The sequence below is a fragment of the Camellia sinensis genome, chromosome 3 (assembly GCF_055761805.1).
Source record: "Camellia sinensis isolate YWXY chromosome 3, ASM5576180v1, whole genome shotgun sequence".
Classification (NCBI taxonomy): Eukaryota; Viridiplantae; Streptophyta; class Magnoliopsida; order Ericales; family Theaceae; genus Camellia; species Camellia sinensis.
The window spans coordinates 223,003,752-223,075,840 of NC_138963.1; the positions used below are offsets into that span (position 1 = coordinate 223,003,752).

The window sequence follows — 72,089 nt, forward strand, 5'->3', positions numbered from 1 at the left end:
ACTATCAATATCTTCAAATATTTGATATACACATTACAAAATTTATATACATATATATAAAAATGTCTATCTATAAATTAGTCATTTCATCATATGAATATAATCTGAAAATTTCAACAATTAAAAAAAAATGAGAGGGTTGAGAGGGTTTTCTTACTTAGCTGTAGGATTGAAATAGAATAGTGAAATGGTAGGAAAATATGCAACTTTAATCTCCCACTCTTCTTCTTCTCCTACTGCTTTGTTACTCATAGAATTTTCTTCCTTTTTTTTTTTTTCTCTCTATTCTCCTCACTAGCCCGGAGGAGTAAACATACATATGTATATATAGATAATTAAGCTGAGCCCTTTTTTTTTTTTTTTTTTTCTCTCTGTTTCTCTCTCTCTCTCATCATTCTCCCAGGTGGTCTCTTCCACTCTTCCAATTTCAAGAAGCATAACAAAGTGAGGGTTCCTACACTTACATGCAAACAAACATGTGGCAAAGTTGCCACCGAAAATCTGCTCTTTTTTTTTATTTTTTATATTTGTGTATTTGTGTGAGTTGCTTAAAATAGATACACCAAAATATTTAATTAAGCTATTTAGTAAGAATAATTATCATGCTGGATCCTTCTTAAAATAATTTATAAATAACAAATATTGAACATCTACAAAATTATTATTCTTAATAATGTCTTTGTTAATGATTGAATTGTGTTAATTTAAAACTAACTTTACACTAATATATATTTCAAATAAACTCTGGGTAAAATTAATTAATTAATTAAGTTATTTATTTATTTATTATTATTTTTAGAATAATTAAATGCGGGTTTTCACATAACACAACTCTAAAATTACAAGAACCGAGGGATTGGAATCCATCGGATTGTAATCATGGGATTCATAATCCTGAGACTATTTGATTAGATAAGATATGTATCCCATATTTATTTAGTCATGGGATTATATGTCAGGAAATGACTATTTGGTTGGATAGGATATGAATTCTACGTTTGTTTGGGATTGTAACAACCCAGATTTTTAATTATTATGTACAATTTATACTAATATTATTTAATCATAGTTAAGAAAATATATAATTTATTTTGTATTATTATGTGTAATTTTATAAAATGATATAATGATTAAGAATTTAGAGATAAAAAAGGATCAAAATATAATATTTATAATTAAGTTAAGTTTGGATAAACTTAAATTAATGGAGATTAATAGGAAGGCGACACGTGGCAACTTGGCTTGGTGGCCACGACAATCTCTCTATAAAAGAGAGGATTTGCGGGGGTGAAGAATAAGAAAGAAAAGGAGGAAAAGAAAAAAAAAATAAAGAAAGAAAGAAAGAAAGGAGAGAAAAGAAGGAGAAAGAAATGAATAAAATGGAGGGAAAAATATGGAAGCTAAGCAGGTCTTTGGTAGTGGAACGAAAGAGTGAGGTATTAAAGTTAAAGTGAGTTATATTATACCTTGAGTTACCATTATATATTTTACGTATGTTTTGACTTACCATATTTATTTTATACAAGTTATGTTTTATAAATTATTATAAACTATATTAATATTTCAGTTACGTGATTTAATTTATGAACCCTATTTGTGAAAATGAAACCCACAGATATGTTTGTTTATGTTTTAAAGAATATTTGACTATAACCTTATAAACAATTATATTTTGTAAGTACCACCACGGGAGTCCCACCCCTTGGGGGACTTAAATAACCATTGGCTTCTGTTTGGTGACTTTGTGACCCTCTATCTGTGATGGATCCATTGACCCTCTGAATTTCTGGTATGGTGCAAAGTGTTGTACGGAGCTAAGTGCTACACTATAGTGGGAGTCACCTCTAGAGTTCGTACGAGCCACCTTTTGAGTCCATACATTTGTCCGATTTTGTACCGTGGTTATGACTTCTGGTGTGGAGCAAAGTGCTACACGGAACTAAGTGCTACACTATGGTGTGAGCCACCTCTAGAGTTCGTATGAGCCATCTCTTGAGTCCATACATATGTTCTGTTCTGTTCCGTTCTGTACCGTGGTTATGATTATGTATATGATTTTCGTATTTGATCTCTGTATTATATATTCTGTATTTTAATATCAAGCTCTGTTTAGCCAATAATTATCCATGGTGAATTTTATGCCCTTATACTCTTAGTATAATATGTCTCACTCTGCCATGTGCTTATAGTTGTTTACCATTTTCAGGTGATATGTCAAGGCCAGCACGTGGGGTAGGCACGAAACACTTTGTAGAGATAGTTCAGCTTTGACAAGTTAATTAAATAGAAGCTCCATGTAGACGTCCCCGAACGTCTCGGGAAAATCCCGCTTTGTTCATTGGGGCTTACTACAATTTGAACTCAATGTCACGGTCCTGTATCTAATCTCGCGGAGTGCAATGCAAGACCGATGAATCATCAAAGAGTCCAAATCCGGCAAATCGGTTTGAAAAACTGATTTTTAGAAAGAAATGCCAAACATGGATTGCTTTGTCAGATATAGAGTCGCCACCTAAATATTTTATTTTGGGGGAATTTAGAAAACCCTGACTCGTGTCTAAGGCCACGTGTCCGTCATCACCAAAGTTGCCTCGGCTCGGGAACTTGGGTACGATTGGGGAAGGTCACTTCGTGAGTACCCCCGCTCGCCCGATCAAAGATCGACCTCTACTAACCATGATATCGAGTTTTGAAAACATTATGTGCTCTTATTCCGGTTATTAGCCTAGAATTACTATGTGATGCACACAACATACAAGCATAGACTGGATCGTTTGAGTTGGAACAAAACATTTCATGTTTGTTTATTTGAAAGATGGTTTGATGGTGCTACTCACAAGTAGGCTAAGACGTGGATTTGCCACCCTCAAGTGGGCTTAAGAAAACATGATTTTGCCATTCTTAAGTGGGCTTAAAACTCTCAATTGGTTAATTGTTCCAATTCAAATAACCCAACCTTTACCCACAGGCATTCAGGCAGTTATATCACATAAGCAAATAGCGTCATGGTAAGCATGCTATCATGGCAGTCACTCACACGCATGCAAGGATGCTAAAGTATAAATACTTACCGAGTACTCCAAGCCAAAGAAAGAAGCTAATTAGAAATCATGCATGAATCCTAACTACATTGAAATGCCTAATGCAACACATGCAAAAATGCACCTAAGATAGGCTCGGTTATTCTAAAATGGCATATGACATGCAACAACTGATACACGTATTCAACTCGGAATTGAAATACAATGCAGTTAGTATGATGCGCCGAGCCCGGTGCATTCAAGACAGATAAATGGATGCAAACATGCGAGCATAAGTATGCTAATTGAAACGTGCCCTAAATTAACCATCATAAGCTGGTAAATAAAAGGGAGAAAGACGTGGGGTTGAAAGGCATGCATCACACACACACGCACACTTATTACAACATTGCCCTCCTCGGAGGGTCCGAATGAATAGTACAGAACAAACTAGCTAATCTAAGCTAATTAAACTAATTATTACACAACATTAATTAATTAACGAATTAACTAAGTAAGTAAGGAAACTAGCATGCAAATTAAACAAAATGGACTGCCTCAGCTCTGTTCCGAATGATAGGGATGCATGCATGCTCAAGTCGCCTTGTCGGGAAATCCATCGCGATGCCCCGATTTGCCTCTGTTTGCAACTGGTCCCAGAACACTGCATAAAGCTCCAGAAGGTTGCTGACCAGTTTTTGCTGCTGGTTTCCGGTTTGCTGCAATAGAGAGCGAGAAAGGGGCATGGCAAAGTATTTTCAACATATGTGTACATGACCACTCTCCCCATCATTGCACAAGCTCCAAGGAGTGTAGTTCTCGGTCCTCGTGCCACCAATCATGCATCTCGATGCATGATGGCCGAGGGATCGGATTGCACGACTAGATGTAAAATGAATGCACATATAAACACAACAAGGCCTAAACTCCATCATGGGTAATCCAGAGTGTCGGCGACCTAGAATCGAGGCACGTTTCGTCACTTGGAGTACGAGACGTCCCTCGTTTCCCGTGTTTGGACTAAACCCTATTCCAAACACAATGCAATATACATGGCATACACAATACGACTAGCATGCAACAACATGGATATGGTATACATAATGCAAGATGGACTTAAACCAAGATGGATGGGTCTTGGCCACACCCAAATCAGTGGCAATCATGATGAAAATGAGGCAACAACACACGCACAAACATGCAAGGTGCAATGGCTCCGAGTCTAGGGCACAAAGCACAATTCTACAAGAGCATTGGAAGGATGAAATATGGCATACAATAGCACAAGTTCCAGCTCTGAAATGACATACAAGATGGTCCCAAATCATGCAAACAACTCACACAATACATGTTGGATGGCTTAAATACCGAAACTAGTGAAGCACATTACACTAGAGGTATGCAAAGCAATGCACAAATGACCAAACCAGCCCCAAACAGTCCCTATGCAGGCCCAAAACAGTGGCAAAATGGACTAAGATGATGTCTTGAAGTACGCAAAAAATGAAGCTCATGCAATGGCTCATAAATGGGGCATACAAGCACAACTCTCAAATGCGCTTAAAGAGTGATAAACATGGGAAGATGGCGAATGAATAAGCTCTGAAATATCATACACAATGATACTAAAACATGCAAACACCTCAATATAAGCATGCAATAGGCTTCAAAACTCAAAGCTAGACATGGCTATTACACTACAAGTATACATGGCAAGAATCATTCGACAATGAGGCCCAAAAATAGAGCTAAGACAGTCTAAAACATGCACAAAATCAGTTTAAGGCATGTCCAAAAAAGTGTTAGAATCAAAGGCCAAAATAACATGCAATGTAGGCTAGTAAAGAGGATTTGCACTACAAGCATGTGAGGCAATCAAGAGGCCACTAAACCAGAAAAATTCAGAGGTATTACATGCCAAATAAAGCCCAAAAACCCACTGAAACATGGTTAATGCATGCAAGAATGAGATGCTCCTTTGATATGCTATGAAGAGGGTTATTCTACACATGCAAGATGGACATCCAATATGGCAAAACAAGCTTTGGACAGAGCCTATGAAGGTCCTAAAACTCATAAAAAATGGCCTGAAACATGGCTTGGAAGCATGCAAATAAGGGCTCCTTTGTAAGGCAAAAAATGCTAGAAAACAAAACAAGGAGAGAGAAGGTCACCCCTCTATGATTTTGGCACTCAAAACAGCATGCTAGCCACTGAAAATCCACTGGATTTCAGTGGCTAAAAGGCCAAACAAAGGCCAACACAAATGCTCCAAGGCATGGCTCAAAACAAGGTAAAATGAAGCATGCAAGGGGGTAGATGACCCCCAACAGAAAAATGATCTTAAACAAACATGTTAAGGGTCTTAAAATAAGACTTTTTTTAGTTTACACCAAAGCTAAAATATGCTTACAAATATGGCTAAAAGATGGAGCAAAATAATGCTTAAAATAGGGAAAATGTGTGTTACCCTTGAAGCTCAGCAAGACAGCAACTTTGAGGCCAAAAACTCAGACCTTCAACATCTGAAAATGGCCTCCAAGGACCTCAAAGCAATGGTGGAGGTGTTAGGCTAGGAGGTGGTGTGCAATAGGCCAAGAACCAAGCAACTTTTGAGCCAAAGTGTAGAGATATAGGGAGAGATGTATGGTATGCCTTCAAACAAAATATGAACCTTTACCAATGAGGGAGAGGGTCTTTCTTATAGCCAAAGGGGTCCAAAGCTTTCCAAAGAAGCTAAAAAACAAGTTTGAAGATCCTCCATATGCCTTCCAGCTGGCGTAGCTGGCAATAACTCATAGAGACAGAACTGAGGGAGGCAGGCCGACCAGTTTAGGTGGTCGGCCGACCAGTTCAAAAGGTTCAAGTCAGCAAAAAGTGGTCGGCCATCCCCTTTGGTGGTCTCCACATTGAATGCAAGCTAGTGGTGTGGTGGGAGACCAACAATTGTGGCCCAAAAATGAGGGAGACTAGTTACCTGTCAAGAAAACCGGCCGGCGGTAGAAAAGTGGTCTCCAAGGAGAAAATGTGATCTCCCACCCTTGTACCACCTTCCAAACAATGAAAACAAGGTCCATGCCAAAAATGAACCAAGACGGATGCAAAACGAGGGTTTGGGAGTCAAAACGCGCAGTTGGGTGCCTCGAAAACAGACTGTTAAGCATCGAAAGTGGCGTGCGACCATAAAGGTGGTCTCCCAGGCCACAGTGTTCCTCTAGAGAGAGGAAACAAGGTGTGTGCCAAAAACCGGAGCAAACAGGGAAAGTTAAGCGGTCCCGAACCGAGGCGCACGGCCGACGGCTCCGAAAACCGGAAACTGGTCTCCAAACGTGAATAGTGGTCTGCGACCACGAAAAGTAGCCTACGGCCACTGAGAGATGGTCTACAAGACCTCTCCCTCTCTTCGGGAAGAGAAAACAAGACATGGTTCGCAAACCGAGGTAAAAGAATTCGAATTGACTAAAACTAAAGAAGTATAAAAATGTACCGTTTCATACTTAAGGAATTTGAATTGACTAAAACTCAAAGAACAAAAGATGTACAGAATCAAATTTCCTAAAAGACAACGCGAACGAATTTAGTAGAAACTGAACAAGTTGGGGGAAAAACTTGATAGAAGAACCCAGATGGATTTCAACTGAAAAATCTGAAACTGAAAACGAACAAAAACTGCCCTAAGATGATTTTACTTTAGTTTATACAAAACCAATAAAAATGAACTCATTTTATGGGTTAAAACAGCCTCTAAAATCTGTATTGGTAAAATGAATCAAAACTATAATATCTAAGATCATCCGATTATAAGTTCTAATCGATCTGTTTAATAAAAAGTTAAAACACAAAAGTTGTCTAGAATCACATATACATGCCTCTTCTCAAATTTCACGTATACATGCCTCTTTTCAAATTTCATAATTTATCGAGGTCGTTTACTATTTTTCAAAGATGTACAAATCAATACAATTCACACTATACTTAATAAACTCATAATTAAATTCTTTGTACCTTAACTCCACCATTTCGGCCACTACTTCGGCCTCCACTTCCGGTCTACACATATATCCCATGTGCCTCCCGTATACCTAACACCGCTCCGAAACCAAACTTGCACGAGGATATTGTCCCGAGTTTGACCCACGCTCCCCGGATGATTAGCATATACGTACGCGCGTAAATCAAAGCACTCGTCTACTCATGAGAACGAGACAACAATATATATATATATACAACATTTCACTCATGAGAATAAATATAACAATGCCAAGCTTAAGGCATTCAAATAAATCTCATAATCTTCATTTTTTTTTTCCATACACTCTTTCTCACTAACACTCAAATAAAACAACAATCTATGAAGTCATGGTAGAGTGTAAGGAATTTATTTATGGGTTCCTAATTTATTTTAATTTCATATATCTATGAGTGTGATTACAACCATAAAATAAATCCATATAAAAACCCTAAGCCTTGCATACACAACTAATCAAAATAATTAAAATCAATCAATCATCTAAAAACTCTAAATCTTACATACACAACTAATCAAAATAATTAAAATCAATCAATCATCTAAAAATCCTAAACCTTACAAATACAACTAATCAAAATAATTAAAATCAATCAATCATCTACATGTAAATATGAAATTAATTCAACATCAAATAAATAAATAAATAAAAACAATGAATTAATATAAATCAAGAGAAGTGTGTTTTATACTCACAATTATTTTTCAAAAGTCAAAGAATCACTTGAACAGTTAATGAAGCAACTAAAATAAAGCCTTAATCTTTTTTTTTTTTTTTTTTCTTTCACTGTTTCTCTCTTTCTCGGCTCTATATCTTGATTACTCTCTCTCACTCTCCCTTTCTCACGGCTGGTGTTTTTCGTGGAGAATTTCACTTCGTGATTCAAACTAGGTCAAACATATTATACTTATATTAAAACCTAATTGACTATTATATTATATTTTTCACTTATCACATACATATCCATAAATATAATATATACATTGAATTAAATATCACATTAACTTTTTATGTGACCACACAATTAATAAAATTAAAAATAAAATAAGATAATAATAGTCATAATAATAAAAAATAATGATTTAAGAAAATTAGGATCGCTACACAAATAGAGTTTAGATAATAATTAACGAAATCAAAATATAATATAATTTATAAAATATAGATTACGTAAAATAAATTATGGTAACCCAAAACATACGTAAAATATATTATAGTGACTCAAGGTACAATATAACTCATCTTAATATTGACCATTAGCCTTTAGATTCCACTATCACAAACTTTCTTACTATTAGTTTCCTATCTTGCGTGCTTTTTCCTTTCTTATTTGGCACTGATCTTGCTCAACTCCTCCTTATTTATAGGGAGACAATAGTGCCATCGGGCCAACACATGTCCACGGCGCAAATCCCTAGATTTTGATTGTAAATTCATAGATTGATGCTTATCTAATTAACATTTGCGGTAATTATACTTTGGCCCCAATTCTTTAAAGTAATTATATTTCCTCTCGTTTGATAAAAACACAAACTAATTCCTAATTAAATGACACTTTATCGCATACCGACATAAAATTAATTATTTTATTTTACTATCACTCCCACTAGTATTAATATTATTATCATGATTGGTTGTGATATTAATTAAATATTTAGGGTGTTACAGTAATAGCAATATTAAACATATCTTTAATATTTTAATTATTTTTAGTTGGATTAAATAAAAATGCATTTTATTTTATTTTGTGCACAATTAAATAATTTTTTTTAAAAAAATTAAATAAATAAAATATCAATAAAAATATATGTTATTTTTTAATTAAAATTTTAAATAAATTTATTTTTTTAAAAAATAATAATTAAACAATGAAATCAAATACAACATCTATTAAAATTTAAATAATGAAATTAAATAAAATATAAACAAAATTTTAAAGTAAAACATCAATAAAATATCTATAAAAAATTATTTTAAAATTTAAATAAATAAAAATTAAAAAAAATTATTTTATTTTTAAATTGAGACATTTAAATTTTATTAAATTTTACTAAATATAATATATAATTAAATAATAGAGGATCAAAATAGTTGTTTCACCACTTAATCCCATATCCCTCATTTGTGTCCCACCCTCCATGGGACACAATAGTCTAAGACATTTGGGTCCGGAGTAAAATTTTTGAACCAAATAATAAACTATTAGTCTGGATAAATTATTAGTCCAATCTCATGACTCAATCCCTCAAAACAAAAACCACTATAATGTAATTCGCTTTTAAAACTTATCACTACATTAAAAAAATGTACATGACTTATAAGTATTTAATTCTTTCACATAAGATTGAACTGTAATTACTTCCATATTAATAAATTACATGCCAATTTTATGTGATAAATTTGAATACATGTAAGTTATATATAATTTTTTAAAGGTCCTATAAATTTTCAAACATTTATTTAAAAAGTTATATATAATTTTTTAAAGGTCCTATAAATTTTCAAACATTTATTTAAAAAATTATTGATATCAATAAAACTAGCCACCTTTTTGTTTTTTTCCCCTCCTAATTCTCACGCTCAGTGATCAGGGTTGGTTTGGGGTGCACTATTATAATTCATCTTTTTATTTTTTTATTTATTTTTCATCACATCACCTCTCTACTTTTCTACACATTTTTTCGTAAAAAGATAAAAAATACACTTTTTTAAAACACCTCAAATCAATTCCAAATACGAGACCCATAGGCCATAGGCCATAGGCATCACTTGCACCACATTTGTATTATCTACCGGCTCACCATAGAAATGTTAGGAAGGTTTGGACTGGTTTGACAAGTTTTAATAAAGTCAAAAAATTAATAAATTATCATTCTATTTAAATTTTATTATTTTATTTAAATTATATTATTATTTTATTTAAATCATATTATTATTTTAATATATCACTTTAAATTTAATTCATATTTCATAAAAAAATTAAAAAATATACTTACTTAAATCATTTTAAACAATCTCTTATTTCCGATTCACGAGATAAGCCAGCCCATTGTAGTTCATTGGGTCCACATTGGTGTTTTTTTTTGGCAATCATTTCCAATTCATTGGGCCACCCAATTGCAGCCCACAGACCTCCATTATTGACCAGGGGCGCCCCCAGGTATGACTTTACCAACAATACCTGTGGCTCAGAACGAAAACACAAATACTATCAACAACCGACCACGAGCCAGCTGGCGTGACATCAGCCGTCGATTTATATTTATTTATTTATAAAAAAATAAAAAACCACGCGTGGACAGCTTTATGATCGGGTCCAGCGCCACAATAAACACGTAACCAATTTTCCCTGTCCTTTTCGTTTTCCTTTGCTTGGTCAAATCCTTTAAAGATAAGGACACGTTTCAACCGTTCGATCTCGGATCACCGCTTAATCCTAGCCGCGCCTTTACACCGACCTCATCTATAAATAGCCCGCACATCGGGTACCTTCCGATCATGCCTAGTTTCAGGCATCTGGAAGTTGTGGTAAGTTCTTCTAGGGGTCTATGTCTTCGGCTTTTGGAAATTCAGTTTGCGCTCTGATTCGTTTCTGGTTTTGTGTTTTCGTATTGCGTAGATACAGTTTCAGGTTTTGATATGAACGATCATCAAAGACATTGCTTTCGGTCCTTTTCTTTCTTGCAGCATATCTAGGGATTTTGTTTGCGCTCTGATTCTTTTATTAGTTGATCTGCTTATGTTTGCGATATGGCGATTTCGTATTGTGTAGATACAATTTCAAGCTGATTTTGAAGGATCATCAGAGATTCATAATTTGGAATATGAATTCAAGTTGGTATGGGTTACTTTTCCCGTGAATTTCTTTGAAATCTTCGAGTTGTGCTTTAGATTGGCTTCTAAATTTCGATTTAGGATATTGGATTTTTTGGTTGGATGATGCAGGAATTCGAGATTTGCTTTTTGAAATATGGTTTTTGGATTTTTCATAGAAGATTACTCGCTCTAATATATGTGCCTTCGGTGAGGTGTTTTGTTGGATTCTGGTAACTCTTGTCCCTGACAATTATTATCCAATTTTTCCCTAAACCCTAAATTGCAGTTTGTGAATTTTTCTTATAAGAAGTTTTACGGTAAAAATTCCACGGGATGATGCATTGAAGTCGGTAATAAGCTATCTGTTCTATTTGATTTAGGGTTTATAGTATAGATTGGGTTTTGTCCTGGATTTTTTAGGCTTTGATCATGTGTTCTTTATATATTCAGGTTCAGGTATAAAGAGTGTAATTGGTTGTGTGGGTTAGTAAGTTTTCCGTTTATTAATTTGATTAATGATTGATTCAATATAGGGACGGAGGGCGGAATGCCTAGGAATTTGAGATCAGTTATGCCTGGTTTGAAACATATTTTTTTCACATGTTTGCATCTCAATTGTTGAGTCATTGATATATTTTCTGTCTCTTTTCAATACTGTTGGTATCTTTAGAGTTCTACATTTTGAAAGATTGCAGTACCTGCTGTTGAACTGGTCAGATCTATTTGTTTGTTTGCCCTTTTTTGTTTACTTTTAATTAATTTTAGTGAGTGGACGAGAGGTACAGTCACCAAATCTCTTCGGGATTTTTGTTAGCAATTTGTGTCTGCAGTACATAGAATGTTGCTACACAAAACATGGATGGTGAAACATTGAAAGGTTGTAGAGTTGCATGGCTACAGGACTGTTGTAAGTTTCTTTCTGCATTAATATTCAGTATTATGAATATGCGTGCTAAAAAAGAGAGTTGTTCTATATTTGTAAGGTATTTTTTTATGTAATAGTAGATAATTTGTTCTCTCGAAGTCGTCCATGCAGTTTGTCTTGTAGGTGATTTTTTAAGAGGAAAACGCTTTGCTCATCAAAAGATTCAGGCTTACTTCCAATTTATTATTATTATCATTTATTATTCAAGTATTGTTTTTGAAGATTTGGTGGCATTTATTTTTAAATTTTTTTTTTGAGTGTTTTTATTGAGATTTCTACTTTTCTTTTCAGTTTTTATTTTTAGTGTTGCGCCAGACTTAAAACCTTCCATCTGTTGTGTCCTGGACCAAGTTCTACTCTTACACCAGTTGTACTTGGTGGAAAGGTTAGTGCCTTGTTTGCCAGCAATTTTTTTTAAGGCAAATCTAAGCACATGTTTGTTGCAGATGAAAACATATGGGTTTTGCTGGTAATTTTTATTGAGCTGGTATATTGGTTTTCAATAGCACGGGGGTTTTGCAACATATCTGCCAGTGTGGATGAGCTTTCTTGGAGAGTTGCGGGAACTACGACAATGATTTTTTCAACTGTTGGCGTAACACTCATAAAAATTTGATGTGACTTATTAATATTGTTTTTTCGTAAACTATTTCAATTTTATTCACTAGTTGTTAGTGAATTATGATGTTGTTCACTTGCACTGGTTATGCAACTAGGGAACGACTCTGATCTATATTTTGGGCACTGAATGCTAAGGATTAGAAGAAGAATATCAAGATGAATGGCAAATGTGATTTCGTTTGGGATGACTTACGTCACACTGTGCTGCTTTTCGTAACTTTTAATTTGATGTCCGCTTATGATTAGCCCTTGTTTGTTTATTATTTGATTTTAAGGTTTTTTAAGTGTTTGGGATTCACAAATTTGTATTATTGCTTGGCAGATTTAAGTACAGAAATGCTGTAAATTTTGAATTAGTTATGCCTGGTTTGCACGTCTTCTCCTCCTATGTTTGCACCTCAAAATTAACACCCCCTTCCTCCTCTTTTGCAGCCCTGCTCATATCTTTTTTATTTTTCATGTTGTTCACATTTTTTTTTTTACTACTAGGTGTTTGTCTTTGAAGGACATAGAACATGTAGCTGTACCTATTGATACACTGGTAGCCGTATATGCTAACTCACTTCTTTGTTTTTTTTATTTTTGGGGACCCCTGACCCCCTACTTCCTTCTCTCCTCTTGGTTTTATTAGGCAGATAGATGTACTCCCATCCACACTTGCACAAAATTTTCTAAGCAACTTGCCAAAGGTATGCATAATTATATACCATTCTGATCATGGATGGCGAATCATTGTGTAGATACAATTTCTGGCTGATTTTGAAGGATCATCAAAGATACCCTAATTTGGAATATGAATTCGAGTTGGTATGGGTTACTTTTCCCGTGATTCTTTGAAAATTTTCTAGTTGGGCTATATTGGTTTGTAAATTTCAATATAGGATATTGGATTTTTTGGTTGGATGTTGCAGGACTTCGAGATTTTCTTTTTGAAATGTGGCTTTTGGATATTTCATGAAAGATTACTCGCTCTAATTTGTTCTGTTGGATTCTGGTCACTCTTGTCCCTTATTATCCAAAATTTTCCTAAACCCTAAATTGCAGTTTGTGAATTATTCTTATAAGAAGCTTTACGTAAAAATTCCATGGGATGTTGTATTCAAGTTGGTAATAAGCTGGGTTTATGGCATATCTTGGGTTTTGTCCTGGATTTTTTAGGCTTTGACCATTTGTTCTTTCTATATTAAGGTTCAGGTATAAAGAGTGTAATTGGTTGTGGGTTAGTATGTTTTCCGTTTATTAGGTTCAGGTATAAAGACTGTAATTGGTTGCGAGCTAGTAAGTTTTCTGTTTATTAGTTTGATTGATGATTGATTCAATGGAGGGATGGAGGATGGAATGCTTGGGAATTTGAGATCAGTTATGCCTGGTTTGAAACATCTTTTTTCACATGTTTGCATCTCAATTGTTGAGTCATTGATATATTTCCAGTCTCTTTTCAATGCTGTTAGTAACTTTTATCTTACTGTTAGATGTCTACATTTTAAAGGATTGCAGTACCTGCTGTTGAACTGGTCAGATCTATTTGTTTATTTGTCCTTTTTTGGGTTTCCCCTGCCCCATTTTCTTTTAATTGCTTGTAATTAATTTTAGTGAGTGAATGAGAGGTACAGTCACCCAATCTCTTCTGGTATTTTGTTAGCAATTTGTCTGCGGTGCATAGAATGTTGCTACACAACATGGATGGTGAAACATTAATGGTTGTAGAGTTGCATGGCTATGGGACTCTTGTAAGTTTCCTTTTGGATTAATATTCAGTATTATGAATATGCGTGCTTTAAAAAGAGAGTTGTTCTATATTTGTAAGATATTTTGTGTAATAGTAGGTAATTTGTTCTCTCCGAATTGTCCATGCAGGTAGTTTTGTAGGTGATTCTTAAAGGGGAAAACGGGCTTTGCTTGTCAAAAGATTGAGGCTTACTTCCAATTTATTATTTATTATTCAAGTATCTTTTCTGAAGAGTTGTTGGCATTTATTTAAAAAAAAAATAGAATTTTTGGTGTTTTGATTGGAAGTTCTACTTTTCCTTTCAATTTTTATTTTCAGTGTTGCACCAGACTCAATTCCTTCCATCTGTTGTGTCCTGCACCAAGTTCTGCTCTTACACCAGTAGTACCTAGGGGGGTAGGGGGTGGGGGGTGAAACCTTACAATAATATGATTATATGCTTTGGATGTGATATTCGTTTTATTCGCCTTTTAAGCCTATTTTTTTTTTTGGGGGGGGGGGGGTGGGGGGGGGCCTAAAATAGTGAAAAAAAATCATATGCCAAATGAAGTCATTTCATCAGTTGCTAGTGAATTATGATGATGATGTTCACTTGCATTGGTTATGCAATTGTGGAACGACTCTGATCTATATTTTGGGCACTGAATGCTAAAGATTAGAAGAAGAATTTCAAGATGAATGGCAAACTTGATTTTGTTGGGGATGACTTTCGTCACATGGTGCTGCTTTTCCTAACTTTTAATTTGATGTAGCAGTGTGATTAGCCTTTGTTTGTTTATTATTTGATTTCATTATTGTAAGGTTTTTTTTTTAGTCTTTGGGATTCACAAATTTGTATTATTGCTTGGCAGATTTGATGTAGGGATGGAGGACAAAAATGCCTGTAACTTTTGAATTAGTCATGCCTGCTCGTCTTCCCCTCCTATGTTTGTATCTCAAAATTAACACTCTCCTTCGTCCTCTTTTGCAATCATGCTCATATCTTTTTTATTTTTCATTTTGTTCACATTTTGCTTTCCTATTAGTTGGACATAGAAGATGTAGACCTGCTGATAAACTGGTAGCCGTGTATGCTAATTCACTTTGGTTGTTGATATTTGTTTTTGGGTTTTTCGGTGGTGTTTTCACCCCCCACCCCCTACCCCCCTACTTCCTTCTGTGTTCTCTGAGTTTTATTAGGCAGGTGAGATGTACTGCCATCCACACTCGTATGCAATTTTGTTAGCAATTTGCTGAAGGTATGCCGAATTATATCCCATTCAAGTCATGGATTGCGAATCATTGTGTAGATACAATTTCAGGCTGATTTAGAGGATCATCAAAGATATCAGAATTTGGAATATGAATTCAAGTTTGTATGGGTTACTTTGCCCGTGAGATTCTTTGAAATCTTCAAGTTGTGCTTTAGATTGGTTTCTAAATTTTGATTTAGGATATTGGATTTTTTGGTTTGATGATGCAGGAATTCAAGATTTTCTTCTTGAAATATGGTTTTTGGATTTTTCATGGAAGATTACTCGCTCTAATACAGTGCCTTTGGTGAGGTGTTTTGTTGGATTCCTGGTCACTTTTCTCTGACAATTATTATCCAAATTTTTCCTAAGCCCTAAATTGCAGTTTGTGAATTATTACGGTAAAAATTCCACTTGACGATGCATTCAAGTCGGTAATAAGCTATTTGTTCTCTTGGATTTAGGGTTTGTAGTATATATAGGGTTTTGTCCTGGATATTTTAGGCTTTGACCATGTGTTCTATATTCAGGTTCAGGTATAAAGAGTGTAATTGGTTTTGGGTTAGTAAGCTTTCTGTTTATTAATTTGATTGATGATTGATTCAATGTAGGGAGGGAGGGAGGGCGGAATGCTTGGGAATTTGAGATCAGTTTTGCCTGGTTTGAAACATCTTTTTTCAGATGTTTTCATCTCAATTGTTTAGTCAATTGATATATTTTCCGTCTCTTTCAATGCTGTTAGTAACTTTTGTCTCTGTTAGAGGTCTACATTTTAAAGGATTGCAGTACCTGCTGTTGAACTGGTCAGACCTATTTGTTTACTTGTCCCTTTTTTGGTTTCCCCTGCCCATTTTTCTTTGGTTACTCGTAATTAAGTTTAGTGAGTTGATGAGAGGTACAGTCACCCAATCTCTTCTGGTAAGATTTTTATTTGAGTAGTTCTATATTTGTAAGATATTTTTTGTGTAATAGTAGATAATTTGTTCTCTCGGAGTCATCCATGCAGGTAGTTTTGTAGGTGATTTTTTAAGAGGAAAATGGTCTTTGCTTATCAAAAGATTCAGGCTTACTTTCAATTTATTATTATTATTATTTATTATTCAAGTATCGTTTTTGAAGGTTTGTTGGCATTTATTTAATTTTTTTTTTTTTTTTTGGTTGTTTTGATTGGGAGTTCTACTTTTCCATTCAATTTTTATTTTTAGTGTTGCGCTAGACTCAAAACCTTCCATCTGTTGTGTCGTGGACCAAGTTCTACTCTTACACCAGTTGTACCTAGTGGAAAGGTTAGTGCCTTGTTTGCTACCAAATTTTTTTAGGCAAATCTAAGCATATGTTTGGTGCAGATGAAAACATATGGGTTTTGCTGGTGATTTTTATTGATCTGGTATATTGGTTTTCAATACCACGGGTTTTTTGCAGCATATCTGGGAGTATGGATGAAGTTTTTTGGAGAGTTGTTACGGGAACTACGACAATGATGTTTTTCAACTGTTGGCGTAACCCTCGTAAAAATTTGGTGCAACTTATTAATATCGTTTTTCCATAAACTATTTCGATTTTCTTCGTTAGTTGCTAGTGAATTATGATGATGTTCACTTGCATTGGTTATGCTACTAGGGAACGACTCTGATCTATATTTTGGGCACCGAATGCTAAAGATTAGAAGAATTTCACGATGAATGGCAAATTTGATTTTGTTGGGGATGACTTGCGTCACAGGGTGCTGCTTTTCTTAACTTTTGATTTGATGTAGCAGTATGATTAGCCCTTGTTTGTTTCTTATTTGATTTCATTATTGGAAGGTTTTTTTAGTGATTGGGATTCACGGATGTGTATTATTGCTTGGCAGATTTGATGTAGGGATGCAGGACAGAAATGCCTGTAAATTTTGAATTAGTTATGCCTGTTTTGCACGTCTTCCCCTCCTATGATTGTATCTTAAAATTAACACTCTTCCCTTCGTCCTCTTTTGCAATCGTGCTCATATCTTTCATATCTTTTTTATTTTTCATTTTGTTCACATTTTTTTTCTTCTACTAATTGGTTGTCTTTGAAGGACATAGAACATGTAGCCGTACCTGTTGATAAACTGGTAGCCGTATATGCTAATTCCCTTTTGTTGTTGATTTTTTTTTTTTCCTCTCTTTTGTGGGGTTTTTGGTGGTGTTTTTACCCCCACCCACTACCCCCCTACTTCCTTCTGTGTTCTCTGAGTTTTATTAGGCAGATGAGATGTACTGCCATCCACACATGAAATTTTGTTAGCAATTTGCCGAAGGTATGCCGAATTATATCCCATTCTGATCATGGATTGTGAAGCATTGTGTAGATGCAATTTCTGGCTGATTTTAAAGGATCATCCAAGATTATGATAATTTGGAATATGAATTCGAGTTTGTATGGGTTACTTTTCCTGTGAAATTCTTTGAAATCTTCGAGTTGTGCTTTAGATTGGTTTCGATTTAGGATATTGGATTTTTTGGTTTGGTGATGGAGGAATTCGAAATTTTTTTTTTGGAATATTGGTTTTTGGATTTTTCTTTGATTTAGGGTTTATAGTAAATGGTTTTTGTCCTGGATTTTTTTGGCTTTTATCATGTGTTCTTTCTATATTCAGGCTTACTTCCAATTTATTATTATTCAAGTATCTTTTTTGAAGATTTGTTGGCATTTATTTAATTTGATTGGAAGTTCTTACTTTTCTTTTCAATTTTTATTTTTAGTGTTGTGCTGGACTCAAATTCTCAAATTCTGCCATCTGTTGTGTCCTACACTTACACCAGTTGTACCTAGTGGAAAGGTTAGTGCCTTGTTTGCCACCAATTTTTTTTAGGCAAATCTAGGCACATGTTTGTTGCAGTAGATGAAAATATCTGGGTTTTGCTGGTAATTTTTATTGAGCTGGTTTATTGGTTTTCAATACCATGGGGTTTTTGCAGCATATCTGGGAGTGTGGATCAACTTTATTGGAGAGTTGTTGCAAGAACTACGACAATGATGTTTTTCAACTATTGGCGTTAACCTTGTAAAAGTTTGATGCAACTTATTAATATTGTTTTTCATAAACTGTTTTGACTTTATTTGTTAGTTGCTAGTGAATTATGATAATGTTGTTCACTTGCATTGGTTATGCCACTAGGGAAAGACTGATCTATATTTTGGGCACTGAATGCCAAAGGTTAGAAGAAGAATATCAAGATGAATGGCAAATTTGATTTTGTTGGGGATGAGTTGCGTCACAGGGTGCTGCTTTTCCTAACTTTTAATTTGATGTAGCAGTATGATTAACCCTTGTTTGTTTTTTATTTGATTTCATTATTTTAAGGTGTTTTTAGTGTTAGGGATTCACAAATTTGTATTTATTGCTTGGCAGATTTGATGTAGGGATGGAGGACAGAAATGCCTGTAAATTTTGAATGAGTTATGCCTGGTTTGCACGTCTTCCCCTCCTACGTGATATCTCAAAATTAACCCTCCCCCCTTCCTCCTCTTTTGCAGTCCCGATCATATATTTTCTATTTGTTATTTTGTTCACATATTTTCTTCTACTAATTGGTTGTCTTTGAAGGATATGGAACATGTAGCTCTACTTGTTGATAAACTGGTAGCCGGATATGCTAATTCACTTTCATTGTTGATTTTTTAATTTTTTAATTTTTTTTTAATTTTTGGTGGTGTTTTTGGCCCCCCCCCCCCCCCCCCCCTCCTGTCTTCTTTCAGTTTTTTTAGGCTTAGTCTAACAGATGAGCTGTACTGCAGTCCACACTCTCATATGAAATTTTGTGAGCAATTTGCCAAAGGTATGCAGGATTATATCCCATTCTGATCATGGATGGCGAATCATTGTTAGGAAACATTGTAAGGCTTCTAGTTTCTTTTTGATTCATATTCATTATCCGTATACATGCTTAAAAATAGAGGTTTCCAGCTGCATGACTAGTTCCTTTTAGGACTCTTGTGACATCAATATTTCTGATTACAAGTGGTTCAGTTATTTGCTTTCTACCCTTGGGGTTTTTTGATTCTGTTAGGTCTTGTATGGAGGTTGTCTCCTTGTCAATTGTCGCTGGTGGAAAGGCTAGCGTCTTGGCCCTTGGTGGATAGTGTTGTGTATTGTTTTTTATTTTATATGGTGTGCTTCAAAAGTTGTTTTTGGCAAGCCTGTGGAGAGGAAGTCTATGGATATGATGTTAGTTGTGGTTTAATACATAACCTTGTTTATTGTTTCGTAGGTGTGGTTTTTATTTTGGCTTGTTGCATCAGATTTGTTGAAATATTGGCTTGCATGTCTTCCTTCGTAAGTCAAACGCTCATCTCCACTTCTCCCTTCTATTTTGCTATCCCTTTAATATTCTCCCCACCCACCCACCCACCCACCCACCCTACTAAAGGTCATCTTTGAAGGATGGAGTATGTTGTAGCACCTGTGGGTGAACCGGTCAGCCGTATATGTTAATTCACTTTCATTATTCAGTGTATTGGTTTTTACCCCCTATTCCCTTATGTCTTCTCTCAATTTTCGATGGAGGTCCTAAACTTTAGTTTACCAGGTGAGGTTCAATATGCATACTTGAAAAAAATAGGATTCCTGCTGCATGACAAGTAAGTTTCTTTCTGAATTTATATTCAATATCAGTATGCATTTAAGTGTTGTGATCTCAAAAGAAGTAGAGACATTTATTTTTAGTGAGTGGATGAGAGGTACAGTCACCCAATCACTTTGGGTATTTTGTTCGCAATTTGTCTGCGGTACACTTATTTTTGTTCGCATTTTTTTTTCCCAAACAAAAAAAAATTATTTAGAATTTTTGGTGTGTTGATTGGGAATGCTACGTTCCCTTTCAATTTTTATTTATAGTGTTGCGCCAGACTTGAAACCTTTCCATCTGTTGTGTCCTGGACCAAGTTCTACTCTTACCAGTTGTACCTAGTGGAAAGGTTAGTGCCTTGTTTGTTTGTTGCCAGATGTAAACAACTTGTTTATTCTTTCCAGTTTTTGCTGGTAATTTTTATTGAACTGGTTTATTGGTTTTCAATACCACGGGGTTTTTGGTTCTGTTAGGTCTTTGCATAGCAGTGGTTAGTGGAATGGCAAATGGTGTTTTTATTTGCTATTTATATTTATTAAAATATATTTAGTTTTTTTTTTATTTTATTTAAATGGAAAAATTTGATAATTGATTATTCCGTTAGGGAACAAAGTTTGGAGACTACTGCAGTGGTGTATGTTGTCTTTTTGAAGATCTGTTGGCATTGATTCCAAAAAATGAGCAAAATTTGGGGTATATTGGTTTGGATTTCCTACTCTGAAATTCGATTATTCAGTTAGGGAACAAAGATTGGAGACTACTGCAATGGAGTACGTTGTCTTTTTGAAGATCTGTTGGCATTGGTTCCAAAAAATGAGCAAAATTTGGGGTATATTGGTTTGGATTTCCTACTCTCCTCTATAGATTTCATCCTTAGCATTTGACTAAGTTCTTTCCCTTTTTTCTTTCCTTTTTCCATGTACCTTGAATTTTTAATTGCAGGTCTTGTATGCTGCCTGTCCCCTTATCAAATCAGTTAGGGAATAAGGATAGCGGCTAGTGCAATGGTTGTCTTTCCTTCTCGGGTTTTATCATCTCTTGTTCTTTTCCTTCTTTATATTTAAGTACCTTCGAATTTTTTATTATGTTATCCTCTTATCAATTGTACTTTGTGGAATGTTTGCTAGGGGTCTTGTATGGGGCTTATTACCTTGCCAATTTTTTTTATTATTATTGTCTGGTCTTCGTTGGATTCTTTAATTTGGTCTGTTTCAGCAGATTGAGAAAACATTTTTGGACAGCTTGCTTGGTTGTGTTTTTTCAAAAACACTTTTCAAAAAAATTTAATTTCTTATTTTTTCTGTTTTTTTTTTTTATTTTTACTGAATTTTTTTTAATATTTTAAGCAATTTTTTTTTACTTTTTAGACATACCTAACATAAATATACCTAAAAAGTAAAAAATTTATGAAAAAAATCTTTTAGAAATTCACTAAATATCAAAAATACAAAAAAAAAAAACGAGAAATTAGTACATTTTTTGTATTTTTCAAAATTTTAAAATATTTTTTCACAAATTTTTTACTTTTTAAATACATCTAAATAAGGTGCATCTAAATAAGTAAAAAAAAAATGTTTAAAATTTTAAAAATATTCACTAAAAACAAAAAAATAAGAAAACCAAAAAACTGAGGCTCTGTTTGGTTGTGAATTCAAAATGTAATTCCACATGTGTATTTCAGTATGATGTTTGGTTGTGTGTTTGGAATCAACTTTCCAAACTTCTGCAGAGAGCTCTGTATTACAGTCGCATTTTTTGTTCAAATTTTGGCCAGGGGAAGACCACCCGGACGTCCTTAGGGACTACCGCCCGGACGTCCACGGGGACATCCACCTGGATGTCCTTTGCTGTACAGGAAATTTTTTTTTTTTTTTTTTTTTTTTTTTTTTTTTTTTTTTGCAATTGATTTATATAATTGGAAAAAAAAATTTCTGAAATTTTTTTAATTTTTAATGTGCTTTAAAATAATTTTGAGTTGTATATTTAGTTATGAGTTGTAAATTTTTGTATCACATATCAAATATCACATCAACAATTCCCCACTCAAATCAAACATCTTTTTCAAAATTATTTTCAAAACTCTTTACCAAACAAATTTTCTACACTCAAAATCATAATTTTACAACACACAAATTCAAAATACAATTCATACTCTCAAATCACATTTACAAAACACAACCAAACGCAACCTGAGTTTTCAAAAAATTTAATTCAAAAAATTTAAACCAAAACACTGATGATTAGAAGAATTTCATATTGAATGGCAAGCTGGTTTTGTTCTGGTTGTCCTGCTACATGTGTATGTTTCCAAAATTTTAATGTAGCAGTATGATTAGCCCTTTGTGGATTATTTGATTTCATTACTTTTTAAGGCTGTGGGTGTGTTTGGATCACAATTTTTTATTATAGCATGGCTTGCTCAATATAGGGATGGAGGACAGAAATGCTCGTGTATTTGTATTAGTTATGCCTGGTTTGCACGTCTTCGTCTCCTATGTTTGCATCTCAAATTTAATGCTCTACCCTCCTTTCTTTTTTGCAATCCTATTCTTATCTTTTTTATTAATCATTTTGTTCATTTTTTCCCCTACTGGTGATTGTCTTTGAAGGACGGAACATGTTGTAGTACTTTCTGCCAAACCGGTCAGCTGTATATTGTTAGTTCACTGCCATTGTTCAATTTTTTTGGTTTTTACACCCTAATCCCTTCTGTCTTCTCTGAATTTTAGGTGGAGTTCTAAAATTTAGTTTAACAGGTCTTGTGGAATTTTGTTAGCAATTTGCCCAAGGTATGCAGAATTATCCTATGCTGGTCTTGGATGGCGAAACATTGTTAGAAATAAATAAATGGTGAAGCATTGTAAGGATTCTAGTTTCTTTCTGATTCATAGTCAATATGCATGTTTAAAAAAGAAGGATTCCAGCTGCACGACAGGTAAGTTTCTTTATGAATTTGTATAAATGAAGATTTAAGGTTTTTTTTCTTATTATTTTGAATATTTTATCATTGGTTATTTGGCAAGGGTATAAAAATAGGGACTAGTGCAATGGAGTCCTTTTGAAGATTCTGATCTGAAAAATCAAGCAAAATTTTGGTTATATTGATTGGAAGGTGCTTGCTTTTTCTGTGTTTTTTTATTTTATTTTAAAGGTTTCATCGTTCGCATTGCAAGCAGGTGCAAAACCCTTTCTTGCACTAACCACTCTGTTGTACTTGAGATTTTTGTTTCTGTTTGGTCTTGTATGACCTCTGTCCCCCTTATCAATTGTAACTGGTGGGAAGGTTAGTGCTAATTTTTGAAGATTCTGATCTGAAAAATTAAGCAAAATTATTTTTAGTGATAATTTTTCTAGGATTTATTTTTAATAGGATTTGATGAGAATTAATTCTAACTATTGAGACTTATTGGTAGTTTATCCTTGGATAATTTATTTTCTCCATGGGCTCTGATGTAGATTTTTGGATATGAATGCCAAGGATTAGAAGAATTAAACATGGTTTAAAAGGTGAGAGGTAACTGTATGCTGTACTCTCTTTTGGGATTTTGTATTTACTGTTATGTTCCCATTTTAATATGGTGCATGTATATATATATATATATATATTATATAATAGTATAGAAATAGCATTATTTTCATTTTTTTTGAGGAGTTGATGATTGGCCATCTGTTTTTAGTGTTCTTTGTTGTTTGTAATTGCGTTTTATGATGTTCTTGTTTGTAACCGAAAGTTTATTTTCTGCAAATCTAAGATACGTTTTTGTTGATACTGAATTTATCCTCTTGTTATTGTTTTATTGGGGTGGGTTTTGTTAGTAATTTTATTTATGTAGTTAGGTTTGTTTTGTACTTCTCTATTTTGGTCTGTTGCAGCTGATATGATTGTAGATGGATTTGTATGGGAGCTGCGGCATAACCACTTGTAAGAGTTTCCTTCACCAGAGTACTTAATTGATTAGCAAGTTTTGCTTGTCAATTCCGAAGTTTATATTGACTATCCTGGGTTATGTAACTAGGGGGATAGGATAGTTTGAACTGGATTCTGGGATGTGCTGAATGGCAAGGATTGGAAGAATATCACGTTGAATGGCAAGCCAGAATTGGTAGAGATCTCCTATAGTTCAGAGTTCTTGGGAGTATTGTATAAATTTTACTATAGAAAGTATTGTTAGACCTTTGTTGTGGATAATTTGAGTTAATTATTTTTGGTTTTTAAGGATTTTTAAGTGTTTGGGTTTCACTGTTCCATTTTATTGGTTGGGGACAATTCATTTTGTTACTTATATTGTTAATTTTTTTTTTTGTTTTTTGTTTTTTTGTTTTTCCCCCCTCCTTGTAAAATCTTCATTGATTTAATAATGGATATATTTTCTCTCTCCATGGATGTATCCATGGATGTAGGCATTTTTGTTGAACCATGTAAATTTGTTGGTTCTGTGATCCTTTTAATGTTTTCAATTTGATTGATATTGTTTGTAAATTCTTAATTTGTTATATGGCATTTTCAGTATGTAACCACTGAATTTTTTTTAATGGTTCTATTGTATTAGAAAATTGCATAAGAATTAAAAATGCGTGTAATGTGAGGTTAAGGTTGTGTTTGGTTCATGGATTTGAAACATGAAATAAAAAAAATTGGAAAAGAAAATAAAAGAAAGTAGAAGTGTGAATGAAAATAACTGCATTTTACATGCTAAATCAAACGCAGGTTGATAGTCAGAATATTAGGATGTTCGCATGCCCTTGTACTAAACTAGTTGTTCAATTTTAATTTTAGCTTTCGGTTTTAAAAAAGAAAAAAAATTTATGAAATGATAGCACAGACCATAAGTGCTGTAAAAAAAAAAATATAAAAAATCATTGCAGTATAAAATACAGACAAATGCACGGGCTTTTTTACAAATTATGCTTTCACTGTTTGGGGTTGAAAATTTGATGAATAGTGAAAGCGCTATTAGAAATCACGCTTTTAATTAAGAAAGCGTGGTTTTCTGAAGAAAGCGTGGTTCTGAACTACGCTTTCACTGTGCATATTCATTTTCTTAAAAAAATATGATTCACAATCACGCTTTCACTGTTGATTAATGAAAGTGTGGATTGAAACAACACTTTTACAAATTATATAAAACCCCAAGCGCCCTTATTTGCAATCACGTTTTTATACTTGAGTTTTTTTCTCCTTCCTCTCACTCTCGCTTTTCCCTCTACTTGCTCGAGCTCTCCCTCTGCTCTCAGATTCTCACTCTCGCTTTCGCTCTCTCTCTGCTCTCAGACTCTCTCCCTGCTTTCTCTCTTTCCATGGTTTGGCATCTATCTCTTTCTTTCTCATTTGCATCTGATGTATTTATTGTGTTATGCAGAAATTGTGAATGTGTGGTTTTGAATTGGTAATTACGGTTTGGAATTAGGGTTATGTAGAAATTAGGGTTTGGTAATTAGGGTTTGAATTGGTAATTAGGGTTTTCAATTGGTAATTATTGTGTTATGTAGAAATTTCAAATTAGGGTTTGGAATTAGGGTTTTCAATTTGTTGAAATTAGGGTTTGGAATTAGGGTTTTCAATTTGTTGAAATTATTCTTGTGGTTAAATTATGCTTGTGGGTAACTTAGGGTTTTCAATTTGTTGAAATCATTCTATATTTTTTGAAATTAGGATTTGGAATTTTGAATTGTGAATAAACCAATATATATTTGTTGAATTGGAAATTTTATTTTTTGCTTGTAAATAAAAGGAATTTTTTCTAATTAAGAATAAAATTATGCGAATGGAAATTCATATAATTGAGAATTGTTAATGTCATATAATGAAATTCATATAATTGAGAATTGAGAATTGATATTCATATTATGAAATTCATGAATTGAGAATTAAGGTGGATTGACAATTTTAATTCGAGGTTCACATGCTTACATGTATATGATCATTTTATTTTAGAAAATAAGACTGTAAATTGTATGATTGAATTTAAAATTTGAAAATTGAAATGAATTTGAAAAATTCAAAATTTGAGAGTTTTGAAAAAAAAAGAAATAATGTTCTTATAAAGTCAATTTTAAAAAAAAAATTCATGTTTTCTTAAAGTCAATTTTATTCAGTATTTCACTTTTATTTAGAAATTGGATTAAAATCAAAACTAAAATAGTCAATTTATTATTCTCAAAGTAATTAAGGGATTAGTGTGTGAATTATTTTGCCTTTGATTTTGGTCTAATCTCTTAATAGATATTATCCATTATACTTAATTCATGCATTGTGTAAAATTAAAGAATAGAAGTTGATGCAATTAGAGCTTCAAGAATCAAATCGATTTGAGACAAGAAGCAAACTGCACGACTAGGGAGTCAATTTGCCTTTTATTACAAATGAAAATCTACATTTTTTTTAGGGGAAAGATTCGCATCAAAAAATTTATACAAATTTTGTCAGTATATATAGCTGCTCTATTAATTTTTTGTTTTTAAATTTAATTTCAATATCAAATTTTCTTTTTGTCGGTCTTAAATTTTAAGGAAGAAGTCCTAAAAATTGGGTTAATTACTCATTAAGTTCTCTTTCTTTTTCGTTAACCCATAAAATCTTATTTTCAAAATATTTATTTATGTAAAACTGTTTTACCTTTATTAAAAGAAGAAGGAATTCCTTGAGTGTTAGTAGAAAATTATTAGGTGTTACAAGTGCACCACATGACAATGTTATCCATTAATCACAAAGTATTATACCTTATGCCGTAATACAAAATTGTAGGCCCCACCCTCCCCATCAATTATAAATATTTTGAAAATCACCTAACCATGCTTCAAAAGTACGTAGATATTTTCTCTTATTCAAATAGTATTGCTAATGTGGAATTTTACTTTTGTTTTTATTTTTTTATTTTTTTTCAAAACTTAAAATTTCATAATTTTTATTATACACAATTATTTTTAATAAAAATATATTTTTCGAGTCTACACAATGAGATTTATTAAACATGACCAATATTGAATACAAAATTTAATAAAAATAAAATATTATTTTTTTAGTTATACAAAACTAATAATTTCTCAGTTTGCGAAATTATCTTACAAAACTGAGAAAATTATCTAATAGAAAACCCAAAATATGGGACATAAACACCCAAACAAGACTTCTTTTTATAATAGTACTAGATATATATACACCTTTATTCAGTATTTCACTTGGTAATATGAAGGTGGGGTTGTATACTTGAATTTGCCGTCTATTATACTATATGAGAAATGGTATTTGTCATATGATTTATTTCACTATACTATTTTACCCTCTAGGTGTATTTATTCAATTCAAGACATTGTGCATATTTAATAAAGGACAAATGTCACTTCAATGTGCATGTGCAAACTACCCATATAATTTGGAAATAACTGTAATGTTCTTGTGGTTTGTGGACTAAATGAAGTATACTGTCAGACGTTCAATCCAACATCAAGTATGAAACATGTGCTAGGTCATAAGGGGGTTATGCACTTATTTTCAAATATCAGAGGTAAATCACACATGGAGTAAAGCAAAGGGGGTTAAAGTCAATTTTATCTTTCAAAAAAATGACAAAAATGAATATCGTAATATGAATTTCAATTAAAAATACTTGGTAACGTTTATGTTTTCAGTTTATATTTACAAAAATTTTATAAATTGGTTTTTGTTTATTTTTTGAAAAACATAAATTACAAACGCGTTTGATAATAAACAAAATATTTAAAAAAATTAAAAAATATAAAAAAAAGTGAGAAATGACAAGTGGTGGCAAGTGGCGGCGGAAGACGGCGGTGGAAAGTGGTGACAGTGGGTGGGTGAGTGGGTGGTGGCAGGCGGGTGGTGGTGGTGGTGGTGGTGGTGGGTGGGTGGGTGGGTGACGGTTGCGGGTGGTAGGTAGTAGTGAGTGGGTGGTGGTGGCTGGTAGGTGGCGGGTGGGTGATGGTGATGGTGGTGGTAGTGGTGGTGGGTGGTGAATAATGGTGGCAGGTGGGTGGTGGTGGTGGGTGGCTGGTGGGTGGTGGCAAGTAGGTGGCGGGTGGTGGTGGCGGGCGGTGGATGGTAGTGGCGAGTGGGTGGCAGGTGGGTGGTGACTGGTGGGTGGAGGTGGTGGTGGTGGCGGGTGGCAGGTGGTGGTGGGGGGTGGGTGGTGGTGGCGGAAGACGGTGGTGGAAAATGGTGGCGGGTGGTGGCTAGTGTTGGGTGGTAAAAAAAAAAAAACTGAAAACTCAAAACGGAAACACATTTTTTGTGTTTTCATTTTTTGGCCAAATTTATAAACTGAGACCACTGATTTATAAATCAAAAATTTTGCCAAACAAGTTTTTATTTTAGTTTTTAAAATTTTTGTAAATATAAACAGAAAACTGAAAACGTAAGTGTTACCAAACGGCACCTAAGTGTATGGAAAGATTAACGTTTTTTCCTAAGTTAAATTTTATGATACTAATCTCTACTAAATGAAATTAATAAAAAAAAAATGTATTTAATTTTGACTTTATTTTATTCAAAAAAAATATATTTTTATTGACTTCAAAATAATAAATGAGAAGATCATATTCTCTCAAATAAAAGACAAAATGACTATATTAACCTGAAAATACTATTTTATGTATTTTCTTTATTTAATTGTGTAGGTTACATAAGAGATTTAAACATTTTTGGCATTCTTTAATGAAAATAACATTAAAATTTGTAACTAATTATCTATTAAATGGGTTTTCTGTGTCAATTTTATATTATGCAGGTTTGACATAATCCTATTTATTTATCATGTTATTATATAGTGTCATATTTGTGTTTGTGTTGAAAATGTTCAACCCTAACCCCTAAATTCATGTACGATTCATGTTGTGTTACAAATTCCCACTTGTAATAGAATCAAAGTCGGTTCAAGTGGAGTGCCTTTGGCATATTATGTGATCAATGATGCTAACAAAATTGACGTTGTTAATTTATAAAACAATTGTAAGACCAGTGATACTTTGCAGTTCACATAATATTGGACAATTAAAAAACAACAAACTCATGAAATGAGTGTAGTTAAGATGAGGATACTTAGGTGGGTGTTTGGTAAGTTTTGGACAGAGAGAAATAGAAATGAATATACATTAAATGGTAGGGGTAGTACCAATTGAAAATATGTTCAGAGAGAACAAACTAAGATTATAGCGATCCCGGGTTTACCCTTGTTGTACAGTGATCCGGACATGTGTCCGTGGATGTTGGTAGTTGTTTATTATCTTGTTTGCATCCTTTTTACTTCGTATTTGAGTTATAGGATGTGTTGGGCAGGTTTGTTACAGGTTGGTTGAGCTTAGAAGCCAAAACTAGTTGCCCAGATTTTGACCTGTTCGCTCGAGCGGGGGTGTTGGCGCTCGAGCGGGAATTGCACCCATCCAGTATTTTCTGTGCAGTGTTGGACCCTCGAGCGTGGTATTGGCCGCTCGAGCGGGGTTGTGTGAGTGCCGCTCGAGCGGGGAGTTGAAAGCTCGAGCGGAGACCTGGTTCTGTAAAAGTTCTGGGAGTGTGTATCCGCCGCTCGAGCGGGATTGTTGACGCTCGAGCGGGAGTCTGTGAGTGACGCTCGAGCGGGGTGTTTGACGCTCGAGCGGGTCGACTGGGTTTAAGTTCCGCGTTTTGACTTTTCAAATCACTTTTTCACTTTCTCTTCTCTCTCCTACTTTTCCAAAAACACCATTGTTGAGCCTCTCACTCTAGAACTCTACCTTCTCTCTAGGTTTTGATCTAGTAGGAGTGATTTGCTCACCTTTGGCCTTTACAAAAAAGTTGTTGATCGTCGAGGGCTACTTTTTAATCTGAAAATTTCGAGATTTGGAGCACGTTGGGTTTTGTCTTCTTCTCCCTTGGAGCTCCGAATTTGAGATAGGGATATCCTACTCCTCTCTATGGATTTTGTCTTTAAATTTTGGTATTTTGAGATGTTGGGGTTGGTTTGGTAATTTTGTGAAAGTTTGGGGCTTTTGTGTTATTTTGCAAAGGTTGGGGTTTTATTTATAATAAACCTAGATGCATGTTTGGTATAGAGGAATGGAATAAATATTGAATCATTGATGAAAACGGGGCCTAAGGGTTGTGATGTTAATTATGGAAAATGACCTAATTACATCGATTGATTAATTGGGGTAATTAATTGTGAGAATTGAGGAAATGAAATGGAATTGTCGAGATTGGGAACGTATGGGAAAAAGGGGTGTAGTTGAACTATTTATCACTCACCGAATTAAAATGTTGATTGAATATCCATTGTGCATTTATTTTCTGTATAGAGATAACTGCTTTGGGCTATCGGTGGAGGATAGTCGTGATTGTTGTAGACAATGCATGATGATTAGGCAAACGGAAACTAATCAATGGAATGTGTCATGGAATTTGACGGTTGATAGAATACATTAACTGTATGTATTGAGTGATTGTATATAGAACCAATGTGTTTGTATACGTTATGTGTAGAGGAGGAGATGGGGGATGTACTCCGCGGTTTAGGGGGAGATAGGGGATGCACCTCTAAACCGGATAGTGTTGGGAGAAGATAGGGGATGAACTCCGTAGATACAGCTCATATGCTTGTCTAGAGAAGTGAAGATAGAGCTTTTATGCTTATCTTTGTGAAGTGTGGATACAGCTTATATGCTTATATGTGAATGTGGGATATTGTTGTTATACATATCTGTTGGGAATGTGGATATAGCTTATATGCTTATCTGTGAATGTGGGATATAGTTTTTATACATATCTGTTGAAATGATGATAGAGCTAACATGCTTATTTGTTGAAAAAGGGAAAATGAAAAGTAACTTGGACTCATAAATCGGATGACATAAATATGTGATTTATGTGAATGTATCAGAGTTGGCCATCTATCAATTGCTAATCTTTTAGTCATTGTTCATGGTTGGTTTAGTGTATTTCTACTGGGCTGTGGCTCACCCTATATGGGAATATCATTTTCAGGTACAGGTAGCATGCCACCTCCAAGGACATAGCTTGGGAGGCTAGAGGCGGACATACTTTTGTCGTTTTATTTTTGATGTATTACATGTAAATTCAAGCCAAGGGCTTAAGGTGTAAATGAGTTAGCACTCTTTTGTTGTAACCAAGTGTTAACTTGGAAAGCTGTAAGCCCGTAGGGCATTTTGCTTTTGTTGTTAACATGTAATACTTTTGTAATCAAACTCTAATGAATAGAAGAATGTGGTTATTTCATATGTCTATGAATGTCTTATTTGATGGGTTTAATGTTATTTTTTTGAGGGCGTGACAACTTGGTATCAGAGCGTACCGGGTTCGAATACTTTGGGTACGTGGGAAGTGATTAGTATCACAATGGGTTTGTCTCGCTTGATAGAGACTTAGATGTAGTGTCATATACTATGTGCTTAATTGATAACATGCTTATGTGACTATGTGGGTATGGGATTTAATTTCTAGGATGTTGATTGGATCCTTGGGTTTCTGGGAGTCTTGTTGGAAAAGCACTTGATCAATGCTGTTTCTAACCGGAACTCTAGTAACGCCTCGGGACTATCATTATCCGGAAATGAAATTCGTAAGTGCTTATGTGTTTATGTGCTTACGTGGAGTGAATTACAATTGTCCATGCATTAGGACGTGAGTGTTTAGTTTCGGCACATTTATGAATGTGCTAACGTTCTGTGTTACCTTTATTAGGATGTCAGGACGAGGAAGAGGTGCTAGGCGTGGTAGACCTGCGAGGCAGGTAATACTGTTACCGGAGGAGGTTCCGGCAGTGCAGGAGGGAGTTGGTCAGGCCAATGTGGCCGAGCCAGTGGGTCAGCAGGCCATGGGTGCCTTGGCCAGAGAGATAGCAGGAGCTTTGGGTATTCTCAGAGCTGGGAATCAGGCAGCTGAGGTAGGGCCTTCGTTCTTGAAGAGGGAGTTTTTCCGGTCTAATTCGGATGAGTTTATCAGGGATCCGAAGGAGCCACTGAAGGCTGATGAGTGGCTAGAGCAAATGAGTAAGACGTTTGAGATGCTTGGCATCGAGGACGGAGCACTGAAAGTGACCTTGGCATCCTTCCAGCTGAAGGGAGATGCGGGTCAATGGTGGAAGTACGAGACGGCTCGTGTTGGTGGTACATGGGAGGCGTTTGTGAATGCTTTCCAGGAGAGGTTTTTGTCTGCAGCAGCTAGGGAGAAGCTGAGGGATCAGTTTAGCCGGCTTAAACAGCAGGGCTTGTCAGTGGCAGAGTTTGAGGCTACTTTTACTAGTCTGTCCAGGTTTGCACCTGAACTGGTGGCGTCTGAGGAACGCCGTTGCTATGAGTTTGAGCGGAAATTGAGGCGGGGCCTCAAGTTGAGAGTTGGTGGGTCTTACATCCGAGAGTATAGACACCTGGTAGATGCTGCTGCTCATATGGAAATTATGATACAGGAAGAGGAGGAAGAACAGAGGGGCTCCAAGAGGAGCCAAGATGGTCAGGGTGATGGCAGGAGACAGAGGGGTTATAACCCTCAGCAGTCTCAGGGAGCAGTTTCTAGATCGACCTTTCCAGTGTCGAGTGCAGGCTCAGGGAGAGGCAATCAGGGGGAGTTTGCTTGTTACAAGTGTGGCCAGCTGGGTCACAAGGTTTCAGTTTGCCCGCAGAAGGGTGGGGGTCAGAGAGCTGCTTCTTCTTCAGCTAGACCGCAGAGTCAGAGTTTGGGCAGGGGGCAGCCCTTGTCTTGTTATCAGTGTGGACAGCCTGGGCACCTGAAGAGGTTTTGCCCGCAGTTGAGTGCCACTTCGGGAGCGTCTGGTTCTAGACAGACGCAGGGATTTCAGCCAGCTCAGTCTGTGCAGGCCTCGAGGGCCAATCCAGGGGCTTCGTCGTCCCAGTCAGTGCAACAGTCGTATGCTCCTAGAGGTGAGCAGGTAGACCAGGGGCCTACAGGGCGCGTGTATGCTGTTACCGCGCAGGATTTAGTACCAGCTCCATCGATAGTGAGAGTTACTTTTCTGTTTTGCAACTCGGTTGCTAATGTGTTGATAGACGCGGGTGTATCTCATTCTTTTGTATCTGCTGCATTTGCATCTATTTTGGAATTGGAGTTAGCACAGTTAGCATCTCCTATTTGTGTGGTGTCACCTCTTGGTGGTGAGTTGATCCTGAAACAGGAGGTTAGAGGTTGTGATATAGAGGTCGTCGACTATAGGCTTCCTTTTCCGTTTGTTGTCATGCCCATGAAGGGCTTTGATGTTATTTTGGGTATGGACTGGCTATCGTCATACCGGGTTGTTATCGATTGCTACCGCCAGAGGGTCACGTTATGTACCTTGAGCGGGGAATGGTTCCATTTCTTGGGAGACCGGGTTGGTTGTGTGTTGCCACCGGGGTATGATTCGCGAGGGCGAAGTGAGCTTAGTAGTCTACTTGCCAGCTTTGAGAGGTGAGAGTGGTGAGACCCAGCTTGTGTTGCCGAGGGTGGTTTGAGTATTCGGATGTCTTTCCCGAAGATCTTGTTAGTTTGCCACCTCACCGAGAGATAGAGTTCTCTATTGATTTAGTGCTCGGCACGGCGCCGATTTCTATGGCACCTTACCGTTTTGCTCCAGCGGAGTTGGTTGAGTTGAAAGTTCAGCTTCAGGAGCTGTTAGATAAGGGTTTTGTTCGCCCTAGTGTTTCATCGTGGGGAGCACCGGCCCTTTTTGCTAAAAAGAAAGATGGTGCCTTGAGGTTGTGTATAGACTACCGGAAGTTGAATCGGGCTACGGTTAAGAATAAGTACCCTATGCCTCGTATAGATGATTTGTTTGACCATTTGAAGGGTTCCCGTTGTTTCTCTAAGATAGACTTGAGATCGGGTTACCACCAGTTGAGGGTCAGGGAAGAGGATATTCTGAAAACGGCATTCCGTACGCGGTATGGCCATTATGAGTTTCTGGTGATGCCATTTGGGCTTACCAATGCACCGGTAGTCTTTATGGACTTGATGAACTGGATTTTCCGGGATTTCTTAGATCGATTTGTAGTCGTTTTCGTGGACGACATTCTTATCTACTCTCCTTCTGAGGAGGAGCACGAGGAACACTTGAGAGTGGTACTTGAGTTGCTTAGAGCCCATAGGCTGTATGCCAAGTTTGGGAAGTGTGAGTTCTGGCTGAGGGAAGTCAAATTCTTAGGCCACGTAGTATCCGGGGAAGGGGTGTCTGTTGATACATCCAAGGTAGAGGCAGTGCAAGATTGGGCACAGCCTAAGAGTGTGTTTGAGATTCGCAGTTTTCTGGGATTGGCTGGGTATTACTGTCGATTTGTGAAAGATTTCTCCAGGTTAGCGTCACCGTTGACTCGACTGACTCAGAAGGGAGTCAATTTTGTGTGGAGTGAGACTTGTGAAAAGTCGTTCCAAGAGCTGAAAGTTAGATTGACCACCGCTCCGGTGTTGATTATTCCGGAGAGAGGGTTGGGTTATGCGGTTTATTGTGATGCCTCACGAGAGGGTTTGGGTTGTGTGTTGATGCAAGAAGGAAATGTGGTAGCTTATGGCTCACGTCAGTTGAAAATACACGAGAAGAATTACCCTACACACGACCTAGAGTTAGCGGCTGTGATCTTTGCCTTGAAAATCTGGAGGCACTACCTTTATGGTGAGAAGTTCGAGGTGTTCTCGGACCCCAAGAGTTTGAAGTATCTGTTTACACAGAGAGACTTGAATTTGAGACAAAGGAGGTGGATAAAGTTCATCGAGGATTATGATTTTGAGTTGCATTATCATCCGGGAAAGGCCAATGTTGTGGCCGATGCCCTTAGTAGGAAATCCATTAGTGATGTAGCTTGTATAGCCATCCGGGAATGGGAGATGTTGGGAGCACTTAGCGAGTTTGATTTGTTACTGGGCGAATCCGTTGAGGCTGCGGCCTTGTTTTCTGTTGTTGCGCAGCCTACACTTGTGACTAGAGTGTTAGAGGCACAGAGAGGTGACCTTGAGGTAGAATCCCTCCGAGAGAAGATCTCCAGTGGGAAGGTTGAGAAGGGTTTGACGGTGTATCCCGACCTGAGTGTGAGATACCGAGACCGTTTGTTTGTGCCGGAGTCTTGCCGAGAGGAAGTACTCCGAGAGTTCCATCATTCGCGCCTTGCGGTGCATCCGGGAGGTACTAAGATGTATCGGGATTTGGGTCGCCAGTTCTGGTGGCGGGATATGAAGAGAGATGTGGCTATTTTCGTATCGAAGTGCCTTACTTGCCAGCAAGTGAAGGCCGAGCATCAGAGGCCAGCGGGTTTATTGCAACCCTTGCCTATTGCCGAGTGGAAGTGGGAGCATATCACTATGGACTTCGTTGTAGGTCTTCCGAGGACTCAGCGGGGTAGTGATGCTATTTGGGTGGTTGTAGACCGGTTGACTAAGTCGGCGCACTTTATTCGAATGCGCGTGAGAGATTCGGTAGATCATCTTACCGACTTGTATATTCGGAACATAGTGAGATTGCACGGGGTCCCAGTGACGATCGTCTCAGATAGAGATCCTCGTTTTACCGCCAGGTTGTGGCAGAGTTTGCAGAGTGCCTTGGGGCACTAAGTTGACCTTTAGTACGGCTTATCACCCTCAGACTGACGGGCAGTCCGAGCGTACTATTCAGATCCTCGAGGATATGCTTCGGGGTTGTGTCCTAGACTTCGGTGGGACGTGGGAGAGGCACTTACCATTAGTGGAGTTTGCCTACAACAACAGTTTTCAGTCTAGCATCGGTATGGCACCGTTTGAGGCCTTGTATGGCCGACCGTGTAGGTCTCCAGTTTGTTGGGCCGAGGTGGGTGATGCACCTTTGTTGGGTCCGGAGTTGGTTAGGGAGACGACGGAGAAAGTTGAGCTCATCCGTAGGAGGCTTGTTATAGCCCAGAGTCGTCAGAAATCTTATGCTGACCGTAGGAGGAGGCCTTTGGCGTTCGAGGTAGGTGATCATGTCTTTTTGAAGATATCACCTAGGCGAGGCCTGATGAGGTTTGGGAAGAGTGGGAAGTTATCCCCTCGGTTTATTGGTCCTTTTGAAATCCTTGAGAGGATTGGCGAGGTTGCTTATCGGTTAGCTTTACCGCCGCAGTTGTCCGGAGTTCATGACGTGTTTCATGTGAGTATGCTTCGGAAGTATGAGCCAGATCCATCACATGTGTTGGATTGGACCGATTTAGAGGTAGATGAGGATGCCTCGTATGAGGAGAGGCCGGTTCGGGTCTTGGATAGGCGGGATCAGATCCTGCGTGGCAAGACCATTCCTTTGGTGAAAGTCTTGTGGAAACATCACGGAGTGGAGGAAGCCACTTGGGAACGTGAGTTGGAAGTTCGCGAAAAATATCCGGACTTGTTTGTTGATATGTAATCTTGTATTTAGATTTTGAACTATTGTTGAACTTAAGAGCTTTTATATATGTCTTAAGTTGTGAAACATTGATAATGTTTGGTTTATTGGAAGTATGTTTTGGGAACTTGCCTCATATGAAAGTTGAATGTAACATTATATATGTTGAATATATTGTTAAAATTGGAAAGGAAATGCGTAGTGTTGATGCATGTTGAAAGTACATATGTTGTTTACATATTGTGAAGTGCCTCTTGTTAAAGGGAGGGGGTGACCGGTAATGGGTCGGATTGTTGAATGTTAAAATGTAACATTGTTTAAAATGGAGGAAAACTTGTTTCTGAAAACTTGTGCTTAATTTCGGGGATGAAATTCTTTAAGGGGGGGAGGTTATAGCGATCCCGGGTTTACCCTTGTTGTACAGTGATCCGGACATGTGTCCGTGGATGTTGGTAGTTGTTTATTATCTTGTTTGCATCCTTTTTACTTCGTATTTGAGTTATAGGATGTGTTGGGCAGGTTTGTTACAGGTTGGTTGAGCTTAGAAGCCAAAACTAGTTGCCCAGATTTTGACCTGTCCGCTCGAGCGGGGGTGTTGGCGCTCGAGCGGGAATTGCACCCATCTAGTATTTTCTGTGCAGTGTTGGATGCTCGAGCGTGGTATTGGCCGCTCGAGCGGGGTTGTGTGAGTGCCGCTCGAGCGGGGAGTTGGAAGCTCGAGCGGAGACCTGGTTCTGTAAAAGTTCTGGGAGTGTGTATCCGTCGCTCGAGCGGGATTGTTGACGCTTGAGCGGGAGTCTGTGAGTGACGCTCGAGCGGGGTGTTTGACGCTCGAGCGGGTCGACTGGGTTTAAGTTCCGCGTTTTGACTTTTCAAATCACTTTTTCACTTTCTCTTCTCTCTCCTACTTTTCCAAAAACACCATTGTTGAGCCTCTCACTCTAGAACTCTACCTTCTCTCTAGGTTTTGATCTAGTAGGAGTGATTTGCTCACCTTTGGCCTTTACAAAAAAGTTGTTGATCGTCGAGGGCTACTTTTTAATCTGAAAATTTCGAGATTTGGAGCACGTTGGGTTTTGTCTTCTTCTCCCTTGGAGCTCCGAATTTGAGGTAGGGATATCCTACTCCTCTCTATGGATTTTGTCTTTAAATTTTGGTATTTTGAGATGTTGGGGTTGGTTTGGTAATTTTGTGAAAGTTTGGGGCTTTTGTGTTATTTTGCAAAGGTTGGGGTTTTATTTATAATAAACCTAGATGCATGTTTGGTATAGAGGAATGGAATAAATATTGAATCACTGATGAAAACGGGGCCTAAGGGTTGTGATGTTAATTATGGAAAATGACCTAATTACATCGATTGATTAATTGGGGTAATTAATTGTGAGAATTGAGGAAATGAAATGGAATTGTCGAGATTGGGAACGTATGGGAAAAAGGGGTGTAGTTGAACTATTTATCACTCACCGAATTAAAATGTTGATTGAATATCCATTGTGCATTTATTTTCTGTATAGAGATAACTGCTTTGGGCTATCGGTGGAGGATAGTCGTGATTGTTGTAGACAATGCATGATGATTAGGCAAACGGAAACTAATCAATGGAATGTGTCATGGAATTTGACGGTTGATAGAATACATTAACTGTATGTATTGAGTGATTGTATATAGAACCAATGTGTTTGTATACGTTATGTGTAGAGGAGGAGATGGGGGATGTACTCCGCGGTTTAGGGGGAGATAGGGGATGCACCTCTAAACCGGATAGTGTTGGGAGAAGATAGGGGATGAACTCCGTAGATACAGCTCATATGCTTGTCTAGAGAAGTGAAGATAGAGCTTTTATGCTTATCTTTGTGAAGTGTGGATACAGCTTATATGCTTATATGTGAATGTGGAATATTGTTGTTATACATATCTGTTGGGAATGTGGATATAGCTTATATGCTTATCTGTGAATGTGGGATATAGTTTTTATACATATCTGTTGAAATGATGATAGAGCTAACATGCTTATTTGTTGAAAAAGGGAAAATGAAAAGTAACTTGGACTCATAAGTCGGATGACATAAATATGTGATTTATGTGAATGTATCAGAGTTGGCCATCTATCAATTGCTAATCTTTTAGTCATTGTTCATGGTTGGTTTAGTGTATTTCTACTGGGCTGTGGCTCACCCTATATGGGAATATCATTTTCAGGTACAGGTAGCATGCCACCTCCAAGGACATAGCTTGGGAGGCTAGAGGCGGACATACTTTTGTCGTTTTATTTTTGATGTATTACATGTAAATTCAAGCCAAGGGCTTAAGGTGTAAATGAGTTAGCACTCTTTTGTTGTAACCAAGTGTTAACTTGGAAAGCTGTAAGCCCGTAGGGCATTTTGCTTTTGTTGTTAACATGTAATACTTTTGTAATCAAACTCTAATAAATAGAAGAATGTGGTTATTTCATATGTCTATGAATGTCTTATTTGATGGGTTTAATGTTATTTTTTTGAGGGCGTGACAAAGATGGTTTGGTATGTACAATGTAGAGTAGCAGATGAAATGGTAGAGAAGAATGTGATAGGATCACCGTAAAGGAAATGTTAGGGGAAGACGTAAATTGACTTGGGGTGTGATAAGTAAAAAAATTAAACTAATTTATTTAATTTAACCGAGTATAAAGCTTTTAATAGTACGAAATGGCGAAATTATTATTCACGTATCGTAGCCCACTTGATTGGGACATAAAGCTTTGTTTGGTTTAGTTTTGTTTGGTTTATTTCACTGTATTTGGGGTGAGGCACCCAAAATATTATAAAAAATTTTTAGGATTTATTTTCATTTGGGTTTCGCTAAAGGTTTCCATTTAGACCGAATTGCACTCTGTCCTTCCAAGTCAACCAACAAAAAAAACTAATTTTTGAGAGGTGCCACATTCTTCCACAACCATTTGCAAAATCAAAGCAAACAATTTTTTTTTGTCAAATTTATTTATATTTTTTCAAAAAAATCAAAAAAAAGTTAAAAAAATCAAACCAAATCGCTATATTATGTATTATTTTTAATATACATTCAATAAAATTAATAATTTTTATAAAAAATATTAAGTTTGATATTAGAATAATTTGAAGACATTTCATCATAAGATACTAACATTTAATTTTATATTCTTGTAATAGAAATTTTAAAAAATTTAATGAGCTGAATTTGTAATACAAATAATAACATTATAGTAGAAATTAAAATTTCGTCAAAAAATGTAACAAATTGAGAAAAAGTTTTTTCAATGGGTATTGAACGAGTCAAAATGAGCTTTTTCTTTGAATTTCATAACAAAGCCTCTATGACCTTTAAAAAGTGGACGATGGTTACTATTTCACATACGAAATAACTTTGTCATTAAGGTCCCTAATGGCACAAGTTTGAGCAAATCAAATTAACTTATCTTTAATTGTCCATAAATCTGAAGAATTGGATCAGTAGTTTTAAAAAATGAAGAACAATGTTTGAAACCTCTATTTTATATTGTCCAAATCAATCGAGTTCTTTTAACTCAATCAAAAAAATAACAATTTCATACAAAACTTATACTATGATTTAAGATGTTTGTATGACTTGTCCAATTTTGTCCAATCTCACTGAATAAGAAAAATATTTTGATTGGGTGGTGATTTTTTAAATGTGTGATATATCTGTCTACTTTATCAAAATACTAAAAAATAGATTAAGATTTATGAAAACAAAACAAAATAAGTGTTTTTAAAATTATACTCAATTCTGGTATTTTTTGAATCAGTCTGAATGAGTGTTTTGAATTAAGACAAGAGAGCAATGACAACAAACAATAAACTACTTATATCTATGACATTTTTTTTTCTATATTATCTATGATATACTAGTTACAAATAATATATATATATATATATATATATATATATATTTATTTTTCTTGAAATAAATCGTAAAAATTTATGTGAAATATTTTTATAAAAATTTTCAATGTTATAATTAATAAGTGTTCCATTTGATTTAAATCCTTGGCTCCTTCACTGACCATGACATTCAAAATTAGTGGTGACACTAGAAATTTTGTTAAGTGTTGTGAATGAAATTTATATTTTATAAATTTCATTTTAGGGATGGGTTGTTAACACAAAAAACTTGCTTGGAAATGTACTTGTAAAAACCAAATCAACACTGAAATGTTATCAAAACGAAGAAGAAGAAACATGGAAAAAGAAAAATTTACATTTACCGTGCAGAAGAGCATTATGTTAATCGTAATAAATAATGGAAAAAGCAGAACACAGGAGTCCTATAGACAGTTATGTCCAAACAAACCAACATTCTTTATGTGTTGTAAGCTTTTTTTCTTAAAAAGCTGAAAAATCCAAAACATAAGGTTTATTTTAACTCATATTATAATTAAAAATTGAATAATGATTGTTGGATTACAATTACTGATTACTTAGAAAAAGTTATTGCCTCACAAGTAATTCGAATTAAATGATTTAAAGTTCATATAATTATTTTAGAAGTAGAATTCGATATATGTATATTGTTGATATTTTAATGTTTATTATTTCAATGAAGCAAGTATATGGCAACTGTTCCAATTATCTTTTACTGGGGGGGAAACATAATTCGGGATCTCGATGAAGGTGTGTCATATGATGCTGAGCCGAAAGTGATATATGGGGTGCAACTTGGCACCACACTTAGCAATTTGGAGGAGATGTTTATGTCAACGGTGGCAAGTTACAGGGAAACAGTCCGATTGATCTTCAAATGTAGATATCCTTATTGCCAGTGGCAAGCAACCAGCAAATACAAAATATTACCGATCAATGATGATGACGCGTTGAACGCCGTATTAAGTATCGGTGGAAGTTTCCAACCACCAAATTGTTTGGAAGTGTACATTGATAAAGAGGTTGTACACAATCTCCCGAATATGACACAGATGGATTCTCGTCCGTTCACTACATTGCTGACACATGGGATTGACACGACAGCGTTTCAGTCTCGTATGTATGAATCAAATGAATGTTATGCAGCGGGCTACACACAACAGACATTTCATGGCCATGGTGGAGAATCAAGTTCATGTGGTGGATATGAGACTGAATTTCACAATAACACCGAAGATGTGTCCACCTACAGCCATCATACCATTCCAGTTGAAGTTGCTGGTAATATGACTGAAATAGTTAATTCTGTGCAGTTTGCTGACAGTGACATGTACGGTCCTGATGTCGTCCTAGACAATGATGAGAATGAAATGTGTGATGAAGAAAATTTCTTGGGCGGATTAGATGATGATGATGAAGAAGATGATGCCGACGCACCCATTGATATTCAGAATGCCCCCATTCCACCTAGACCTGAAATCCCTTTCTATGAAAACATTCACATGGGTGGTGATTTTGACATTAGTAACCGCGATGTCGTTTCCCGTAACCGAATCTGGAATGCTGAAAATCTAGAGTTGGATAAAGGGATGGTTTTCGTTGATAAGAAGCAACTCGTACATGCTGTGAAATTGTACTATGCAACAAATAATCGAGAGTATAAAGTCGTAACCTCCAAGCGAGACGTTTGGGTGTGTGCTTGCAAGCACGATTGCAAATGGTGGTTGCGTGCATCTCTTAGTAGGATACATGGTCTTTTTGAAATAAAGCAGTATAGGGGTCCTCACCATTGTTTATACCCACGAATGAACAGGGACCACACTAATATTAGCTCCAGTTACATTGCTTCTCATCTTTTGGGACAAGTTGCGGTGAGTATACAAAATAAATGTTTACATATATATATATATATACATATTTGTTTGTTTATAGTGTTCACACCAAAATATTTCATGATGATACATATTGTCGTATGCAGAATGAACCTGATATGCCAATTAAGAATGCCATCGAAGATATCAAAAAGACCATGAACTATAGTATATCATACAAGAAAGCGTGGCTTGCAAGAGCAAAGGCAATTAGAATGGTATTCGGGGATTGGGATGAATCATATAGGATGTTGCCTAAATTCATGCATGCATTACAAACATCTAATCCTGGCACCATCGTGCAATGGAAGCATAAATATACCGGAGGTACAACCATTATGCCCGTCTTCCACTTTGTTTTCTGGTCTTTCAAACCCGTCATCGATGGATTCAGATCTTGTAGGCCTGTTATAACCATAGATGGTACATTCTTATACGGGAAATACACTAGTGTGTTGCTTGTAGCAACGATTGTCACTGCCAATGGCAAAGTATTACCGCTTGCATTCGCTGTTGTCGACAGGGAGAGTTTGGAGTTTTGGTCGTTCTTCATTTCAAATATCAAGGAACATATTGTCATGGACCGACAGTGAGTGACTTTGATATCTGATCGAGCTGAGAGTATTTTAGCTGCTGTGAGGTGGCATTGGCTGAATCCCTCGCTCCAATTTGTTGGATATCATCGGCACTGCCTTCGACATGTTTGTAGTAACTTTAACACTAGGTTAAAAAATAAGGAGCTGAAACAACTTCTATGGAAAGCAGGGAGTGCTCATCAACGACGAAAGTGTAATGGTTACTTACAACAGATACAGGCTATTGACCAAGATGCCATCAATTGGGTTCACAAGATGAATCCTGTGGAGTGGGCCCTTTCGTATGACGGTGGATATCGGTAGGGGATATTGACCGGCAATGATGCAGAGTGCTTCAATAGTGTCTTGAAAGGTGCAAGGAACTTACCTATCTTAGCTATGGTTGAATTTACATTTCGGCGGCTCGTAAAATATTTTGACGAGATGGGAGCCCAAGCTGAAATAGATGTACGAAATGAGTTCCAATACCCTAGAGAGATGCAAAAAATTATTGAGGATGGCATCGCAAGGGCAAATACTTTCAAGTTGATATCGTATGACAGGTTAGTTTGTAATATAAACTAAATTGTTGTTATTATGTTGTGAAGTTAAGTACACCTAAAAACATGAACTTGATTAGTTTATATTACAATTTTTTGATAGGCCACGCCGCTTATTTGAGGTGTAAACATCTTTTCTCCATGGACAAGGTCACAATACACAAATTGTGCGGATGAATCAACCCACGTGCAGTTGTGGGAAATATGAGATAAGACACTATCCATGTTCCCATATGCTCGTTGTATTGTCTGAATGCGGTGACAATTCATTTGAGTACGTTGATCTAGTCTATAGGCTTCCTGTATACATGAGGGTTTGGGAAACTAAATTCAATCCAATACCGCATCAATATTATTGGGATGATCTGCAGTGGACCTTAATGCCTAATGTACTTTGTCTGCGAGAAGTAAAACGGGGTCGTACATCTATGTCTCGTATTTCGAATGAGATGGATATATCAGATAGGCGTTTGACCGCTCGTTGCAGTGAGTGCCAGAAGACAGGTCATGATAGGCGAACATGTTCGGCGCGACTTGGTCGATGAAGACTATGTAATACTTACATATTGTAATAGATCATTTTTTAATTCTTTATTTGTAATAGATCATTTAATTCTTTATTTTGTAATTCATTATTTGTAAACGGGGTCGTTCATTTAAATAGATCATTTTTTATTTGTAATAGATCATTTCTATTTTTTAATTCTTTATATATTGTAATTGTTTGATTTTCTTGACAAAATTTACAACTAACATACTAAACAAATAAATTAAACTAAATATGTATGCAAAAACATTTAACTACACCACATAGGCCTATGTTTTTTATTCTCTACTTGATTGAAAATGTCTATTACAAAATTTTAGTGAAAATCACATAGTTCTTCTACCATTTTAAGATTTTAATATTTCGACTGCTGCAAGCATTTTTTACATTTACAATTTATGAATCAGATCTACGTAATTTACAGATTTTATAGTTTATCGAAACTTTTACCATCACACAAATCAATAATGAAGTTTTGTCAAATATGCCATAAATGTAATTAGCAACCTCTTATTGAAAAAAAAATTCTCATTCAATTTTTTCGCAAATATTTATGTACGAAAACTATCCACATGTTACTGGTCATTATTAAGTTTATGTAATTGAGACCCTAAAATGATTTTGTAAAAGATTTCTATATTAGTTATAGCATAGATAACGATAGGTTCTGTTGAATTGCTTATCATATTTAATGGCACATAAATTGATAAATTTAGATTTTAGTGAATTGCTTCCATGTTAGTGGCACACAAATTAATAATTTTAAAATAATCGACCACATTTGTTTTTCAAGTCGTCATGTATGGAATAATTTGAGTTTAATTGTTATAGTTAAATTACATGCTCACCGATACAGTTTTTTTAAATGTATTTGTTTTTCAACTGTACAGGCTTCATGGCATATCTACCTGATGAGGTCCCACTTTTTAGTCATCCACATCGGGCTGACAGTATATGGGAGGATCCGGTATGTAATAACGTTTGTTGGACTTTACGCTTACAATGAAAATACCCTGCATTTTGTTTTATATTACGTGATAATGCTATAATTTAAACTACTCATTCTGTTATGCAGGACGAGGCACACACTGTGGTGACATGCCAGCGGCGAGATTCCGGCCTGTGGGAGCGTCCATTGGACCATAGAGTCTTGCAGTGTCTACTACGCGCAGGATTCTATGGTGTCTATCGTATAGGCCATATTAGACTGGACCACCCACTTATCACTGCTCTCGTTGAGAGGTGGCGCACAGAGACTCATACATTTCATTTTCCTACCGGGCAGGCCACCGTCACATTGCAGGACGTATCTGTCTTATATGGTCTACGGATTGATGGGCGAGCAGTTACTGGACCTGACCCACCATTGACGAGGGACCAGTGGATAGCCCTATGTGCTGAGCTATTGGGAGTAGCACCTACACCTGCAGACTTACAGGCAGGTAGAGTGAGGGTGAGGTGGCTGTCCGAGCAGTTTCAGGGCCATCTTCCAGATCATGCTCCAGATGAGTTAGTACAGCAGTATGCCCGAGCATATATTCTGTGGCTTATTGGAGGGGTACTTCTCTTTGATAAGTCATAGAACCTGCTCAAGCTGATGTACTTGCCACTGTTTAGAGACATTGACGTGATCGGCCAGTACAACTGGGGCGCCGTGGCTTTGGCATGCTTGTACAGGATGCTATGTCGAGCAGCTCAGGTGGGTGCGAAGGAGATCGGAGGACCCCTTGTCTTGCTACAGTTTTGTAAGAATTTTATTACATGTCAATTCATATTGTATGGCATATATCAGTATTGTAATTGCATTCAAACTATTGCAGATTTGGGCGTGGGAGAGATTGATTCGCATTGCCCCGTCTAGGCGGCAACTGGTTACTCCTGGTGAGGTTCCCATCGGCCAGGGAGACATGCAGTTGCTACCTGGACCTCGAGGTAGCCGGTGGAGGGTTGACATGGGCCACGAGGTCGTATCGACCCACGTAGTCGTTGTGTATAGAGACCAGCTTGACCGGATGATAGAGGGCGAGGTATGAAATTTAAATACCTAAATTTTAATTGTCATATGGAGTGTATATGTTCATGAGTGATTTTTAATAGACTTGTCATTATTATAGTTTATCTGGTAGCCTTATGCTGGGGTCCTCGGTACGCTCCCAGACTATTTCCGACTAGGTGAGGAGATATGGATGGCGAGAGTGCCATTCATTTGTTTTGACGTGGTTGAGTGGCATCTCCCTGATCGTGCCCTTCGACAGTTTGGTCGGGTCCAGTCCGTGCCGGATCGGTGCGACACTGAGTGGCGGTTGCATGCGACTGATAGACGTGGATGCGCCGGCACTGACTGGAGTGTGTATCATATGCGATACATACAGCCGTGGGATGCCTGTCGCGACAGTATTGTACAGGCTGACTGGAGCGATGGCGTCCTCCCCTCTCCCAACCCTTACATGTTGTGGTATCGGCGACATAGACACCTACTAGTCGGTAATCCGAGCCACTTGTCTAAGTTCGGATATCAGGGAGTTGGGCCTTCTCTCGAGGCATTGGTGAGTATCATAGTATGTGTCAGATAATTGTTAATATCATAATTGATTTACTTTCAGTCAACTATAGCCTAATATGTCTGATTTTTTGTTCAGGTGGTTCGAGCTGGGAGGTCATATCACTTGGCTGAGGACACCCTTTTCAGACATGATGGACAGGATGCGATGTAGGCCCTTGCAGAGATCCGAGAGTTATTGTACGAGGGGATCCAGCATGCCCATCGGGTAGATCGTTTACATTTTGGCCACTACGGTGTACATAGTGTAGCAGTTGCTCCAGACACATCAGTCCCGTCCACGTCAGTGCCTTCCACTTCAGCGCCAAACACAGCAGGTCCTTCGACTTCAGTCACCCCACCGCATTATACCCCATACATTTCTCCGTATTCCCCACACGTACATCTGACCTTGATTGGACACCGCCCCGATACATGCATGACGTTGTTACCCCACCCACCCAGTTACCACCTGCTTTTCTGGGGACTACTTCGACCGCGCCCATGAGTACACATGATGCAGTTCTCACTGACATCTCCTGCGTTGAGGATGAGGCCCATATTGAGCCCCCCCAGAGCGCGAGGGAGAGGCCGAGGTTATGGTCGTGGCGGACGTCGCGGCCGAGGTCAGGGTGCGGGCAGAGGCAGAGGTCGAGGTCCGGTTGCAGATCGTGATACAGTTGCACCAGATGAGGGAGTTTCACAGCTCACAGCAGTATCCGATCTTCAGGCAGAGACATGATCAGGGGCAGCACATGCAGGAGAGGGGGAGTCACACTCACAGGCTCCACAGGCAGTCAGTGGAGGACCACATGCAGGGGAGGGAGTGCTAGATATTCAGAGAGTCTACCGCAGGAGACCGAGGAGGGAGGTCCACGGTCGGGGTTGTGGGACTGGGGGCAGGTTAGGGCATTAGCGGGTATGATATGGACTGTATAGTTCTTTTTATTTGTAGTAATTGTTATAGTTTTTGTAAATCAAACTTGTACAGATGATGTAAATGTGTCATACTTATTTATTCGAAATTATAATTTAACAATTTTTATTCTTATTTATTTTGACAAATCACACAAATCTCTTTCACATCTCTACCTCTCTCTCATTCTCTGTAGTCTCTGCATTATTTATAGTAATTTACGTTTTTTCCTCAAATTTGCAAATTGAGACAACCATTTATAAACCAAAAAAATTATCGAACAAATTGAGACAACCATTTATAAAATTGAAGTTCAAATAAATTTTAAGAATTAAACTATAAATCCTAAACCCTAAAATAAAAATAAATAAGGTAGCGTTTGATAACGTTTACGTTTTTGGTTTATGTTTACAAAAAAATTAAAAATTGATTTTTGTTTATTTTTAGAAAAACATAAATTACAAACACGTTTGGTTTGAACAAAATGTTTACAAACCCATAAAAACATAAAATAAAAAATATGTTTGTTCAGACCTAAAATATTTATATTTATTTTTATTATTTATAACAATGGGATCACACATATTATAATTGAAAAAAAAATAATTTAAAAAAATTTAATTGAAAAATATTTAATTGAAATAAAAGATTAATTGAAAAAAAATTAATAGAAAAAAAAATGAATTGAAAAAAAATTATTTTAAAATATTGGTCTTAATTTCATATAGTTGATTATTATTTGCTATTATAAATTTTATTATATATATATATATATATATATATATATATATTTAATATTGGTCTTCATTTTATAAAATAAAATTTATATATATTAAAAATTGTATTGGTTTGGTGTGTGTGTGTGGGATGAGTGTTTGTGTGTGTGTGAGAGAGAGAGAGAGAGAGAGAGAGACAGAGAGAGAGAGAAGAGAAGAGTGAGTGCGTAGAGTGAGTGCATGGAGTGGCTGCTATTGAAAGCGTTCTTCAAAATAACAATAACGGAGAGAAAGCAAAGGTATTTGTTATTTGTAGAATTACAAGAACTCTTCAAAAACAATTGTAATATCTCCCTTCATTGATAAGTCGTGGATAAGCATTACAAATCCATTACAACATAAATGGTTTGGTCATTCATCCAAATAATTTCATTCATTGTCATCATCATTTGACATCTCAATATCAGATTCATACATAACATCCATGCTCCAGGCGAAGTACTGGTGTGCATCATCCATTAACCCATCTTCGGCACGCTCATTTGCGGTCTTCATTAGTGAGGACCTTTGCAAACGTTGGGTCATGCGATTAACTTCGTCGCGGATACGATGCAATGCCCTTTGCAACAACTGTGGAGTGTCAGTTGGCATACGTATGGCTAACCGACGAGGAAATTTAATATTAACTTCACGACATAACTCAACGAGAACGTTTGCTCGAGTTATGCAAAATTCCCACTCAGCTCTCATGGTATTGACAGTGGCACGTGAGTAACGCAAATTTGGATTTAATGGGTATTGAAATTCATCTCCATCTACAACCCAATAGCGACCCATTGCTGAATATAGATCAACCACCGTATATCTCATGATGATATCGCTCGAAATAGCTGTAAAACTTTTATTGTGGTATGATGCGATATTTATACCATATATACACATGGTAGCTGTATGTATAAAATTATTGTAAACAACTATGCATCAGAGTTGTCACGTCAACTTTTATGACCTGAACAACTATGCATCAACTTGATAGGAGTTGTCACTTCGACTTTTATTTACTACTCAGTGCATATCTGAAGGTTTTAAGCCAAGTTCAAATCCGCTTGGAAATTTAATTTAATTTTTTCGCTTACAAATATAATTTAATTTATTTTGCTTTGACAACATATTTAATTTCATTTTTTACCTTACATATTTCATTTAATTTAATTGGAGAAATTTGACCAATTTAATTTGAAGTTAATTATGTGTTGATTTAAGTCGGTGTTGTTATTGTCTGTAACACTTTCAAGTTCTGTACATCAAAAAACCCATTCATTCTAACTCTACTACAAATTAATCTTCAATACATTCTAACTGTATAATATTTCATCTTGAATGTTTATGAATCTATTTGGGGCTGCATAGGGTGGCTTTTTAAACACAAAGGGTCTAATTGTTTTATTTTTTTGTTCTGACACCCCCTCAAAATTTTTATGAATTGCATAATTCACATGGGCACAGTAGGTATGGTATGATAATAAATTGTAGTTCGGCGCAGTGATATGTCCAACATTTCTTAGTGATGCTCGCCAGTGACTTGAACAGACGTAATAATTTGGATGCTTTATTTTTTCCTCAGATGCTATGTGACTTTGTGCAGCGATGCAGTGATGCATGTGACTTTGTGCAGTGATACAGTGATGCATGTGACTTTGTGCAGTGATGCAGTGATGCATGTCACTTTATGCAGTGATGCAGTAATGCATGTGACTTTCTGACTTTGCCATGCTTGTATACTTTGTGACTTTTTTCCTCACGTTACGTGATGCATGTGACTTTGTGCAGCGCAACTTACATGCTTTGTTTTTTCCTCACATTTCAGAATTCATCTAAGTCACATTAATACGACCACATGGCAATAGTGTTGATAAACAATTATGTGATGGACTGAAGGAGTGAAGTGTAATTTACCGAATATAAAAAGAAGCAGAAAATGCAAAGAGGAGAAAATGGGATGACTGTGAAGTTTATTAAGTGAAAATAAGATAAAATATAGGCAGCAAAGTTCCAATCGTGTTTACATATCAGGTGACCATTTTATTATTTTGGTGAAAAAAACAACGATAGTTTTGCAGGTCGAAGTGAGTTAGATGGTTGTGTATTTACTTGCACTCTGTTTCGTAGTTGTTTATGAACAATGTTACTTTAAAACATAGAAAATTAAAGCCGTTGTTTCATTTTATGATTTCATTTATAATTTTTTGAAAACACCAATTTGTACTGAAATCGTGAATTCCAAGTGACTACTTACTGTATTAAAAAAATAAGCATGAAAAAATAGTTTCATGTGGCGATGTGACAACTCACTGCATTTTGTTTTATTTGACAATTGTGATCCTCTGGCCTACAATTATGATTTTATCTGACAACTGTGACTACATCACAGGTACACAAAGTCACGGGTACTCAGGATTACATGAAATGAATAACATAAAATAATATCACGGGTATCACTTCTTCCATAGTGCCCCAGCATGCATTATCGTCACTAGATCATCTCTAGTTAACCCCCACTATGATGTCTATAAATAGCGATACATCCAGTATGATGTTTATTCAAGTCATAACAATAGTAATATATCTACAATTACTATTATTATTTGTTTGTTTATTTTATGAACAATGTCTTCAAGAGGTGCAGGAAGTTCACGCCGGCAAAGAAATCCGAAAGTGTGGCTGCTACCTCCATTTACTTATGATTACAAGAGCGAAAAGTACTCGAGTCCGAAGGATTATTATGCTGGTATTCGAGCAGAATGGGCGTTCAGGGTAACGGAGCAAGAAGGATTGTTTAATGATCTATGTAACTTTGGGGCACCGGTACCTCATTGTCGTTCATTGACCATGGCTAGATGAAATGTGAGTGACTATGAAAAAGCAGTTAGCAGAATTAAGAAGGAGAACAACAAAATGTTGATGCGGAGATGTCGACATTTCATGCTGTAGCTAGCCACCGAAATGGCAGAAGAAAGCAACAGAGATTTGATAGGGATTGAGCGAAATAATGTTTTAAACAATGAAAAATATCTCTCTGACTACTACATGTCAGATGAGGAATGAGAAATCAAGCACCTTTATCTTTCATATATGTTTGTATGTTGTGTCGTATCTTCGTTACTGGAGTGTAAGACAATGTTGTTGTTCATTTAACATACGGATGTATTTCAAGTATTTGTTTTATGAACCTGAAGTTTATGAAATAACTACATTTATGACTACACATTTATTAGTTCATGACTTTCTTTATTGAATTGCAATGAGTTAATGAATGTTCTGGATTAATGAATGGATTAATGTATGTTGAATTATGTGAATACTTAAAACACATAAAACAGAATAGGTAGCTCGGTGAAAAGCTTCCCTTAACTGGAGCTCGTGAAATAGGGATCCTCTACGTAAAGAATTTCAATCTCCATCAGAAAAGAAGAAAGAGTCGCCTTCCAATTCCTGTAAGTCCAATCAAAATGATGACTCTGGTAAGGAATGGGGGGTTAACAGAAAACTAAACTTCAGGGGCTGGACAAACAAGCTCAAAGCCAAGTGGTTGGTCCAGTTGGGGGACTAATAAAGTTCAGACAAACGAACTACCGCCTTCAACAACACATAAAATAGAACATGTAGCTCGGTGAAAAGCTTCCCTTAACTAGGGCTCGTGAAATAGGGATCCTCTACGTAAAGAATTTCAATCTCCATTACGAAAGAAGAAAGAGTCGCCTTCCAATTCCTGGAAGTCCAGTCAAAATGATGACTCTGGTAAGGAATGGGGGGTTGACAGAAAACTAAACTTTGGGACTGGACAAACAAGCTCAAAGCCAAGTGGTTGGTCCAGTTGGGGGACTAATAAAGTTCAGACAAACGAACTACCGCCTTCAACAACACATAAAACAAAACAGGTAGCTCGGTGAACAGCTTCCCTTAATTAGGGCTCGTGAAATAGGGATCCTTTACGTAAAGAATTTCAATCTCTATCAGGAAAGAAGAAAGAGTCGCCTTCCAATTCCTGGAAGTCCAGTCGAAATGATGACTCTGGTAAGGAATGGGGGGTTGACAAAAAACTAAACTTCGGGGGTTGGACAAATGAGCTCAAAGCCAAGTGGTTGGTCCAGTTGGGGGACTAATAAAGTTCAGACAAACGAACTACCGCCTTTAACAACACATAAAACAGAACAGGTAGCTTGGTGAAAAGCTTCCCTTAACTGGGGCTCGTGAAATAGGGATCCTCGACGTAAAGAATTTCAATCTCTATCAGGAAAGAAGAAAGAGTCGCCTTCTAATTCCTGGAAGTTCAGTCAAAATGATAACTCTGGTAAGGAATGGGGGGTTGACAAAAAACTAACTTCGGGGGCTGGACAAACAAGCTCAAAGCCAAGTGGTTGGTCCAGTTGGGGAACTAAGTTTAAAACCTAATTGGTTTTACTTGATTTGCTTGTGAAAATCACTATTTACAATTAATTATACCCAAATAGATTGTTTTCTGCACCTTTTTAAAGAAATTGACGATTCTCTTAGTATAAAATAGCAATCAGTGCAAGGCCAAAAATGTAAGAAACTAGACTTGTAACCAGTTCTAATGACGCTGATTTGATATTTTTCGGATTTATACCAAAAGAGAACAACACTTCCGAAATTACTATGTAACACCAGTTTTCTGGAAAAATTTGAATGCACCAGTTTTCTGGACAGATTTGAATGCACCATGATATTCACAAACATTGGTGGCCAAGTACTCCTACCTAACCCACGTTTCACTCACAAGATCCACCATTATTTTAAAGTTGATTTCAAAAGTTGAGATTGTAAATGTTTCCCAAAATATTACAAATTGAATATTCAAAAGTTGATTTTAAAATAATTACAAATGACAACAAAAATTCAAATAGTCATACTTTTCAATGAAATACAAATAGTTGGTCGTAACAACGAATGATATATAGCTAAGTGAAACACAACATTGCCTACATAAGCTTCCTTTTTGATTACAATGACAACTCATCTCTTATTGGTATATGTGGGATTCTCAATTCAGAAAGTCATATGGCAACAGTGAATTCACTAATTTACCTTACAGTGAGCATGCCCTTATTTTGTCCGTATATGCAGATGGATTGTCAAGTCATGTGATTTGGTGCACAGGCTTTGGTTTTCTCAATTTTTTGCTCGATTTTTTTATTACAGTGACAACTCATCTCTTATTGATATATGTGGGATTCTCAATTAAGAAAGTCACATGGCAACAGTGAATTCACTGATTTACCTTACAGTGAGCATGCCCTTATTTTGTCCGTATATGCAGATGGATTGTCAAGTCATGTGACTTGGTGCACAGGCTTTGGTTTCCTCAATTTTTTGCTCAATTTTTTTATTACAGTGACAACTCATCTCTTATTGATATATGTGAGATTCTCAATTAAGAAAGTCACATGGCAACAGTGAATTCACTGATTTACCTTACAGTGAGCATGCCCTTATTTTGCCCGTATATGCAGATGGATTGTCAAGTCATGTGACTTGGTGCACAGGCTTTGGTTTTCTCAATTTTTTGCTCGATTTTTTTATTACAGTGACAACTCATCTCTTATTGATATATGTGAGATTCTCAATTAAGAAAGTCACATGGCAACAGTGAATTCACTGATTTACCTTACAGTGAGCATGCCCTTATTTTGTCCGTATATGTAGATGGATTGTCAAGTCATGTGACTTGGTGCACAGGCTTTGGTTTTCTCGATTTTTTTATTACAGTGACAACTCATCTCTTATTGATATATGTGGGATTCTCAATTAAGAAAGTCACATGGCAACAGTGAATTCACTGATTTACCTTACAGTGAGCATGCCCTTATTTTGTCCGTATATGCAGATGGATTGTCAAGTCATGTGACTTGGTGCACAGGCTTTGGTTTTCTCTATTTTTTGCTCAGTTTTTTTATTACAGTGACAACTCATCTCTTATTGATATATGTGGGATTCTCAATTAAGAAAGTTACATGTCAACAGTGAATTCACTGATTTACCTTACAGTGAGCATGCCTTATTTTGTCCGTATATACAGATGGATTATCAAGTCATGTGACTTGGTACACAGTATTTGCTTTTCTCTGTTTTTTCATTCTAGTGACAACTCATACCTTGTTTGTATATGTGGGATTATCATGCAGAGGCATCTTTCTAAAGCCGTTTATAACCAACTATATAAACGACTAAAGGTGAAGACACAACCTTACAACTCATTTCGCCCTACGAAATTATCATTCATTTGTTTTAAAAAATTAGCATGGCTACACGATTCATGGGAGGGAGTGGGAATCACAGAGGTGGTAGGAACGTGCAAAGGGGTGACAGTTCACGACGAGGAGGGGGAAGGGGACGTGGCGATGCTGAAGACGATTCATGGGAGGGAGTGTGAATACCTGTTTTAGATTATGCTTGTGGTATCGTGATAGGTTTGGGAAGCGACATTTTTTGATGCCCAAGTATTATCGAGTTCAAGGAGGTTCATGTATGGAGCCATCTGACAATCAAACAGGATATGGTTTATCTGATGCTACTCGTCTCAAGTGGCCTGCACTATTTATAGAGCGAGTGCAAATGGAAAGATTATGTCAGGAAAATCGACTGAAGGTGCCAAAAACACGTTCTGTTGAGACCCAAAAGGAAGATCCTGATAATGTTGATCGACTATGTGAAAGAATACAACGTGGGATTTCTCAAATGCGCCGTAGGTTAGCCCGCGATATGCAGATATACATAGTTAAGAAGGATGCCCAGAAGAACAGAACAGAACCAAATGTTGCGGCTATCAAGGGTATCATGGAGGATCCTGAATTTGTCTCTGACGCTGAGCTTTCGGATTATTCAGACTCTGAGCCACCTGCCGATTTAAGCGCGAATTAGGTGTTAATGTCTACACTTCGGCAATATTAGGTCATGCATTAATATGTAATGTCTGCGTTAGACTAAGTGTTTCCGTAATGAGTTTGTTAGATTGTCTGCCCAATATTTGTCTGTCTAACTGTTATGTTTATGTATTATGTGTTTAGTTTAGGGTGTCTAGGATGTATGTATTGTGTGTTCAGTTCATGGTGTCCAGAATGTATTTTTGTGGGAGACTTATGTCTGTACTACCTATGTAACTGAAAACTGTTACATTTGCAACTTCAGTTATGTTGTTTTCATGCCTGTATGAGTATTTAGTAAATTAGTGACTTCGTATATTATGTATTAAGTTTTATTACAAATTCTCTTAACTTGTAAAGGTTATTATGAATGAATGTATATTATGAATGAATGAATGTAAAGGTTATTACAAAAATGTTGACAAAATTTATTTTAGGAGAAATACACATTCTCTTAACTTGTTCATCTTCTCAATCGTGAGAACCCAATAATGTAACCATTATTCATTGAATATAACAAATAACGTTCTCATTCTTACAAAAAACTACACTACCAATTGAATAAAACAAATAACCCTTACATTCATTCATTCATTGCACAACATCAGTCTTATGAAATAAGCGAAAACAATTGAATCACAATAACATCAACTCCAACCCAATATTTACATTACATAAGTTCATGTTCGTAATCAGAATTCAAATTACATACAAGTTACATTACATAGCAAAAAACAAAAAAAGTACCATTCGTATGTAAAAAATACATCACCAAAATTTGAGATCTTTCTCTTATTCCTTCTTGTTGTAGCTCTCGCGGTGGCCTTCGTCTTCTTGGCCTACTCCGCGGTGCTCTTCGTGTCTCACCCTTCGTCGTTGTTCATCGAACTGCACAGTGTGTGGGTGTGTTTTGGACTGTAGAGCATGTATATCACCTTTTAACCCAAAACAAAGACAAAAGGAATTTTTTTTTTTTTTTAATGAAAACGGCTAGAAAACGGTTTTACTAAACCGGTTTTCTGAATTACATTATCACCTTCTAACCCAAAACAAAGACAAAAGAAAAAAATTAAAATTTAACATGAAAACGCCTTTAGTAAAGCCAAAAAAAATTTATGAATTACATTATCACCTTCTAACCCAAAACAAAGACAAAACAAAAAACAAAAAAAATTTATATGAAAACGGCTTTAGTAAAGACAAAAAAAATTTCTGAATTACACCTTCTAACCCAAAACAAAGACAAAAGAAATTTTTTTTTTAATGAATTACATTATCACCAAAACAATGACAACAGAAAAAAAAAAAAATTAATAAAAAAAAGTAAATGAACAGTGAAAGCGTGGTTTCAATCCACGCTTTCTGTAGTGAACAGTGAAAGTGTGGTTTCAATCCACGCTTCTTGTAGTGAACATTGAAAGCATGATTCACAATCACATTTTCTTCAGAAAACAACTTAAACAATATGCACAGTGAAAGCGTGGTTCAGAACCACGCTTTCTTCAGAAAACAAATTAAACGACATGCACAGTGAAAGCGTGGTTTGGAACCACGTTTTCTTCAGAAAAAAATTTTATGCTAAAAGCGTGGTTTATAACCACGCTTTCTTAATTAAAAGCGTGGTTTCTAATAGTACTTTCACTATTCATCAAATTTTCGGCCCCAAATAGTGAAAGCGTGATTTGTAATAGCGCTTTAACCTAGTTTGGGAATTTCGTCCAAACTAGACCTAGTTTGGGAATTAAGATGGTAAATTGGCTTAATACGGGAAAAGCCTCTCTAAACTTGGTAGGTGGGAATCAGTGCCTGTTGGATCAAGGAACTTTGGAACTCTAAAATTTTTTTTTGCAAATTCACATAAGAAAAAGTAAAATGTGACCAATCAATTAACTAATTGACAAACTTTTTCTCAAGAATTTATAAGAATTTGTGTTATTAATGAGTGTTCTAAATTTTTTTAAATAAAATTTAAACTAATTATATAGTTTTTACTTCACATATCATTTTGAAGAATGTTAATTGAATTTTTTTTATTATTCTAATCTACTTTAAATGAAGAATAATGCTATATGCACCAATTAGTGTACCAACTAACGTACCAATTGATGATGTGACATAATTTAAGAGATTTTTGGTATTTATAATGTAATTAATGAGTGAGATCAATAATAATGTCATAACTAGTGTTAATATACTAGTTAGTACACTAATTGGTGCATGTAGCACCACCGCTAAATGAAAGGAAAATAGAATGATTTTAAAAATAACATCTTTCTTTCACGAGATAAAAGTGACTCTGATTAGAATAATCTCTTTAAAGTTCAAATTTCAAATACTCTTTATATTTTATGCCCAAATCATTTGCTTTACAAACATTTCTATATTTTAATATTTGATTATTTTAAATGACACTCCCCTTCCCATCTTATATAAATTAACAAAGCAACAAAAACAAAACCACAATTCATTTTAATAAGAACACTTTTTCTAAATTAAAAAAGAAATGAAAACTCCATAATTTTCATTTATTTGTGAAAAAATGGTGATAAAATAATCCAGAAAATGGTAGAGGCCTTGGGATTTAGTTCAACCATAGATTAAAATCACTTTTGTTAAGTCAGTAGCCCCACAGCCATGCCACTTGCCTTGATAAATGTATACATTCTAGGACCAGGAGGCTAAATTAAGGTTTGCTGTAATTTGAATAAAGTGTTTATGATTTTTTTAAAAAATAATTTTGTTTATAACTTTTTAAAAGCATTATGTACTAAATTATTTATATAGTTTTGTAGTAAAAATAAGGAAAATTTACCCATAAATAAATCTCATATGGGGAATGTTAATTCATTTAGTCTTAAGAGTTTTCTTATAAACCAATTAGTCTTTTTTTGTTTTGGAAGTTGTATTCATGTGTTTTGGTGACATTTAAGTTTAAGTGAATGCCCTTTATGATTCATTTTTTTAATTTTCTGATTCATTTTTGGGATGAGAATAGAAATGTGATATGTGAAATATTCTTTTTGAAGGGATTGGTGGCTGAAGTGTTGGTTGTCGAACATGAAAATCTACATTTCTGTTAGTGTAGTTTGCTGGTGTTAGATTGGAGTGTTATATTAGAGTGCTACGTTTGAAAAAAATACATCAAGCAATTATTGTGTTACATTGATTAAAGTGTTACGTTTGAAAAAAATACACTAAAGAGTTTTTTTGGAATGTTACGTTTGTTACGTTTGGAAAAAGTATACTAAAGAATTTTTGTGAAATGTTACGTTGTTACCTTTGAGAAAAATATACTAAGGAGTTTTTTAGTATGTTACATTGGAGTGTTAAGTTTGAGAAAAGTACCATAAGGAGTTTTTTAATGTGTTATATTAGAGTGTTATATTTGAAAAAAATATACTAAGAAGTGTTTTTTTTGAAATATTATGTTTAATAATTTCAACATTATAACAAAACTTACATTTATTCCTCAACATATAACACATGCGTTTATATTTGACCCTTTATGTAATTCACACTAGAATGACACATTTGTGTCCATATGAACAAAGCAATGATCAAATAGTTCATAAAATTATTATTTAAGATTTATTAGTATTTCATGCTAAAAATAATTTAAATAAATTTAAAACTGACAAGTGTGATACTTTTAACTTTTATTTATATATTATGATATTTTTTCCTTTTAAATTATATTATGAGCTGTTAGTTTAAAATAAATAAGGCAACATGCCCGTCTTAACTATGGTTTAAAACAAACTAAACCATCGTAATCTATGATTAAGGCTTAAGTAAAAAGTGTCACTTGACCACAAGAATACAATTAAAAACAAAAAGAAAAATTTGTACGAGGCACTTTTTATTGATTAATTATTTCTTTTTATATTTTCAAAACACTTTTTATACAAATTTTAATATTAAGAATATTCGTTACAAGTCTATAGAATCAATTGCGGAACCAATCACATAAAATAAACTTGGCTAACTGTGCTCCATCTTTAAATTTATAGTTTCATTCATATTTCTTCACTTATATTTTATATGGTTGATTTTGTGATTAATTTTGTCTTTGTAGATTTATAGGGAATAAAAATAGGATTACCTTTCTTATGTATAAATTTGTTTAAATTAATTCATTCAATTATAAAATTTATATGAATACATGTTTTTTAAAAGTGATCCGGTAAAAAAAAATGATACATTTTTATATTTGAAGAAATCAAAATGAATAAGCTCATGAATGAGTAGAATAAGTTAATATATTCAAATAGTTGAGGGGTCTTGCCGTGATTAACTTTATAAAATAACTTCTCAAACGTTGGGCTAATACGTTACCTCGTAATGGGCGGGGGAGAGCCCATTTTAAATCTATCTCTCTCTCTCTTTCTATATATATATATTTTACTAAAAAGGAATCCAAAAAGGGTCCAAACATTTCTCTAAAAATAAATAAATAAAACAATGTTACAAGTTTTAAATAATTTATTAAATTTTTTATTAAATCTCTTATATGGGTGTGAAACTTATATAAATCCACACATTCACCTATGTGAATCTCACATAATTTAAGAGATTTGATAAAATATTTAATAAATTATTTAAGATTCATAGCATAATTTAATAAATAAATCAATTTGATTGAATGAATCTTCTGCAGAGACAACAAGAGAGAGAGAGAGCGAAGAAAAAGCTATGAAAATGGGGAGTCTGAAGTTGAAACAGAGAGACTCTACTCTAAATATACTATGAAAAATATTTGGTAGCCCGAATTTGTGTAGCTCGAATGGCTCGAATGTATCAAAATGATGTTATTTTACACTCAAAACAACGCCGTTTTGAGTGTTTCGAGCCATTCGAACCATTCGAGTCATGAACTTTCGGCTACCTATCATTATTGATATACTATACATACATCAACAACAAAAAAAAAAAAACGAAGAGAGTACTATTAAAAAAACCACAACATGTAAAAAAAGTTTATGATTTTCTCGCTGTATTTGGCATTACATTAATATTTTTGACCTCCAACTCACATGGCTTCTTGAGCCTCTCTTCCCTCACCATTTTTTATTTATTTTTTGTTTTGTTTTCCTTTCCCTCACATGCACTCCTCTATCTCTCTCTCTCTCTCTCTCTCTCTCTCTCTCACATAGACGTATACATATACATATACATATACATATATATGTATATACATATAAATGGTCCAAAAACTTCGGTAGTTTTTTTTCATTGACCGACCACTTTCTCAAGAGATTCTTTCAGATCTACAGTGAAAAGGAAGGGGCTGCTGAGCCGGACCTTCATTTGTTGTTGGAACAGAGAGAGTGTGCTTGTGTGTGTGTTAAACTGTTCTCGGATCACAAAGGTTAGCTTTTTACTTGCCTTTTTCAATCTCTGTTCTGAATTTCGATTCAAATTGTGGCTCTGCAATTCGTGTATTCATCATCATAAGCAATTTGCGTTACACATTGTGTTTTTGACCTGTGTTGATTTTGAATCTGTCTCTATAATTTGTGTTTTGTGTTAATCTATCTGTTTAAATTCAGTCTTCTCAATTTTTTTTTCTTTGAATAGACTGATTTTGATAGGTTTTTCTTATTTCTTGTGCTTTGTATTTGATGTGAGGCAGCTCAAAATTTATTGTGTTTCAATGGACAAAGTTTATGAATTTTACATATAATGAAAATACTTGAAATTTTGAGTATATATGTTTTTCAATGTTTCAGTTTAATGTCACATAATCTACAATCCTTTTCACTTTTCCTTCCCCCCCCTCCGGGGGATTTATAAGGGTTCTAAGAACTGTTTTAAGATGACAATATTACCAATTTTCTGGTTACTTGGTCACAATTTGAAAGATAGGACTTGGTCTTCTATATTTCATTTTAGCTATGGTTGTTCTTCAACAATCAATTATTATTATTATTATTATTTATTTATTTTTTGTTTTTTGTCTGTTAGAAAACTGTAGGGGTTGAATTCAGATAAGCCAAAAGAAAAATTCTTAATTTGGGTTCGCCTATACTTTATGCAATTGATGCACGAAGAGGCTACCTTATACCTGTGTTGAGTTTGATTTGAGATTCACTTGAGGCATGATCTATGGAAGTAATTATCTTCCTTTTTATGAGTCATGGCAAAGTAGGTGGGACTCGGGTCAATGTTTGAAGGAACTTTCAGAGTAAAAAAAAATATATTTTTTGTTAAAAAATTGTATGGTTGAAATCAAGGTTTTCTCAAAGATGTAGCCTAGAATTAAGCCTAATAATCTTTAACTGAACAATTCTAAAAATAAAAAGGCCAAAGGAGCTGAATTAAGAAGATTCTCCAAATAGTAAAATTTGATTATGTTGCATTACTTGATTACCTACCTACCTTCTTCTTAAAATACGGTTATACCTTTATGTCTTGCATGCTTCAATCTTACTTGGAACTTATTCTTGATAGGAAGGTCCAGTGAAGCGTTCACACTTCGCCCATTTTTCTGTTAAGTCTGGTTTGTGGAACTCAATTTTAAATAGTGATAACCTCAACTTGGCTCAGATGTAAATATACAGGCAAAAAAGCATGGCTTAGTATCATTTTGATGTTCACCTACATTGAAGGCACTTAGACACCTGAATTGGGTGTGATACATAAGTGACATTAATGGCTTGTGAAATGGAGAACGACAGTGTAGAAGAAATGGACATTGAAGTCCTCTCTTTAATGTGGCCTGAAGATATAAATGAAGCTAGAAAGCAATTCAATATAGAAAGGCCTGGAGCAGATCAAGATATGTTAGAGGAGGTTACAATCATTGAAGAAAAGACTATAGTTGACTTCAAACGTCTTTCAGAGCTAAGCAATTACAGTGAGAAGGGCTTGTCTCAGTTGGCACATCTTGTAAAAAATTGGGAGTATAAGCAGGCCAATGCTGATCGACTTCTCAGAGAAGAGCTTGACAACCTGAGCAAACAAAGGCAAGAGGTTGAGCTCAAGCAATTGGAGATTTTTGAGGAATATCGTTTTGAGGAAGAAAGTTATAGTGGTGATAAACGCCCAATTTCTATATTGTTCAAAATAAAGGACTAGAAATAGAAGCTTAGTATGACACTGTCATATATTGGAAGCAGAGGGCCATGCATTTACAGAAATTGTTGAAGGCTAGTAACCAGCGGGAGCAGATACTTACGGAGAAATTGCAGGAAAACATAGAAAATTTGGAAAGACGGGCTTCACCAGTGGAAGAATTGTCCCAGCTTTTAAAAAGAGTCGATAATTTCTTACATTTCATTATTCAGAATGCACCAGTTGTCATGGGCCATCAGGTAATTTAGAACAGATTTCATTTTAAATCCTTCAGCTTGTTGCTTTGCCGCAATGCTATCAGTGCATATGGATGCAACTCAGTATGGACACAATATTTAACTGGTAGTTATTTGGGGATGAACTCTGATATAAGATTTTGTTCTAACTGTGGTTCTTGACTAAAATTTTCTCCACTTTGTTGCAGTCATTTTAATGTTTCTTATTATCTACAATAAGTTTCTTGAAAATTCATCATCTATATCTTAGCGTTCATTTTCATTTCATTCAGGATAAAGAGTTGCGGTAGCGTTTCATCTATAATCACTTTCCGAGTTTGCACGAGGAGGTAATTGACTGCCAGTGATTTTCTTATTCTGAGGTTTTATTTTCTGCTACAAGTTGTATCCTTTATTTCAGTGCTGGTGTGAAACCTGACAATATGCACTTTTCCTTTCTTATCGATTTTTTCACTTTTGTAATTCATGTAATTTCTGTAAAGCACTGTTTGCAGAATCTGGCACATGCATTCCTCAAATTCACTGATTTTTCAGGACATTATAGGAAAAACGGATGTGGAGATATTCACTAGTGCTGGTGTAAAGGAATCTCAAGACTTCAAAAGAGAAGTTTTGGAACGAGGGGTACCTGCAAAAAGGGAAATTACTTTTAAGACAGAACTATTTGGGTCAAAGACATTTTTGATATATGTTGAACCTGTCTTCAGCAATGCAGGGGATACTATTGGTGTGAATTACATGGGAATGGATGTAACTGATCAGGTGAGTTCATTTACAAGATTCAGCAGTCTGTATAGTGCCATGGTGGTCTTCAAAATTAAATTCAACACTATGTAATAATATAAATTGATTTGTGACTACCATTTTGAAAAGAAAATCTTATTAGCTTTTCTTCTTATGTACTAATCAATGGTTGTATTTCTGAATCAGAGAAGAAAGACTTTAGTATTCAGATTTTGTGAATCACAAGTTAAAGAAACAGTTCATTTTTCATGATATGTCCTGTCCAAATGCTGGACTAGATTATATTGAATTTTTATGTTCAATGTTTTGGTTTGACCTATGTTATATGATTCCTTCAATGTCACCATGCCCTTTTATTCTTCCTTTTTTTTTTTGTTTTAAAGAAAAAATTTAGAAGTTTTATAGGTCTTTAAGCAATATGACAACAAAAAATACAATATGTGCCTTATTACTTGACAGGTGAGAAAAAGGGAAATGATGGCAAAACTTCGAGAGGAAATAGCAGTACAAAAAGCCAAGGAGGCAAAGTGTAGACACCCCATTTTTGACCGCCCTTAAGACTTGGGCACTACTGATGGTTTGCTCGGTGTTTGAGAAATGTGCAGGGCAAAGAATCAATTTCTTCGGCTGGAAGAGAGGCAAATCCTTCAAAACACTTTGTTTAGGAGTTTGGAGTTGAAGAAAAGAGGAAAGGAGAGGAGAAAACTAGTTTGGGAGAAGTTCGGCATGAATCCGGGTAGAAGCGAGTCGAGCAGCCCTCGCTGAATCGGGCTTATCTATCTGTACACTTGGAGTTTAGCTATGGGGCCACCACCGTCGGAAATCTTACTTCCGGGGCTTCATTTTGCACTCAAGAATCTCCTAGAGCCAAGTCCGGGTGGGGGAGATATGATCAGTTGAAGTCGGGCATCATCCCGGTTGGATCGAATCTGCGCGGCTTCACGGAAAAGGGCATAACTTTTTGCACAGAAGGAATTTTAATGCAAGGTTTGCGCCATTGGAAAGCTAACTTCTGGGGCTTCAATCTGGACATACACCGGCACTTTTTTGACCTCACCGGCCACCCATCGGCACTCTGTTTGTGCCGACCGGCAATTTATTGTACCGACCGGCCATTTATTGTGCCGACCGGCACTTTATTGTGCTGACCGGCAATTTTTGCTAGCCGACGACCTTCCGGAGCATTCTGCAGATTGAGTGGATTCCAGCTGTGCCAGCTGGGATGCACAGACCCTACTCCACGTGCATATATGTGGCTATTTTGAGCCTTTGCACACCCTTTGGCCCCTTTTCTTGCACCCTTTGCTCAAGGCTTCTTGAGGAAGCCTTGACCCCTTATCTTGGCTTCCTCAAGAAGCCTACCAGCTGTCCAAGCTTCTCCAATAAGCCTTGACCTCCCCTTTAAACCCCTTTGACCCTTTGAAGCTTGTCTTGGAAGCTTAGTATTGCCTATATAAGGAAGCCATCCTCCTCCTTTGTTTTGGTTCAGCAAAACCAGACCTAATACATACATATAACATATATATCACCCTCTCTCTCTATATCTCCCTCTCTCTCTACATTTGGGAGTGTTATAGTGATCAAACACCCTTGTTCTTGGGCCATTTCTTCATCAACTCATAGCACAAGGCATCCAACGCCCATTCCAGCAGCTTGAGGCTGTCCTCCAGAGGTTAAAAGCTCCCAAACTCAGTCCAAAGGTTGCTAAAGTTTGGTTCTACAAGGGTGAGTCTCATTTTCCCTCTTTTGCGCATTTTTTTGGCCTATATCTAAGCCGTAGTTGCTTGCACTTTTGGGCTCCGACCTAAACTTCAAATCATCATATTTTGAGGTCCTCTTCATGTTTGATTGAGGACCTCTTGCTGTTTGAGGACAGTAGCTTGCACTTGCTTCAATATCCTCCTTGAATGCCATAATCTTGCATAGAATTTTTGTCTTGCGTGTGATCTGTTTTAGAGCCTGATGTAAACTGAAAATAGGCTTATTTTGAGCCCCTCTTCAACATTGAAGAAGGGCTCAACACTTTTTGGGACTTCCATATTGTACTTCCCTTTATATCCTCTTTTTGGTCCCATTTTTGTATGTCTTGGCAGCCCCTGATGTTGCTGTTTTTGGACCTTGGTCCGAACTAAAAGTGGCTTTATTTTGACCTTCTTAACATGTTTTATTAAGGGTCTTTGGCTGTTTGGTGAATGTTTTGTATACCTCATGTTATAGCCACTTTTGAGCCTCATTTTTGCATTGCATTTCTAATATATTTGTATACTGTTTTTGGGGCTGCCATAAACTGTAAATAGTCTTATTTTGGGCCCCTCTTGAATGTTGTTGAAGGGCCCTAACCTGTTCGGAGTTAGCATCCGTGAGTTGCTTCATAACCTCATGTTTAGGGCCATTTTTGCATGCCATTGTTGCCCTATCTTTGCTTGTTGTTTGGCCATGACTTGTACTAGAAAAATGCTTATTTTGAAGCTGTTTTGCTTCTGTCTTCATGCTCCATGTCCATATTATGCATGCTTTGTATAGCTGTAAGCCATTTCGGGTGCCTAATTTCGCATTTCGGGAGGAATTCCATGCATCGGGCGTACTTTCGCCTCATTTCGGGGCTGTTTTGCCCCTCATTTTGCTGCTGAAATCCCATTGGCATGTTTGCATATCATTTCCATGCCATTGCATTGCGTATGCCATTGCCTCGGTTTGCGTGTCCGTGCGCACGCATTTCGAGGCACTTCATTTTCATCCATCGGCCTCTTATGTGAGTGTGGCTGAGGCTCTCTCATGTTAGTATAAGTCCATGTTGCATTCTATATGCCGTTTTAGCCATTGCATTGCATATGCCATTGCCTCGGTTTGCGTGCCCGTGTGCACGCGTTTCGAGGACTTCATTTTCATATTATGGCCACTGTTTTGGGCCTAACTAGAGCTGCCTAATTCATGTTTAAGACCATCCCTTGCTTATTTGCATGCTCACCTTGCATGTTTGCTTGTATCGGCATGTTGCATCCTTAGCTCGTATGCCTAGGTTGCATTGCATTGGCATGCATGCCTTGCCTCTTGATCATGTGATAGAGGTTGGGCTTTACTTTGTTTGATTGGTTTGCATTTCATTTGACATGAAAGTTGCATACTTGATTCCTTGGGCCATCATGCATGGAAATGCGCGATTGGTGGTCCGAGAATCGAGGCACATGCCCCTTTGAGTCGTTACCATGATAAGGGACATGAATGGTGCATATATGCCTTGAATTGTGCTGCCATGCTTTTCTTTGCACTCTGTTGCTGTCAATTGCAGGTTCTGCAGACATTCCTTGCCGACCGGCAGTATATATTGCCGACCGGCAGTAAACAAGCAGCCGATGGATTCATCTTGTGCCGGTGACTACACCACACTGCCGGTGGCAATTCTACTCAGCCGGTGGCACTCCTCAGTGTCCAAGGAAGCATTCCTGAGGTTTTGGTAGCCTTCAGAGGAGCAGAGGAAAGAAAACAGAGGCAGCCTATGCATGGCGGCGCATTTCCCGAGGCGGTTTACCTGTTTTCCTAGATTAGTTAATTTGTTAATTAATTAAGCAATTTGTAATATTTAATTAGCTTGCGTAGTTAATTAATTTGTATTATTATTTTGGTCCCTCCGAGCGAGGGCAAACTTGTAATAAGTGTGGGTGCGTGTGTGCATGTCTTCCAACCTCCACTTCTTTCTTCCCTTTTATTTACCTGCTTATGATGATAGATTAGGGCATATTTATTTTAGCATACCTTATGCTATGCATGCGTGCATTCATGCATTTGTTGACATGCACCGGGCTCGGTACATCATACAAACTATATTGTATGTTTCAATTCCAAGTTGAGTACTTGTTAGTTGATCGCATTACATATGCCATGCTTAGGTTAACCGAGCCTATCTAAATTGCATCTTGTATGTGTTGCATTAGGCAATTTAACATGAACTAGGACACGCACATTTTTGCTAACTAGTTTACTGTTTTGGCATGGAGTACTAGGTAAGCTTTTATGCTTTAGCATATCGCATGCGTGTGAATGTTGCCATGATAGCATGATCACCATGAGGCTAGCTGCTTATGTGATATAACTGCTTGAATGCCTGTGGATGGAGGTTGAATTACCTAAATTGGAATAATGCATTAAAACTGTGAGTTTTAAGCCCACTAGATAGTGGCAAAATCATCTTTTCTAAAAGCCCACTTGAGGGTGGCAAAATCCGCATTTTAGCCTACTTGCGAGTAGCAAACCATTTTCAAAACAAACATGAAATGTTTTGTTCCAATTTGGGCGATTTGGTCTATACTTGTTTGCCGCGCGCATAACATAGTAATGCTAGGCTAATAATTGGAATAAGAACACATAACGTTTTCAAAACTGGATATCACGGTTAGTAGAGGCCGGTCTTCGGACCGGGCGAGAGGGGGTGCTCATAGCTGACCTTCCCCGATCGTACCCAAGCTCCCGAGCCGAGACAACTCCGGTGATGACGGACATGTGGCCTTCGGCACCGAGTCAGGGTTTCCTAAATTTCCCCATTTTAAAATATTTAGGTGGCGACTCTGTATCTGGCAAAGCAGTCCATGTTTGGCACTACTTTCAAAAAAATCTATTTTTTCTCAAAACGATTTGCTAGATTTGGACTCTTTGGTTCAGATTAAGAACCGTGACACAAATCGAGAGTCCGAACTGTAGCGCGAGGCCTCCCACGCGGGCGCGTCTACACAAAGCTAAACAAAACAATTCATATAATAGGTTTCTCTTTGATTTATTCTTGGTGGGTTTGAATAAGCATTAGAAGAAAAAGGGTATTCATTTTTTACCAATTGATTCTTCTTGCAGAGGAAACAATGCGAGCAAAACAAATGCTGGCAACCATGTCTCATGAGATAAGATCCCCACTATCAGGAGTTGTAAGCATGGCTAAGATTCTTTCCACCACAAACCTTGACAAGGAACAAAGACAATTATTGAGTGTCATGTTATCTTCAAAAATTTAGTTCTTCAACTTATAAATGACATTCTTGACCTTTCCAAAGTTGAATCAGGTTTGAAGTTTCATCCCTCCCTCCAATGACATTCGGCGTTGTCATTGGGATATCGGGATCAGGTATGGAGTCGAGGTTGACGGCTGCTCAGCTAGATCAGAGGTTGATCCTTGGTCTGTCCGAGGTGTGGACGCGACTTGTGGAGTTGTGACAGAAGGTGGAGAAAGGCTTTTCTTCTTCTTTTTTGGGACGTTGGGAAGAGCCGACTTATACGTGGGGATGAAGTTGAGAAGCAGAAGGGCCTTTCTCTTGTGGACTGGCAAATTCAGAAGTTTCTTCAAGTCTTTACTGGGAAAGAAAGACTGACGGAAGCCCTTGGGTGGCTGAGGGAGAGCTGCAAGAAAAACAGACATTAGAAACAAATAAGAGTATCGAAGACTTTGAAACAAACAAGTAAAGTATGGACGCAGGGCTCTTACCATTGCCCTCTACAAAAATGGTTTGAGGAAGAGGGTAAAGATGGAGGTTCTCATCTGGAGCGAACTCCCAATTTCCCGAGGTAATAAAGTAGTCATCTTCAGCTCCCTTGTTGGAGTCTGGGAGGTCGGCTACAATTTTGTGCTCTGTAGATCTTGGCTTGAGGTAGCAAACGTAGCCCATATCTCTTTTGAGGCCACACATGGTGTAGCAGTACTGGATGTCGGCTAAGGTGATCCTAGCATTTTCTTGTTTGGCTAAGGCTATGATACCATTAATAACTTGGTATGAGTTGATGGAAAGTTGCATTGGGTTCAACTTATAGTAGTGGATTAGCTCGCGGAAAAAGATGTTGAGTGGAAGCCGGAGTCCGCACTCAATAAAGGCTATAACAGGGAAGGGCATGGAGTCAGTTGTGGGCATCATAGAGTTGTCATCCCCAGCCAACCTCAGATGGATGTTGACAGGGATGGAAAACTCTCGCCTAAAGTATTCTAATTTTGTCGGGGTGTCTACCCTATGCTTCCACATACCCATGATATCGGCCTAGCTAGGAGGAACTGGATTTCAGAATAAAGGTGTTTTAGAAGGGTTATTGGGACCTCGGCAAAAAACCTAAAGTATGTGCTGGGTAAGGATTTGCGAAAATAGTTTCAGTTTTTCCTAATAATCGTGGGTTCTACCAGCAAATCCCAAACCTATATCTGTGGAAACGAAGATTAAAGGCGCAAAAATCTGGAAAACAGAAAAGCAAGGATGTGCTTCAGAATCAAGAACAAAGATGGACTATCAAGAACAGTGGCAAAAGTGCAGAAGAGTTGTGAACAGTGTGTGCATTCAAGACGTGAGCAAGAGCAAAATCGTGAAATAAACACACTCAGATACATGATTCATAAATCAATTGCTTGAGTAAAATAGCAATGGCAACTAATGGTGAAGCATAATTTCTTGAAAAGCAACAAGAAATAAGAAACAAGGAGGAACAGTGGCTTACCAGAAAGAGGGAAGCCGGAATGGGATTTGCCGAAGTCTGATGACGGTTGCAGAGGCAGAAGATCGGTGGAAATCACGCCGGAGGTGGTAAATGAAGCAAGTTGCAGAACTTAGAAAGCTTGAACAATGGCGGATTTGAGGAAAAGAGCTAGAGAAGAAAAAGCTAAGGGATTGAACAAAAAAGTAAAACGACGAAAAGAGAGAAAAAAGTTTTTGTTAAAACTTGAAACGGTGGCAAACGAAATTAATGCGCCTAAAACAATGTGAGCTTCAGACGGTGCACGCATGCACGAGACGATTTAGAAGCGCGTCACAGACACGATCCAGTAAGAGGAAAGTACGTGGCTAGGAATGGTTGAGTTGTTGTGAACGATAGCTCATATACGTGAGAAGAGCTCTTGGAATTCTTGATCTTTAAAAAGACATGTCGGCCTATAGTGATGAACTTGGCTTAAGCCGATGTACTGGCAGGAAATACCGATATAGGTTCTATCACCTCAAAATGTCGAGGTAATAGAACCTAGGGACAGTTGTGGGGATATATTTTCTAGGTACCAACATGTGTCCAAGGTGATGCCGACGTGTCAGCCGAGGTGCCACGTGTCCAGGTCATGACGCCGAGGTTATCTCGGCAAGGCCGAGGTTATCTCCAAAGATATGGGAATCCGAGATAAGCGGATAAGGGACAAGAGTCCTAGAACGATGAAGGACTTTAGCATGGATAAGGATAACACTCTTAGGGAGTTTATCTTTATCTCTTGGAAAGTCTAGAATAAGCACTGAGCAAGAGTCCATTGAAGCTAGGCTTCTAGTGGGACAAGGATTGAAATAATTATAAAAGAGAGGCACCCCCATGGGTCTAAGGTACGCAATTTATATTCTGAATAGTGAGTTTAGTACTATTGATTATCTTTGAGAGATATACTGACTTGATCGTCGGAGTGCCCCCGGGTGGATGAACCACCGTCGGAATCTTCTCTTTCTGTTACAGGTCAGCCAGGTGTCATCTATTCTGCCAGTACTCTCCAGCTGATTACTGAGTTGGGTAGTGTGATTAGAAAATCACTCACATAGATCCTTCTTGTGAAAGATAACAAGATTAATGTGATGGTGACACGGTCAATGATGAAGCAGTTGGGCCATACCATAGATGTTGTGAATAATGGAGTTGAAGCTGTACGTGCAGTTCAGTCCTGTACTTATGATCTCGTTCTGATGGTAATTTTCCTAGAATTAAAAAATGTTTTCGATTATGGTTATTATTTTAGTTACCAACTTACCATTTTAATCACTTGTTATGCATATCCTTTTCTTTTTTAGACTTCAATTTAAGATCAAGATAGTGTTTGAGCTTATCCCAATGGTTGTTACATTGCTAGGTGAAATGGTTTGTCACTAGTTGTTCCATCATTTTGATTGCCTTATTTCTTTTCTCTTCTTCATTATCAAAGCCTATAGTTGCCTTCTCTTTTACTTTTTATTCCTTTTTAGATCTCCAAAATTTTAGTAGTTTTTTGTCCATCAAAGCCAATAGTTCAATGTAGATGTCCATCCCAAAACTTCCTTAATATACTTACATGTTCGCAAAACTTTTCGGAGGAGTTTATCTTGGAAATTAGATTAATTGCATAAACAAACCTTGCAACTCATTTAAATGTTTCTGAACATTGTCACATAGATTTGTAGTCTTATCCTAATACATTGAAGCTGTAACCATGTGCAGGATGTATGCATGCCAGTGATGGATGGCCTTCAAGCCACAAGACTAATTCGTTCTTTTAAGGAAACTAGTAGTTGGGATGCTGCAGTGAAAGTAGGAATTGAACAATTTGTGCCTCCAAATGATCAAAAAATTGAGTCATCTAAAAAAAGGATGCCCATCATTGCTGTAAGCACTTGAATCCTTATTTTCCATGTGTAGCCAGTGTTCTTTATGAGAATCTTGCTCAATACAACATTTAATGTGTTTACATTGACTTAGAGTAAATGTCGGGAAGTCATTACTAACAAAAGAAAATAAAAGAAAAGGATGGTTAAATTTGAGACGAGTCCAATGAATGTCATTTTGGAAGACAAGATATATGCATATCTGACATTTGCAAGTAATAATAGCATTTCGAAAATTAGTAACTTTTCTTCATAACGAATATCCTTGTATTTGTATGTATATCCATTGACGAATATTGGTGGTGTAATTGCAGATGACTGCAAACGCATTGGCAGAGAGTGCAGATAAGTATTTTGCAAATGGTATGGACTCGTTTATTTCAAAACCATTTACTTTTCAAAAGTTGAAAGAATGCCTTGACCAATATTTTTAATTTTATCTCATTAGTGTATGCATCCGTATAGAAAGAAAATGTGTGTTAGAAAAAGTTTTGTAATCAATCTATCGCCTTTTGCTCAGCCTTTAGGATCTCTGTTACCTCATGTCACTACAAGAAATTGCACTTTTGGCGACGACGTCAATTTTTCATAGCTAAAAGTATATTTTTGCCCACTCATATTATGTTGCTAAAAGTGTATTTTTTACCAATGCCAATTTGTTGTTGTTGCCAAAAGTAAAGCTTTATCGATGACCAAATCATTGGCAAATGGCAACATTTACCGACGTAAATGTGTCGCTAAAAGTTTACTTTTGTCCACTCATATTGTGTTTGTAGAAGTGTATTTTTTGCCAATGCCAATTTGTCGTTGCCAAAAGTAAAGCTTTAGCGACAAACAAATCGTCGACAAATGG

General features: G+C 36.5%; 1 protein-coding gene, 4 long non-coding RNA genes and 1 pseudogene across 40 annotated transcripts; 5 read left to right on the forward strand and 1 right to left on the reverse strand.

Moving 5' to 3' along the window:
• Nucleotides 1-10,385: 10,385 nt before the first annotated feature.
• Nucleotides 10,386-20,942, forward strand: LOC114315219 (uncharacterized). Of its 35 annotated transcripts, none has more exons than XR_014365294.1 (12): nt 10,386-10,576; nt 10,668-10,716; nt 10,821-10,886; nt 10,994-11,771; nt 12,081-12,174; nt 12,236-12,640; nt 12,733-12,776; nt 12,900-12,951; nt 13,151-13,217; nt 13,322-14,140; nt 14,268-15,494; nt 15,602-15,643. It is a non-coding gene; the product is annotated as an uncharacterized LOC114315219 (long non-coding RNA). The 35 variants fall into 35 exon arrangements; XR_014365298.1 differs by having other exon boundaries at nt 12,296-12,640; XR_014365301.1 differs by having other exon boundaries at nt 10,994-11,094.
• On the forward strand, nt 16,517-17,287 carry LOC145823123 (uncharacterized). Its single transcript, XR_014365315.1, has 3 exons — nt 16,517-16,657; nt 16,794-16,879; nt 16,992-17,287. It is a non-coding gene; the product is annotated as an uncharacterized LOC145823123 (long non-coding RNA).
• LOC145823124 (uncharacterized) lies at nt 19,052-22,293 on the reverse strand. The gene is made up of 2 exons (XR_014365316.1): nt 22,153-22,293; nt 19,052-21,590 (listed from the first exon to the last, which is right to left on the reverse strand). It is a non-coding gene; the product is annotated as an uncharacterized LOC145823124 (long non-coding RNA).
• On the forward strand, nt 21,857-24,344 carry LOC114315218 (uncharacterized). Its single transcript, XR_014365314.1, has 5 exons — nt 21,857-22,620; nt 22,720-23,075; nt 23,420-23,470; nt 23,837-23,885; nt 23,980-24,344. It is a non-coding gene; the product is annotated as an uncharacterized LOC114315218 (long non-coding RNA).
• Nucleotides 24,345-44,478: 20,134 nt separating this feature from the next.
• LOC114315217 (serine/threonine-protein phosphatase 7 long form homolog) lies at nt 44,479-47,303 on the forward strand. 2 transcript variants are annotated; one of them, XM_082922336.1, is made up of 5 exons: nt 44,479-44,692; nt 44,801-45,424; nt 45,546-45,752; nt 45,840-46,271; nt 46,365-47,303. In XM_082922336.1, exons 1-2 carry the CDS (start codon nt 44,591-44,593, stop codon nt 45,305-45,307), a joined length of 609 nt encoding a protein of 202 aa, XP_082778462.1. In that variant the 5' UTR covers nt 44,479-44,590; the 3' UTR covers nt 45,308-45,424; nt 45,546-45,752; nt 45,840-46,271; nt 46,365-47,303. The 2 variants fall into 2 exon arrangements, with proteins under 2 accessions (XP_082778462.1, XP_082778464.1); XM_082922338.1 differs by lacking the exons at nt 44,479-44,692; nt 45,840-46,271 and having other exon boundaries at nt 45,183-45,424.
• A 14,184-nt stretch (nt 47,304-61,487) lies between these two features.
• LOC114289789 (histidine kinase 5-like) lies at nt 61,488-71,670 on the forward strand (annotated as a pseudogene).
• The last annotated feature ends 419 nt before the right edge of the window (nt 71,671-72,089 follow it).

Bases quoted from the DNA above. Each gene is read 5' to 3' on its own strand.
- LOC114315217 (XM_082922336.1), top strand. From the start codon at position 44,591: ATGTATTTGTTTTTCAACTGTACAGGCTTCATGGCATATCTACCTGAT. The intron at 44,693-44,800 runs GTATGTAATAAC...TCTGTTATGCAG, and splicing joins ACAGTATATGGGAGGATCCG to GACGAGGCACACACTGTGGT.